This window comes from Hylobates moloch, unplaced genomic scaffold, assembly GCF_009828535.3.
Source record: "Hylobates moloch isolate HMO894 unplaced genomic scaffold, HMol_V3 SCAFFOLD_8, whole genome shotgun sequence".
Lineage (NCBI taxonomy): Eukaryota > Metazoa > Chordata > Mammalia > Primates > Hylobatidae > Hylobates > Hylobates moloch.
Window position 1 is genome coordinate 6,095,419 of NW_026652283.1, and position 61,048 is coordinate 6,156,466.

General features: G+C 50.8%; 1 protein-coding gene across 2 annotated transcripts; it reads left to right on the forward strand.

Moving 5' to 3' along the window:
* The first annotated feature begins 22,856 nt into the window (after positions 1-22,856).
* Positions 22,857-60,722, forward strand: CD9 (CD9 molecule). Of its 2 annotated transcripts, none has more exons than XM_032159368.2 (8): positions 22,857-22,929; positions 48,155-48,263; positions 55,313-55,410; positions 56,090-56,164; positions 57,889-57,987; positions 58,126-58,215; positions 58,841-58,924; positions 60,237-60,722. In XM_032159368.2, the coding sequence occupies exons 3-8, from the start codon at positions 55,345-55,347 to the stop codon at positions 60,300-60,302; spliced, it is 480 nt and encodes a 159-aa protein (XP_032015259.1). In that variant the 5' UTR covers positions 22,857-22,929; positions 48,155-48,263; positions 55,313-55,344; the 3' UTR covers positions 60,303-60,722. The 2 variants fall into 2 exon arrangements, with proteins under 2 accessions (XP_032015259.1, XP_032015258.1); XM_032159367.2 differs by lacking the exon at positions 22,857-22,929 and adding an exon at positions 23,180-23,408.
* The last annotated feature ends 326 nt before the right edge of the window (positions 60,723-61,048 follow it).

Sequence of the window (61,048 nt, forward strand, 5' to 3'; positions counted from 1 at the left end):
TTGTCTAAAAAAAATAAAAATTAATAAAATAAAATAAAAAGCAAACTCTGAAATTAAAAATAAAATAAATAAACTTAACTGTAATCTTCTTGGTGACTAGAGAAGCAGTACTCCAAGTGACTTGAAAGTACGAAATTCAACTGTACATCCCTAGTGCAGTCTATTTCAAGGAAGAGAAGACATGGGGAAAATTTTAAGTGTTTTCAATGATCATATCATTGAAGATAATGCTGGTATTGTCATTCTGGAACGGCTGAGTATGTACTGGTGATAAAGCAAATGCCTACGTATGTTCTATCACCCTTAGTGTACTTAAGACTGAAATTCTTGACATGAGACAAAGGGGACACAGGTGTGAGATAGAAGAGGTTAAGTAAGAACTTCGTAGTCTTGAGTTTGAATTGGAAATATCAGATTTTATGGTTAGTTATGTAGCAATTGTGGACCAATACCGTCTGTCTTTTATGATCGAAGGGATTCATCCTTCCCTACCACTCACTCCCCCATCTACCCAATAAATCACCAGAACTCTACAGCTCTAATTTAGAACTCCACCCAGCTCTGACCCTGCTCTCCAGCCCTACAGCCACTGCCTCGATGCTTGCCCACCAGCCCTGAACCGCACTTTTTTTTTTTTTTCTTTTTAGTAGAGATGGGGTTTCACTATGTTGGCCAGGCTGGTCTGGAACTCCTGAGTTCATGATCCGCCTGTCTCAGCCTCCCAAAGTGCTGGGATTACAGGTATGAGTCACCGCGCCCAGCCCTGACCTGCACTTTTAACAGTGTCTTTGCTAGCATTGCCGCCTCAGTCTCTCCCCAACTCTAGTCTCCGCCATCACCAGGATTATTTTCCCCACCAAAATGCTGACTAAGCCATACTCCTACTGCATCAAGCAGGATTCCAGAGAGAAATGAAACACCCAAAGGGGTTTTCTAAAGAGAGCTTAATGGCCAGGTGCGGTGGCTCACGCCTGTAACCCCAGCACTTTGGGAGGCCGAGGCGGGCACGAGGTCAGGAGATCGAGACCATGCTGGCTAACACAGTGAAACCCCGTCTCTACTAAAAATACAAAAAATTAGCCGGGCGTGCTAGTGGGCGCCTGTAGTCCCAGCTACTCGGGAGGCTGAGGCGGGAGAATGGCACGAACCTGGGAGGCGGAGCTTGCAGTGAGCCGAGATTGCACCACTGCACTCCAGCCTGGGCGACGGAGCGAGACTCCATCTCAAAAAAAAAAAGAAAAAAAAAGAGAGAGAGCTTAAATCAGGGATGATTTACAGTGTTGGGGTAGAAGTGGTGAAGCACCCAAGGACCAGCCACAGCTGAAGCCTTTACCACCTAGGCCTGCCTGGTATCTATCACCAGAGTCAATGCGACCTGGAGCCAGGGGAGGGGAGCCCAACAGGAGCTGTGGCCACAGAGGAAGGCAGCTGCTGTCAGAAATGGGACAAGGCAGTGGGAGATAGACATCCCTGCCTATTTCTCTTCCTGCCCGCCAACTAGTGGGCAAGGGAGCCTGGCTGGAGCAGTCCATGGCGATGTCAGAGGAGGATAGAGAATGGATGGGTTAGGGGAGACAGGGCAAACTAAATAGCCAGCACACCCACTTAAGGCCACTATTCACTCCCCACACTCTCAGGAGCAAGCCCAAGCTCTCCAGCATGGCATACCAGGCACCCATGAGCCGACACACCCTCTCCCTATGACCTTGGTTCCTGCTAGTGGCTTCCCACCACCCCCATGCCCAAATGACAGTTACCCCAGACCTGCATAGCCCTCGCGCAACTTCCCACCTTGCCAGACCCTATTCCCTCTGCTTGTATCACACCTTGCCTATTCCACCCTCTCCCCTTCTTCACATGTCAACCTCCTATTCATCCTTCAAGGCTTTTTTCTGATGGCATCTCCTTCATTCAGCCTTCACCAAGTCCTGCACTTAGAGTATCTCCTGTGTCCCCACAGCTGTCTACACAGGCCTCATCGGAGCAGCCATGGCCTTGTTCTAAGGCTGTTCACTTGTCTGTCCCCCTGTCTGTACCGCAAGCTCCTTGAGGTCTGAGACTGGGTCTATTCATCTCTCCACCCTCAGCCTAATGGTACTAGACACATAGTCAGCCCATAAATATTTATCGAATCAACCAATGAATAAAAGAGAAGACTTTTGTGTCTTTGTTTCCCATTCCTTTTTTCCCCCACTCCCACAATGGAGAAGCGTCATGGGGCAGGAATAAAGAGAAAGAGGAGGCCGGGCACGTGGCTCACGCTTGTAATCCCAGCACTTTGGGAGGCCGAGGCGGGCGGATCACGAGGTCAGGAGATCGAGACCACAGTGAAACCCCGTCTCTACTAAAAATACAAAAAATTAGCCGGGCGCGGTGGCGGGTGCCTGTAGTCCCAGCTACTCGGAGAGGCTGAGGCAGGAGAATGGCGTGAACCCGGGAGGCGGAGCTTGCAGTGAGCCGAGATTGCGCCACTGCACTCCAGCCTGGGCGACAGAGTGAGACTCTGTCTCAAAAAAATAATAAAATAAATAAAGAGAAAGAGGAATGTGTGCCCCATATTCACTCCATACTCTCCTCTCCCCATCCAGTTCCAGGCTCTGCCTTACATAACAAGGAAGCTTTCTCCTTGGCCTTTCTATTGCTCGACAGGTACCAGGTTTGACTCAGTGGGCCTGAGGAAAAGGCTTTATCCCCCAGAATGCCTGCCCTGACCCCACAGAACCAGGGTTGCCTGAGGCAGCCCCAGCCAGACTTTCTGCAGTGGGAGCCGTCTCACCCAGAAGACGCCACACTGCTCATCCTGGTCAGAGGCTGGTCAGAGGCTGCAGCTGCCCCTGGCTATTCTAAGAACAGACAATTTGTCAAAACGTCTCTGAGCAGGCCCCAGGGCCAGCCACTCCTTCCCTCCTCCTTCCTTCCCCATCTATTCATTTACCCATAGGTATTGAGTGCTCCCAAGGGCCCAGGACTGGCTTCCTGGACTTCCAGTCCAGCAGGGGAGACATATTGAGCAAATAATAACAAGTGTGATAAGGCAATAGGGAAGACAGAAGGAAAAGGAGGCCAGGGCGGGAAGGAGCAACCAAGAACAAATGAAGGAAAAAAGGCAAAAGCAGAAAGAGGCGTCACAGGCCAGCCCCTCCCCACTCTTCCCTGCATTCCAGAAACCAGAGGGCCTGGAGAGGAGGCAGCAATGAGCCACAGAGATGTATTGTATCCATTTTCTGGGGCTGCAGTAACAGAATGCCACAGACTAGGGGGCTTACACAACAGAAATGTACTGTCTCACAGCTCTGGAAGCCAGAAGCCTCCAGGCTCCTTCTGAGCACTGTGAGGGGGTCTGTCCCACGCCTCTCCGCTGGCATCTGGGGGTTTGCTGCAGTCTTTGGCATTCCTGGCTTGTGGATGGCACTCTCCCTATGTCTTCAATCAGCTGCCCTTTGTATGTGTCCCTCTACACATGGCATTCACGTGTGTGTTAAAAGTTACCATTTTTAAGTAGTTCAGTGGCCTTAAGTGTATCCACAATGTTGTGTCACTATCCGTCTCCAGAACTTTCTCATCATCCCAAACGGAAACTCCACATCCATTCAACACTGACTCTCCCTACCCCGTTCCCCAGCCCCTGGTCACACCTATTCTACCATCTGTTTATGAATTTCACTATTCTAGGCAGCTCCTTCATGGAATCACACAGTTTGTCCTGATGTGACTGGCTTATTTCACTGAGCACAATGCCTTCCATTTTCATCCATGTTCACATGGCACTATTTTATAAAGGATCCCAATCATAGAGGGCTAGGGGCCCACTCTCCTCTAGTCCAACCTCATTTTAATTTAACTAATTCCCTCTGCAGCAACCCTATTACCAACTAAGTTCACATTCTGAGGCACTAGGGATGAGGACCTCAACATAGGAATCTGGGGGGGACACAACACAACAGGTGTGCCGTGACTGAGACAGAGATGGGAGGCACAGAAAAAGCCACCCTGACAGGCAGCATGGGAGGGGTGATGAGCAAGTTCTTGTTTTGTTGACCCTTAACCCCTCTGTACTCCCTACAGGAGCCACTTCCCTGGCGCACTTCCCCAGCCCGCTGACTCACTGGACAGGAAGAGGAAGGGCAGGAATTCAGGCCGATGAGCCAGGGACCCTCACCTCTGGCCAGGCCTGGCACAGCCTCCTGGGGAGCCCCCGCACACCAGCCCTCCCGGCACCACTCGGTGTGTCCTGCCTGGCTGATGGGCAGCCACGTATGCCCCACCCTCCCCTGACCGTGCCCACATACCCAGGGGCCCAGCAGTCTCGGCTGGGAGGCTTCCATTGCAAGTCACTCCTCCGTCCACACAGATCACTCACGTCCCTCATTCCGTCCCTCATTCCACAGTGCGTGTTGGCACCCACTACAGGGCAGGCCTGGCTGCAGGCCTGGAGATGCAACAGCAGCAAAGGGAGCAGCCCCTGCCCCAGGAGGCTCACATTCGAGTGAGGGAGGCAGAAGAAAGGCCACAACAGTCGAGTGCACACCGTCAGATGGTGATGAGGGCCAAGGAGGCACGGCAGCAGGGGAGGGGACAGGGAAGGCCCCGGTGGGCTGGGCTGCGTGAGCCACCTCTGACAAGGGGGCCTGGGAGCAGAGGCCCGAAGGATTGGACAGAACCAGCCATGTGGATCCTGGGGGAGAGGATGCAGGCTGAGGACGCAGCAAGGGCTCAGGCCAGAGCGGGAGTACACCCGTCCTTTCCAAGAAACACCCACGAGTTCAGGGTCTGTGTGTGTGTGTGTGTGTCTGTGTGTGTGTCTGTGTGTGTGTGTGTGTGTGTCTGTGTATGTGTGTGTATGTGTGTGTGTCTGTGTCTGTGTGTGTCTGTGTGTCTGTGTGTCTGTCTGTATGTGTGTGTATGTATGTGTGTGTCTGTGTGTATGTATGTGTCTGTGTGTGTCTCTGTGTGTGTGTGTGTGTGTGTGTGTGTTGGGAAATGGCAGTGGCAGGTGCACTATATGGTGGAGGCACTGGTTTTTAGGCTTTAATGAGTTTGGGTTTTACCCCCAAGAAACTGGGGGTAAAAGAGGGAATAAAAGCAAAACATCCCATGCCCTCAAGGAACGTCTAGTCCAGGATTAGAAGTGGGGCAGTCCCGGGAAGGAGCCTTCTTGGCAGTAAATTCACGCAGAAGACGTGCAAACCCAGCTGGCCTGGAGAGACAGAGGTGCTTTGCAGGGCATGGGGAAACCAGCAGGTCTCAATCGAGAAACCTGGTTTTCTGTCTGTGTTGGTTGAAGAGTCTTTGTTCCAGAAGGAGTCGCTTGTTTGCTTGTTCATCTTAAGTTTAAACTGAAAGAGGTTAACGGCTTTTGCCTCAGAAGGCAGGCTGGCCTGGCAGGGTGTGTGTTGTGAGGTGCAGAAACACATCTTCCCCAGCTGGCCTCACAGGCCAAGAAGCAGATAATGTCTTCCTTCTGCCAGCTTCCCTGCAGCCTGGTTCTCCTGGGACAGTTCCTCTGCTGGAGGAAGGGACAGGGGATGGGTACAGGGGATGGAGGAGGAGTTGGGGAGACCCTTTGGAGAGTGTTTGTGGCAGAAACACATGTGTACAGGCTGGCACACAAGTCACAGAGGCAACAGGGTGGCTGCGAGGAGAAATGTGAACAGAGCTCATGCAATTGTTGTGAGTGAGTGCGCTCTCACAGCTCTAAGGATTTGGGAAAACAACTTGCAGATCCAGGCATGTTTATGTAGGGAGGGGTGCAGTGTGCTGGACCAGGTCCAGAACTAAAAATAACGCAGTATTTCTGTGCCCAGCAAGAGCGCTAGCATCTGTGGGGTTTGTGTGGTGGGAAGAGTGTGGTTTCAGCTGAACCAGGCGTGGTGTGACCAGAACAGCAGGAGGGAAGGCCAGGCCTGGGTGGGAGGCCCCAGGATGGGCGGGGAAGGACTGAGGGCAGAGACCATCCGCAGAAGAAGCCTCCAGGCAGTCACGGGCGGCCCATCTCGTGAGGCCGGATCTGGGTCCTCCCGCATATCTGAAACAGCACAGAGCACTGGGGCAGCCTCCAAACCTCCCCCGTAAGGAGCGGTTAAGGGATCCAGAGGGCGTGGCCTGGAGCAGAGAGAAGGGAAGCAACATGTGTGAGGCATTCACGAGTGCGGGATGCCTTCCGCAGGCTCCCATGATGATCCGGACAGGTAGGCGTTTTCCTTCCCTTTTTGCAGATTGTGAAAACAGCGTTCAAAAAAGACTCATGGGCCGGGCGCTGTGGCTCACGCCTGTAATCCCAGCACTTTGGGAGGCCAAGGCAGGCAGATCACGAGGCCAGGAGTTCGAGACCAACCTGACCAACATGGTGAAACCCTGTCTCTACTAAAAATACAAACATTAGCCGGGCATGGTGGTGGGCACCTGTAATCCCAGCTACTCAGGAAGCTGAGGCAGGAGAATTGCTTGAAACCGGAAGGCAGAGGTTATAGTGAGCTGAGATTATGCTACTGCACTCCAGCCTGGTCAACAAGAGTGAAACTCTGTCTCAAAAAACAAACAAACAAACAAACAAAAAACTCATGTAACCCTGGGGCCACCCAGCCACAAAGAGGCAGGGCTGGGACAGGCACCTGCAAGTCTCCTCTGGAAGGCCAAAGGGCTGCTACTAGGAAGAGGTGGCAGACTCATCCCATGTGGCTTCAGAGGGCAGGACATGCACAAGGGTTATGGGAAGGGAGGGAAACTTTCCAGTAACCAGACTGCACAACAGTGGAGGGCCTGCCTGCCTCAGGAGGGGTAAGCTCATGCAAAAGCTGGCTGTTGGGGACATTGGGAGGGACTCTGAAGATCCCCACCACTCTGAATCAATGCTGTGTGGGAGGATGCCAGGGTCCACTGGTCCCATGACATGCCTTTAGCGTGGGAAGCAGGGAACCTCAACTTTGGAAAGAGTGAGGTCACACTGACGTCCAGCCACTCCCAGAAACCGTCTGTTAATAGAGCAACCCCTCGGGCGGCGTGCAATCCTAATGACCAGCCCCAGGACATCGGAAACAGGGTCCCTGCCCTCACACTGCTGACTACAGTCTAGGAGACAGGGCTGCACACAGACGGAACCAAGCACACAAGTCAGGAGAGGGTGTGTGCCGCGGAAACCAAGGGCTCATTTATGTGCTGCATTCTCAGTCTGCAAGGAGTCAGAAGAGAGGACAGTGAGGCCAGGAGAACTCAGGGAACACTCCTTGTTGTAATCATCACAATTGTGTTAATCATATTACCAGCTGTTCTTTCGTGAGCATTCCCTATGTGCCAGGCTAAGTGCTTTGTATGCACTGTATGATTTAATCCTAGAACAACACTATGAAGCAGGAACTCTTATTATTCTCCTTTTACAGATGAGGAGGCAGGCTCAGAGACGTGATGTAACTTGCCCAAAATTATACAACTAGTCTGTGGCAGAGCCTGGACTTAAGCCCAGATCTGTTGGACTCCAGACCCTGCGTAGAACCATAAGGAACTGATGCTGCTGCAATCTCTGCACTGATACGGAAATCTCTCCGAGATATCATGCCGTCGTTTTCTATTGTTGCTATAGCATATTATCACAAGTTTAACACATATTTATTGCACTACACTTCTGGAGGTCAGCAGTCTGACACGTGGGTCTCACTGGGCTAAAATCTCAGTGTGGGCAGGGCTGTGTTCCCTCTGCAGGCTGCAGGGGAGAATCCCTTTCCTTGCCTTTCCCAGCTTCTAGAGGCTGCCTGCGTTCCTTGGCTCCTGGCCCCTCCTCTGTCTGCAAAGCCACCATTGTCATGTCTCTCTAACCCTTTGTCACAGTTCCCTCTGACCACAGCCAGGAAAGATTCTCCGACTTTAAGGATCCATAGGATTAGATTGAGCCCACTTGGATAATTCAGGATACTCTCCCCATCTCAAAGTCCTTAATCTTAATCACATCTGCAAAGTTCTTTTTGCCAAGTAAGGTAACATGCACACCTGGCAGGGATTAGGGCGTGGTCACCTTTGTGGGGGCCATTATTCTGCCAACCACATATAAAAAGGAGGGAAAAGAGGCCAGGCATGGTGGCTCACGCCTGTAATCCCAGCACTTTGGGAGGCCGAGGCAGGCAGATCACAAGGTCAGGAGATCGAGACCATCCTGGCTAACACAGTGAAACCCCGTCTCTACTAAAAACAAACAAACAAACAAGCAAAACTCTACTACAAAAAAAAAAAGGAGAGAAAAGAGCAAGGTGCGAATCAGTAGCAAGGCGCTTCTTCTGGTGTTAAAAAATTCTTAAGTGGGGAGAATAATAATATATACTAGTATTTGCATAATGAAGGATACATTAAGGAACCAGTGTTGGTTATTGGGGAAGAGCTAGACTGATGGGGACAAGACTGGATGGAGATTTTTGTTGTCGTTATGGAAGTGTTCAAACACATGCAAAAGTAGAGAGAACAGTATAATGAATCCCATATACTCATCACCGAGCATCAACGATTTTGCATTCTTATTGCATTTTATCTCTCCACTTTTTGGGAAGGGGGCTGAACAATTTAAAGCAAATCCCAGACATCATATCATTCTACCCATAAAAACTGCAGTGTGTATCTCTAAGAGATACGGGTTTCTCAAACACATAACCACGGCTGGGCGTGGTAGCTCACGCCTGTAATCCCAGCACTTTGGGAGGCCGAGGCGGGCGGATCACAAGGTCAGGAGATCGAGACCATCCTGGCTAACACAGTGAAACCCCGTCTCTACTAAAAATACAAAAAAATTACCCAGGCGTGGTGGCGGGCGCCTGTAGTCCCAGCTACTCGGGAGGTTGAGACAGGAGAATGGCGTGAACCCGGGAGGTGGAGCTTGCAGTGAGCCGAGATCGCGCCACTGCACTCCAGCCTGGGCGACAGAGTGAGACTCCGTTCAAAAAAAAAAAAAAAAAAACATAACCATAATGCCATCATCACACGTAAGAAAGTTAACAATATTTCCTTAATATCATCTAGCCCTTAGTCCATATTTAAATTTCCCTAATTGCCTACAAAACCTTTTTTTTAATAACTGGTCTGTCTGCATCAGGATTCAAGGATCAGGCCCACACGTTGTCCTTGGTGGACAGAACTCCTACATCTCTCTTACAGATTAACAGTTTCCAGGAGAAACACGTTTCCCTCTCTTGTATCTTTATTTTTCAGTTATATAAACAAATGATCTATTTTTAAATGAAATTTAAAAGAAAATAAAGATCTAATGCTTCATGGAGATGTAAGGCCCCCAAGGGGGTCCCAAAAAGTGGTGGGTGAGGGGAAGCCTCAGTGAAGCTCTAGGCTGGAGCGGATGGGAGGCAGAAGGCCCCACCAAAGCTCCACGTGGTGAACAGACTTGGGGAGTCTACACTCTGACATTCTGGCTTCCTGGCCTGCTTGGAGGTGTGTGGGGAAGTGGTGGAGATGCCAGCGATACAATTTAGGCCTGAGGAAAGTCCCCAAAGTCAAGGGTGCTGCAGTCACTCTATGTGGGTAGGGTGGGAGAGCCACAGGAAACCCACCATCCCTCCATCAGAGCCATATCACACTCCTAGACCCAGGTGTTAAACCAAAGCGCACCCAGATTGGACAACTGGGGAAAATGGAGATGCACAGAACGTGCAGGACAGAGGGGGGTGGCTAAACTGGAAGTCAGGAGGTCCAAGTCCTACTCTAGCTCTTCCACCAGCCACCTGCACAGTCCTGTGAGAGCCACCTATAAACACATTCCCTCTAGTAACCACGGCTGGGAGAGGTGGAATGGCGAATAACATCTATTAGTGTTTGCTTGTATTTGCATAAAGAAGGGCACAATAAAAACCAAACCAGCACCAAATGAGATCATGCGTATGGAAAAGGGAGTGTCAATTAATATTGTTAACAGCCAGATCCCAAAACTCCAATCCTACCAAGTCCCCAACATTATCCCTAATGTAAGAGAGGGGTTCTGCAGGATGAATAGGAGTTTGCTGGAAACAGGAAAGTTATGGTAGAGAAAGAGAATGACAGGGTCAAAAACAGAGAGACAGGAAATGAGCCCAGAGAATTTTTAAAAATGCAAAATACAGGCCGAGCGCATTGGCTCACGCCTGTAATCCCAGCACTTTGGGAGGCTGAGGCGGGCAGATTGCCTGAGGTCAGGAGTTCGAGACCAACCTGACCAACATGGTGAAACAGGTCTCTACTAAAAATACAAAAACTAACTAGGCATGGTGGCAGGTGCCTGTTATCCCAGCTACTCAGGAGGCTGAGGCAGGACAATCACTTGAACCTGGGAGGCAGAGGTTGCAGTGAGCCAAGATTGTGTCACTGTGCACTCCAGCCTGGGCGACAGCGAGACTCCACGTCAAAAAAAAAAAAAATGCAAAATACAAAATGCAATGTGGAAACTTGGATTGGATTCTGGAACAGAAAAAGGACATCAGTGGAAAAACTGATGAAATCTAAATAAAGTCTGCAGTCTAGTTAACAGTATTGTACCAATGTTGATTTCTCAGTTTTGACAAATACACCACAATTATATAAGACGTTAACATTAGAAGGAAGCTGCACTATCTTTGCAACTTTTTTTAAACTTAAATTATTCCAAAATTAAAAGTTTATTAAGAAAGAGGGTTGGCAAGAGGTGGAGATTGCAGTGAACTGAGATCATGCCACTGCACTCCAGCCTGGGTGACAGAGGGAGACGAAAGAAAGGAAAGAGAGAGAGAGAAGAGAGAGAGAGAGGAAGAGAGCAAGAAAGAGAAAGAAGGAAAGAAAGAAAGAGAGAGAGAAAGAAAGAGAAAAGAAAGAAAGAAAGAAAGAAAGAGAAAGAAAGAAAGAAGGAAGGAAGGAAGGAAGGAAGGAAGGAAGGAAAAGAGGAAAGGAGGGAGGGAGGGAAAGAAAGAGGGTTAGAGTTATTTAGGGAAGCAGAGCTGTTAACAGCTAGAGCAGGCCAGGCACAGTGGCTCATACCTACAATCCCAACACTTTGGGAGGCCAAGGTGGACAGATCCCTTGAGTCCACGAGTTGGAGACGAGCCTGGGCAACATGGTAAAACCCCATCTCTACAAAATATACAAAAATTGGCTGGGGGTGGTGGCGTACACCTGTAGTCCCAGATACTTGGGAGGCTGAAATGGGAGTATCGTTTGAGTCTGTGAGATCGAGGCTGCAGTGAGCCATGATCTTGCCACTGCACTCCAGCCTAGGTGACACAGTGAGACCCTGTCTCAAAAATAAACAAATAAAACCAGCTAGAGCATATAAGGTGCCAGAGTGGGAAGTCAGGTGCTGGACGTCAGCAGAGGCTGGTTTACAAAGGCCCGTGCCACACAATGAGGTTCAGACTTCCTTTGTCTTTAGGCAGCGACTCCATGGCCATATTCTCCCTCTAAACCCTTCCCACAGGCCACAGGTAGACATTAGTGACAGCTTCTTACCTTCACTGTATTTTACCTGCCCATATCTACCTGAACCTACACACCGAAGTCTCAGCTCTTATACACAGACACACATGCAGACACGTGTGCACACACACACTGGCCCTCTAGGAGGACCTTTGTCCAACCCACCCCAGATACAGCTGAGAGAGGCAGAGACCCTGCCTCCGGGTGCTTATAGTTTCAGGAACATCAGCCAAACATTATATGAGACACAAAGAAACTGTCAGCAAGATAGATTCAGCAACTTCGTTTGCCCTTTGATATGAATAAAACCTTCTCAAGACCAGCTCAGGCTTAGCTGTGTAGAAATGGGAAGCAGTCACAGAGCTGAGCCCACTGGCCCCCAGCACTGCCCCGTCCCCACCTGCGTCTTGCTATGGCTGCCTGGTCAGCCCTGCTCTCAGATATCCGGACCCCTGCAACTCCTCACTCCCCTAACTCTTCCTCGCCCTGTTACCATCTAATGATTGGCGTCCACCACATCCTATATCACCAGTTAGGAGGTGAGTTTCTCATGAGCAAAACTAGGGTGTGCCTTATCCTGGGCACCTCCCACAGCCTAGCACTCAGGTGTTCAGTAAATGTGGGGTGAACAGGACCTAGCATGCTGGGCAAAGACACTCAGAAGACGGAGCTGAAAATGCTCATCTTGCCAACATTCTCCAAGACTCCAAGCCTTGGGGCTATTTAGCATTTTATAACAACCAAGTCCGCTACTCCTGTACTCGAGATTAAAATTGAAAATCAAGTTTGTAAGCACCCTTATAGTTTACAAAGCACTTACACATCCAGGACTTCATCTGACTCTCTTACAACAGCAAAGTAGGAGTTTTTATTAAGCCCATTTTGTGGATAAGGAAATGGAGTTTCAGAAAAGCAAAGAGACTTGCTCAGGTCATCTCTGCTCCCAGGTAAGTATGCAGTAGGGCTTGCACCTGTGACTTCTAATTTCAAGCCCATGCTAATTGCCTACACCTTCTCTACCCTCTTACACAGGAAATACCACAAATACACAGCCCCCAGAGTCCCTGCTCCTCCACCTGAACCCAGAACCACCATCCAGAACAGAAGCCAGCAGCCACAGAGTGGAGAGAAGCTGCAGCTGCTACCCATGGGCTGGCATTGCCTACCAAGCGGCAGGCCGCCTGGGAACATATCCGCCCATCCCCACCCCTCATGGTGGAGAAAGAGCAGTAATCATCCTCGCTCTGCAGCTGTGGAAAGGGAGCCTCAGAGGAACAGACAAGAACCAGCAAAGGCAGGACCCAATTGCAGGCTCACCACCTGTCAGCAGCCCTAAGACTCAGAGAGTCAATTACAGGGAGGCACCTTCAAGATGGCACAACTGCTGAGGAGTCATCTGCAGCTCCTTCACCCACCTCTACAGTCAAAGGGCAAAACCGGCAGCGTAGCGCCAGTCCACATTTACGTACCACAGGAAGAAGCAGCTTAGCACCTGGGCTCTGGAACCAGGCCACCTGGGTTTACATCCTGGCTCTGCTGCTTCCTAGCAAGAGCATGAACCGCCTTGTGACTTGGCTTCCCCGTGTGTAAGATAAGACTATCAACCTCATAGGGTCGTTTGTGGATTGAGTTTATACAGCGCAGTTAGAACAGCATTAGTTACATCTTATGTACCCATCCAAGTGTTAGTTCTTCATACCTACTACGTTGTCTGGAAGGTACCTACTGTGGGTACAACAGGAGCTGGTAATCTAGCTGGAGAGTATTTATTTATCTATCTATTTATTTATTTATTTATTTTTGGGGAGGGAGTCTTGCTGTGTCACCCAGGCTGGAGTGCAATGGCACCATCTCAGCTCACTGCAACCTCCGCTTCCTAGGTTCAGGCGATTCTCCTGCCTCAGCCTCCTGAGTAGCTGGGATTACAGGCACCTGCCTGAAAGGGTGGGTTGCCCCTCCACACCTGTGGGCGTTTCTCATTAGGTGGAACTAGAGACTTGGAAAAGAAAGAGACACAGAGACAAAGTATAGAGAAAGAAAAAAGGGGGCCCAGGGGACTGGCGTTCAGCATACGGAGGATCCCGCCGGCCTCTGAGTTCCCTTAGTATTTACTGATCATTATTGGGTGTTTCTTGGAGAGGGGGATGTGGCAGGGTCATAGGATAATAGTGAAGAGAAGGTCAGCAGGTAAACACGTGAACAAAGGTCTCTGCATCATGAACAAGGTAAAGAATCAAGTGCTGTGCTTTAGATATGCATACACATAAACATCTCAATGCCTTACAGAGCAGTATTGCTGTCCGAATGTCCCACCTCCAGCCCTAAGGCAGTTTTCCCTTATCTCAGTAGATGGAATATACAATCGGGTTTTACACCCAGACATTCCATTGCCCAGGGACAGCAGGAGACAGATGCCTTCCTCTTATCGCAACTGCAAAGAGGCCTTCCTCTTTCACTAATCCTCCTCAGCACAGTCCCTTTACGGGTGTCGGGCTGGGGGACGGTCAGGTCTTTCCCTTCCCACGAGGCCATATTTCAGACTGTCACATGGGGAGAAACCTTGGACAATACCTGGCTTTCCTAGGCACAGGTCCCTGCGGCCTTCCGCAGTGTTTTGTGTCCCTGGGTACTGGAGATTAGGGAGTAGTGATGACTCTTAACGAGAATGCTGCCTTCAAGCATTTGTTTAACAAAGCACATCTTGCACAGCCCTTAATCCATTTAACCCTGAGTTAACACAGCACATGTTTCAGGGAGCACAGGGTTGGGGGTAAGGTTACAGATTAACAGCATCTCAAGGCAAAAGAATTTTTCTTAGTACAGAACAAAACGGAGTCTCCTATGTCTACTTCTTTCTACACAGACACAGTAACAATCTCATCTCTCTTTCTTTTCCCCACACCTGCCACTGTGCCCAGCTAATCTTTTTTTTTTAGACGGAGTCTCACTCTGTCACCAGGCTGGAGTGCAGTGGCGCAATCTCAGCTCACTGCAACCCCGCCTCCTGGGTTCAGGCAATTCTCCTGCCTCAGCCTCCTGAGTAGCTGGAATTACAGGCACCTGCCACCACGCCCAGCTAATCTTTTTTTTTTTTTTTGAGACGGAGTCTCGCTCTGTTGCCCAGGCTGGAGTGCAGTGGCGCAATCTCGGCTCACTGCAAGCTCTGCCTCCTGGGTTCACACCATTCTCCTGCCTCAGCCTCCCTAGTAGCTGGGACTACAGAGAGGCGACCGCCACCACGCCCGGCTAATTTTTTGTATTTTTAGTAGAGACAGGGTTTCACTGTATTAGCCAGGATGATCTCGATCTCCTGACCTCGTGATCCGCCCACCTCAGCCTCCCAAAGTGCTGAGATGACAGGTGTGAGCCACCACGTCCGGTCGCCCAGCCAACTCTTTTAAACAGATGCAAGAAACCTGAAATTATCACCCAGGACAAATCTTATAAGAGTCTAGTGGATGATTCAGAAAGAAGTTGCTACAGGAGCATCCTGAGAAAGAGAATCAGTGCAGACTAGGATGACTGAGGGTGCTGGGGAAGGCAGGGGCTGGGCTGGCCTCAGAGATGGTGCAGGCTGCTTGAAGGGCAGAAAGGAGGAAGTGCCAAGAGCTGGGGCTTTGGAAAGAGAAGGTGGGGACCCAGGCATAGAGATGGGGATACATGTAGTATTCCAAAAGAGTCAACAGAATTGCAAACAGAGGTTGAGGTGAGAGGGCAGAGGGCCTGTATGATGATCTTAGAATTGAGACGTCGGCTTTTCATACATTCAATAAATATTGTGCACCTACTGTGTGTCAGGCACTGTTCAAAGCCCTTGGGATACATAGAGAACAAAACAGCCATGTGGATTTTACATTCTAGCTGGAGGAGACAGATAAATAGCAATGCACATACCAAGAAAACATTCCACTCCGTGAGAAGGTAAGTGCTGTGGGAACATTGTTTAGAAGCAGAACAGGGTAAGGGGAGTTGGGAAATCTTTGAGCAGGAAAGAGTAGAGCTGAGCTTCAGGAGTCTGATGAAAGGATGGTATTAAACATTGCTTGTTTAGAATTGCTCCCTGCCTGCCCCCAACCCCGATATACTAAGGAGGACGGACCCTGAGAGCCATGATTTGTTTTGCTGAGCAGGGCAAGGGGAGGTGGGGATACACACGGAAAATGCCAAGTTTAGAGCTAAATTGCCCCACACAGACATGTGCAGGGGACATCCACAGGGCAGGGGGCTGGCTGAGGCTGCGCTGGGGGGCAGATGACAGGGGTGGCTGCCACAGATTGGGCGTTTGAGAAGAGCTATCCAGAGGGATTCTTGGAATGATGCTCTCTGGCATGTGAGAGGGAACCTCTCATCCACCTATCCGTGAAACCTTCATAAAATCCACAGTGGACATAGACGGTTTCCAGGTTGAGTGTGTGTGTGCTTAACGCGAGGAAATAAGCGATGGGTGAGAGGAGGGCATGCCCAAGGACGCATGTGGCAAGACTCAATAACAAACTGTCCATTGTTATGTGCATCCTGGGCAGGTGAACAGCAGCGAGGCAGGGCAAGGGTAGAACAGCCGTTTGGGCTGCAGATGAGCTTCCAGGATGCAGCCCCCTTGCGGGTGGCAGGGCATCAGGGGGAACAAAAGATCGGGATCCAACCCTGGACTGAAACGAGAAGCCCTGAGGTCTGATCTGTGCTCTGCTACTCAATCACTACAACCCGCCTTAGCCCTGGTGCCTCCCAGCAATGACGTAAGAACAGCTAAGAAGCAAGAATCACATTCACTAAGCAGCTGTGAGGCTGGGGGGAAGGAGGAGCCCCAGGTGATGGGAGGTGTTGGTGCTGACTGATTAGAGGCAGGGAGGGCTGAGGAGAAAGTCAACTGCGAGCCTAGGAAGCCCTCGGAGATGATGAATTCTGGTCTTGATGTTTACATTGAGATTACTATATTTCCTATTGCTTCTGTAACAACCACAAATTTAGTGGCTTAAAGTAACACATATTTGGCTGGGCACGGTGGCGCACGCCTGTAATCCCAGCACTTTGGGAGGCCGAGGCGGGCGGATCACAAGGTCAAGAGATCGAGACCATCCTGGCCAACATGGTGAAACCCCATCTCTACTAAAAATACAAAAAAATTAGCCGGGTGTGGTGGCGGGCGCCTGTAGTCCCAGCTACTTGGGAGGCTGAGGCAGGAGAATGGTGTGAACCCAGGAGGCGGAGCTTGCAGTGAGCCAACATTGCACCACTGCACTCCAGCCTGGGCAACATAGCAAGACTCTATCTCAAAAAAAAGTAACACATATTTACTATTTCACAATTCTAGAGGTCCGAAATTTAAAATGGGTGGGCAGGGCTGTGTTGGATCCTTCCAGCGGCTGCAGGGGAGAATTCGTTTGTTCGCCCTCTCCAGCTTCTAGAGGCTGTCCTTGTTCACAACACACAGCTGTGCATCACTGCGACCTCTGCTTCTGTCGTCACATCTCCTTCTCTGGCTTTGACACTTCCACCTGTCTCTTATAAGAACCCTTTGGATTCCACTGGGCCCACTGGAATGCTCCAGGCTATGCCATGGAAAGTAACACATTCACAGTTTCGGGGACTGGAATGTGGGCCTATTTGGAGGGCCATTAGAAGTGGAAACAGGCCAGGCACGGTGGCGCACACCTGTAATCCCAGCACTTTGGGAGGCTGAGGCGGGCGGATCGATCACCTGGGGCCAGGAGTTCTAGACCAGCCTGACCAACATGACGAAACCCCATCTCTACTAAAAATATATAAATTAAGGCCGAACACGGTGGCTCACGCCTGTAATCCCAGCACTTTGGGAGACTGAGGTGGGTGGATCACGAGTTCAGGAGTTCAAGACCAGCCTGGCCAATATGGTGAAACCCCGTCTCTATTAAAAATACAAAAATTAGCTGGGCATGGTGGCGTGCGCCTGTAATCCCAGCTACTCGGGAGGCTGAGGCAGAAGAATCACTTGAACCTGGGAGGCAGAGGTTGCAGTGAGCCAAGATTGTGCCACTGCACTCCAGCCTGGGTGACAAAGCAAGACTCCGTCTAAAAAAAAAAAAAAATTATTAGCCGAGCATGGCAGCGCACACCTGTAATTCAATCTGCTTGGGAGGCTGAGGCAAGAGAATCTCTTGAGCCCAGGGAATGGAGGTTGTAGTGAGCCGAGATCGAGCCACGCACTCCAGCCTGGGCAACAGAGTGAGACTTGGTCTCAAAAAAAAAAAAAAAAAAAAAATCTGCAGGCTCTTGGATATCAGGACTTGCATTTACAGAGAGATGAGTTAAACACAGAAAATGGTGGGAGACACAAAAGGGGATGAGTGCTCCAGGAGAGAGCTGAGAGAGAACGGCAGGGCCTGAGAAAGCCCCACGCCCAGCCGTCATTCTCCAGATGTTTACAGAGGGCCTGCTGTGGGCCAGGAAGGCACCGGGAGCTAGGGAGAGCACAGAAATTAATCAAATGCAAGTGCACCCTCGAGGAGCTCACCACCAAGAAGTGGACACATAAAGGAAGATGATGATGACCAAAGAATCACACATGAGAGACTCAAGGTAATCCATGGAGAAAAAGACTGGAGTGCTCCAGGAAGGCTTCATAAGGTGGTGCATTTGAGCTTAGAAAGAGGAACAGGAGAGAAGCTTCTAGAAGTGAAGGAGGTGAATCAAGATGGCCACTGGTGTGGTGGCTGGAAGGGCCTTGGTGGCCTGTGAGAGCGAGGGTCCTGCCTGTTGCCTTACAAAGCCATTGCCCACAGCTGGAGGGACCTGGGGCAGGGGTGTGACGGCTCATGAGTTCACCTGGCCTCTGCGTGTTCAAATCTTACCACCAGGGGGTGCACAAGAGCCAAAGTGGACCCTGAGCCTGAGCTGGGGTTTCTTTCCCAGAAACAGGATGCCTTGAGGGAAGGGAGGAAAAGCTTTCCCACTCCAGCACCACAAAGCCTGCAAGGCCTGGCTGCTTCCATGTGACTTCTGACTCAGGGGCTTACCCATATTTTCCTCTTCCAGTTAAGGCAAAACATAATTTTTCCATCGCTCCCCTTCCTGGTTGCCTGTAGCACTGCCTGCCTGTAACAAATGCACTTTGGCCCAGGGGTTTATTGTGACATAGAATGTCAGGAGGAATGAAAGACATCTCCTGATCCAAAATGCTGTGAACCAAAAAGTATCTGAGACAGGTCTCAATCAATTTAGAAAGTGTATTTTGGCCGGGCACGGTGGCTCACGCTTGTAATCCCAGCACTTTGGGAGGCCGAGGCGGGCGGATCACGAGGTCAGGAGATCGAGACCACGGTGAAACCCCGTCTCTACTAAAAATACCAAAAAATTAGCCGGGCGTGGTGGCGGGCGCCTGTAGTCCCAGCTACTCAGAGAGGCTGAGGCAGGAGAATGGCGTGAACCCGGGAGGCGGAGCTTGCAGTGAGCCGAGATCGCGCCACTGCACTCCAGCCTGGGTGATAGCGCAAGACTCCGTCTCAAAAAAAAGAAAGTGTATTTTGCCAAGGTTACAGATGGGCGCCCAGGAGGCAGATCTGTGCCTTCTGCAAAGATGATTTTGAGGGCTTCAATATTTAAAAGGCGGCTGGTGGGGAAAGAGGAAGAAAGCTTTTTTAAGGTGTGGGTAGGTAAGAGACAAACAGTTACATTCTTTTGAGTCACTGATCATCTTCTCACTGAATGCACAATTTACATGGTGGAGGAGGGTAGAGAAATAGTCACTTATGCCTTGTCTAACACAGTGAATCTGCATTTTTACATTGGAGGAAGCAATCAGATATGCATTTGTCTCAGGTGAGCAGAGGGATGACTTTGAGTTCTGTCCTTTGTTCTGTACCTGTGAAGATAAGCTATCAATTTACATTGTCAGGGTGAAATTCAACAGAACTGTTTTAGGGCAAATATCATAGGGTCCACAAGAAATTTCCTCATGGGCAAATTGTGAGAGAAGTGCATAGCTTTTTTTTTTTTTTTTTTTCTTTTTGAGACGGAGTCTGGCTCTGTCCCCCAGGCTGGAGTGCAGTGGCACCATCTTGGCTCACTGCAAGCTCCGCCTCCCGGGTTCACACCATTCTCCTGCCTCAGCCTCCTAAGTAGCTGGGACTACAGGCGCCTGCCACCACGCCCAGCTAATTTTTTTGTATTTTTAGTAGAGACGAGGTTTCACCGTGTTAGCCAGGATGGTCTCAATCTCCTGACCTCGTGATCCACCCGCCTCGGCCTCCTAAAGTGCTTGGATTACAGGCGTGAGCCACAGCACACGGCGCCCAACGAGAAGTGCATAGCCTTTTTTTTTTTTTTTTTGAGACGGAGTCTCACTGTCACCAGGCTAGAGTGCTGTGGTGCGATCTCGGCTCCCTGCAACATCCAACTCCCTGCTTCAAGGGATTCTCCTGCCTCTGCCTCCCGAGTAGCTGGGATTACAGGCATGTGCCACCATGCCCGGCTAATTTTTGTATTTTTAGTAGAGATGGGGGTTTCACCATGTTGGCCAGGATGGTCTCGATCTCCTGACCTTGTGATCCGCCCGCCTTGGCCTCCCAAACTGCTGGGATTACAGACGTGAGCCACCGCGGCCGGCTGAGAAGTGCATAGCTTTTTAAAAAATCTTTGTAGCTATCTTATTTAGGAATGGGAGGCAGGTTTGCCTGTGGCAGTTCCTAGTTTGATTTTTTCCTTTGGCTTATTGATTTGGGGGTCCTAAGATTTATTTTCCTTTCACAATACTCTTGTACAGGTGAGGAGACTGAGGCCCAGAGAGGAGGCTGCCTGCCTAACATAGACCAAAGGGTCAGAACCAAGAGTAGAACTCAGATCCCCTCACTTCAGGCCCAATGCTCTTATCACATAAAAAGGATGCCTTGGCCGGGCGCGGTGGCTCACACCTGTAATCCCAGCTCTCAGGGAGGCAAGAGGCGGGAGGATAGCTTGAGTCCAGGAGTTTGAGACCTGCCTGGGCAATATAGCGAGACCCTGTTCTCTCGAAAAAGAAAAAAAAAAAAAAGACAAAAAAAGGATGCCTTGATTACACGAATGTGGCACTGAAATATATAGGCTGACCCCAATTCTTTCTTCAGTGTAAACAATAATAGGAATAGGAGCAACAGGCAGCGTTTCTGCAGCGCTTCTGTGGCAGGCAGGTTCTAAGGCCTCCCTGTGGATTTCCTCTGTCAACACTCACGTTTACCCTAATAAGTCATTTCTATTATAAACTTAAATATTTACTGAACTCCTCCCACCAGTACTTGTTAACTTGGGAGAAGGGGGAGATGCGAATAAAATCTTTCTTTTCCTAAGACCTGTCTCCCAAGATAGATGGATGCAGGCCCAAAGGGGCACAATGGAACACTGACTGTTTTCCGGCCTCCTTCCCACCCTCCAGGGTGCTTCACACTCCTCCCCTGTGCTGGAATCATCCTGGACACCGGTTAGGATGTGTAAAGTCAAGCATCACCAAAATTCCTCTGCTTGTCCTCTTGGCATTAGGCTCAGTTTAGGCCCCGCCTCTCCTTCCTTGTCCTTCTTCCTCCCCATCTACCACCATCGGTTGTTTCTCCAGTGCAGCCTGCTGCCTGCTTCTGTGTCTTTGCATATCCAGTTCCCTCTGCTTGGAATTCCCTCCTCCGCATTGACTACTGACTCCACTTCCCAGGTCAAGTCAGCTGCTGCAATGTCTCCTGCTCTGGGAAGCCTCCCGGACTCAGATTGACTTGGGGATGTGCCCTGTGCCCCTACTTGTTACTAGCTTCTGCTGCTCTGCCTCTGATCTCTCCCTCCCCTTCCCACCCTGACACCTCATGGGGTTTTGCCCTGCCCTCTCCAGCCTTTATCCCATTGCCCCGCCTTCATTCATTCTTCTCTCACCTGAACTACTCCACAGCCTCCTAGCAGATTTGCACCTGGTCCTCAGCTCAACTTTCATCTACCACTGCTCCCCTCATATGACCTGATTGCGTCTCCCCAAACACAGCATCTCCATGTTCCATGCAATCCCCTAAAGCACTGAGCCAAGGATTGGAGATGCCAACAATGGTCCTGGTCCTCAAGGGGCTTCCTACCTGCCCCTCCGGCCTTCCCCCACCCAACTACCTAGAACACAGGCAGAGAACCGCTGAAAACACAGCAGATCCAACCCTTCCCCTGCTTGAACCCTTCGGTGGCCCCTAATGCTCAGAGTGCAAAGTCCGGGAGCACAAGGCTCTTTCTCACCTCCCCACAAACCACCCTGTGACTCCAGGCTCCAGCCCGGAGCCCCGACAGCCCCTGCCCCAGGCTTCACCCAGGATTCTCCCTTGGCGGCAACTTTCCCGGTGGTTCTGCAGCATCACTTCCCAGTCTGGGTCAGAGGCCTCTCCTTAGCCTCTTAGCCCCCAAGCCTCTCTCTGTAACTGCACCTGTCACCCTCAAACCATTGTCTGGCTGCCTGTCTCCTCCCACACTGGACCCTGAGCAGAAACAAGGGCTAATCCATGTTTTTCAGCTCCTACCCCTAATGAAATGCCCTAGTAGATACTGAAAAATGTTTTTGAACCAATGAGACAAGTCTAATGATAATAATCAGGCAAATAACAGCAATGTACTAACAGTGGCTGTTTCTGGTGAGCACAATTTTGAGCTCTGTTCCTTTTACTTTTTGGTATTTCGGTTGTTTCTGTAATGACTGTATCTTGCTTTTGTAATCATAAAGGACAGTAAAGGAAACTTCATTTTGAAAATAATACAAAGGGATTCTGGGACGTCAAAAGAAGGGGACTCTCCTCGTCCACTCCAGAGAATCAGGAAAGGAGTGTTTAAAGACCCACAGAATTCCTACCAGTGACGTGGGGAGGGCCGGCCGGCCAGCCAGGACGCATGCCGGCCAGCGAGCGGGGTGAGCTCTGGGTCCGGGAGAAGTCAGATCAGTACTCTGTACAGGGCCTTGAAGGCAAGACGAGGAATTTCGACCTAGGTCCTTGAATCTGGAGAGCCACAGAAAGTTGGTGAGCTCAGAAGCGCTCCGAGCTCGGCATCTGGAGCAGTTCAACGCAGCAGCGAGCAAGTCCAAAGACGCAGGAGGGAGGGTGGGGTGGAGGAGTAGAGAGAAAACAGAAGCCGTCTACAAACCCTTTTTTCCTCTGGGGCAACTAAACCTCAAGTGCAGGAAGAGCTTGGGGACTGCCCAGCCCTCAGCTATGTTATTATTCCGTGATAGGTACTTGCTAATTACTTCCAAAAGCCTCCCGTCTGTCATCCCACCCAGACTGCGCGCTTCTAATTCCTCCTACCCCACATGCTGTGCCCAATGAAAAGTATGGCCAGCGAGCGAAGGTTTGCAAGCAGACAGACGAGGGCGAAATTAAGCCAGGCGGCTTCCCTTTAAATCCTCGCAAAGCAGAAGGGCTCCTCACTCTGGCAGCAGGCCTTGGCCAAGGGGCCTTTAGCCCAGATGACCCGGGGAAGAGTCTCCCAAAGCAGAACGCCCGGTCCGGCGCCCAGACCAAACGCGGGGGAACCGGAAGGGCGAGGCCTCCACATAAGTCCGCGGTAAAAGTGGCAGGGAGTGGCTGCCTGGAAAGACCCCAGGACGGCAGGAAGGAGGAGTGGGTGGCGGGTGTGGGTTAGGGCGACTAGGCGGGCAAACAGGGAGAGGGTTGGGCTCGGCGGGGCAGCTGGGGCCGCGGCTCGCCGGACCTGGGCGGGGGCGGGGTGCGGGGTGCGGCCCGGGCGGGGCCGGTGGGGCGGGAGGCGTGGCCGGCGGGGGGAGTGGGGGCGGCTTTTCCCGGCACATGCGCACCGCAGCGGGTCGCGCGCCCTAAGGAGTGGCACTTTTTAAAAGTGCAGCCGGAGACCAGCCTACAGCCGCCTGCATCTGTGTCCAGCGCCGGGTCCCGCCCGTCCCAGCTGCGCGCGCCCCCCAGTCCCGCACCCGTTCGGCCCAGGCTAAGTTAGCCCTCACCATGCCGGTCAAAGGAGGCACCAAGTGCATCAAATACCTGCTGTTCGGATTTAACTTCATCTTCTGGGTGAGTGAGCGCGACTGCCGCGCGCTCCTCTTAGGGGCCACCTGTTTGCGGGCCCCGGACACTGGTCGCGGCCGCGAGTGCCGGCAGCTGGCACTGCCCGCACCGGGTAGGCACCGGGCGGGAAGAGAGAGCGCCCTGCAGCTGCCAGCTGGCTCCAAGGCCGGGTCCAGAGCCGGGCGGGACGGCCGCGACGGGCGCATTCGGGTGGGGGCTCATCACTGCCCAGCCGGCGTGGGGAGCCGGGCCTTCCTGAGATGAGGCGTGCGGGCGGGTCCTGAGCACTTTAGCTCGCCTAGGATTTGAACTGGGGTGTGTGTCTGCTCCCAGCCCAAGCCCCTCCGAGTGCCAGAGGGGAAGGCAGGGAGAAGCGGAGCACCCCTCTTTGGGCCAGGGCCAAGGCCAAGGAGGACTGTGGTGAGCAGTGTGGCTCGTGACCGGGTGGGGTCTCCCAGGTAGTAGGGGGCGCGAGGGAGGGAGGGTGCGGGCATGGCGAGAGCTCAGCCAAGAGAGGCTCTCACTTTTACACAGGAGCGGCAGGGGTGCCTCGGCCGCGGGTCCGGCCCCGGGACCCAGTCCCTGAGAGTCGGGGGCCCCTCCACCCTTGAGGAGGAACCTCGCAGGCCCCCGTTCCCTCAGACTTTGATTCTGAGCCACCGTCAGAGCGCCAAACTCCCTGGAAGCTACTTGAAAGACTAGCTTGTCTTGATTTCTTTCAAGGACGATAAGTATCTTCACTGGAGAGAACTCTGAGAGTTGGGGAGAGGAGGGGGCAGATACCTATCTGCGCCTCTAGTGGGATGAGTCCTGTGTGTGCATTTCCGGGAGAGATCAGGTGCCAGCCAGCTGCCCGCCCAGGAGAGCCTTGGCCTTGCCCTCTCCCCTCCCCGCCAGCCCAGGCGGCCCACCCAAGGCCAGGCAGGGCGCAGAGCGGACGTTCATCTGGAGAGGCTAGCGGGGCCAGGAGCTCCAGGGACACCTGCTGCAGGCCACTCAGCCTCTACAAATGGGAAGGCTGAGAGGCGACAGAAGCAAGGACTAGGAAACCCTTGTGTCCTTGTTTCTATAGCCACATTCCCTGCACACACATGACAATACTTGCCGCTCTGCAGGCAGGAAGATAGTCTCTGTGCCACTCTCAAGATAGACGGATGTAGAAACAGGTGCATGCCACCAGAGTCTTGTAACAAAAAAGTGCACTTGGCCAGGCACAGTGGCTCATGCCTGTAATCCCAGCACTTTGGGAGGCTGAGGCAGGAGGATCTCTTTCATCCAGGTTCAAGACCAGCCTGGGTAACATAGTGAGACCCCATCTCTACAAAAAATAAAAAATTAGCTGGGCGTGTTGACATGCACCTGTGGTCCCAGCTACTCAGGAGGCTGAGATGAGAGGATCGCATGAGCCTGGGAGGAGGTCAAGGCTGCAGTGAGTCATGATTGCACCACTACACTTAGCCTGGGTGACCCTAGTGAGCCCTGTGTCAAAAAAAAAAAGAAAAGAAACAAATGCACTTATTCCCCCTGGAGCTGGTCACTGAGGTCCCCACAAGCCCCCTTAGGGAAATCTTCTAAGATTTACTCCTCCCCAGAGCTGAAGGGGTGGTTGAACAGTTTTTCCAATTTGCAGAGACTGACCTCCCCTAGTGCATCAGTCACCATAACACACGCCCTAGTGAGGACAGCATATAGGTGTGCTCCTGCCCAACCCTTGACTTGCTTTAAAAAGACCCTGCCGGCCGTGGGCACCCCTCCTCCTGTGTTGCCACCCACCCCAGCAACCAGCCAGCTGCCACGCTTAGCTTCTTCCTTTCACCAATCCCTGGCCGCAGAAAAGTATGCAGGAAGGCAGCTGGCCTCACCCACCCTTGACCTTTGGGAGTTTTCTTCTCCCCTCCCAGGTACAGTCTCTCCCTGCCGGTGTGTTGGTTAGGCCTCAGCTGTCTACCTAGACTGCGTCCAGGTTTGGGACTGCAGAGAAACACAGACTGCCAGTGTGCCTCCCTACCCCCATCTGCCCCATGGCATATGCAGGAAGCTGATGCGAGGCTCCCAGGGCCACTGGTATCTACTCTGTGGCCTGCTGGCCTGCAATCTGTCCGTACTGTCCTCAGCCTGCCACCCCACTCATTCAGAACCCCCTACGCCTGGCCCCAGCCTGGGTGCAGCTGATGACCTATGTAGTCTGAAACAGAAATCACTCACACTGGAAATGTTTGGAATGACTTTTGAAGATTGTGCAGTCCAGCTCTCTTATTCATAGTGAGGCAGCAGAGGAAGAGAGATGGGGTGATTTACCCAGGATCACAGAGACAATTCCTGGGGCCCCTACTTCTGTTCTCTTCCATCTTCATCAGAGGCAGGAAGGTGGGCAGTAGCTATGTTTTCCTGAATCACTGTTCATTTGTCCTGTATCTGGGTCCCTATGGAGATGAAGCCCGTATCCCTAGGAGATGATGTAATGAAAAGGAAGACTGTGGTCGGTCCACTTGGGCAGTCTTAGTCTTTAGAGCCTTTCTTGTTCTAGTCCCATGATGTAGCCAAGAGCAGGAAGCATTGTCCCTACTGTACCGATGATCAGGAAACTAGTTCCCAGAGAGGTTAGGTGACTTACCCAAGGTGATGGGGCAGGGTGGTCTCAGAACTAGGTTACTTTACCAACTGGGTTGGCTGCTGAGTGGGAATGGGAGAAGGGTGGGAAGAAGCTCCCGAGACTCTCTTAAAGAAAGCTGTAACCTAAGGGAACTGCTTGGGTGATGATGTTGTCACCACATCCGTTTCTCTCTTGAGACCAGACATTTATAAACTTGGCATTTGGAACCTGATGTGGGCCTTGAAAAGCAGGAATTGCGAGGCCAGTGCCCAGCAGCGCTTCGCACAGAGGATGCCGAGAGGGGGTGTCCAGCAGGCATCCAGAGAGAGGCCAACCTCAGTGGAGTAGGATGGTTATTGGGGGGCTGTGCCTCTTCCCTGGCCTGATCTCATCCCTGTGGGTCACTCTCTGATGGCCACAGCCAAACCAGCAAATCAGTCTGTTCTTCCACCACCTCCAGAACTGGCCCTCCTAGATCTATTTTGATGGTTTCTACATTTCCTTCAGACCTCCCTGCCCGCCCGCCCACCCCCCAAAAAACAGGTGAGAGGGACAACATCTTGCTGATGTGCATGTGGTAGACAGACAAGTATTTCTCCAGCTGAAATGGGGAACCAGGGTTAGGGCCAGTCCAGTCTGACACATGCATGTCTGCCCTCTTTCTGTTCAGACAAGGGGAGGAACTCCTTAGGGGCAAACGAGGGAAAGGTTTGGCTATACTGACAGAGCCCAGTCCCTTCCCCACCTCCCTCAGCCCCTTTGCTTACTGTCTCTCACCCCCCCGCTCACTAATGGAAACAGCAGTGTGGGGCTGGGAGGTCTCTTTCCCAAGAAACCGTATCCCCTAGACCTAGGGGAGGCTGGTGCGAAACACAGAGACCTACGCTGGGAATTCAGAGACCTGGATGTGAGCCCAGCTCTGTCCTCAACTCACTTTGAAACCTTGGGCTGGTCACTTCTGTGCTCTAAACCTGAGTTTCCTCATCTGTACAACAATAGCTTGGAACAAATGGTCTCAAAAGGTCCTTTCAAGCTCAGTCTATGAACCCAACACCCCTACACATACCACATACAGCAATAGGACTCTCCTACACAACCCAAAATAGGAACCGATATTGGGTACAATGTATACTATGTTGGTGATGGTCACACTAAAAGCCCAGACTTCACCATATGTAACAAAACTACATTCGTGTCCCCTAAATCTATAAATAATAACAATATAATAAACAAAATACAAGTCCTGAATTGGAAATGGGAGATGGATACCAAGGCTTGTCCACAGAATTCAGCTTTTCTTGGCCTTTACCTCTGGAGCAAGAGCCCAGCTGGTGCTTTTCTTTCCTGTTACCTCTCAGTTCCCTCTCCTCACACTGGGTGGGGTCTCTCTCAGGGGTGTTCATTGCCCGTATACCTTAGTACTTGGCCTAGTGGTCAAAGCACCAGTCCTAGGTTCCATGTCTCATCACCAGATGGGGCTGGTGACCACCCCACATGGTGCTGTGAGAGTTAAATGGGGAGTATGTGTAGTGCACTTAGCATAGTAGATTGCACTAGACCACATCTTCTAACAGTAGCTCTTGTTATTCACTAGTGGAGACTAGAATGAGGCCCTGGGGAGGGTGGGAGCAGTTCTCTAAGAAGTGTGGAAGTCTAAACTGCAGGTGTGGCCAGGAGGACCCTCCCAATCCACACACTGGCCTCCCTGCCTCTTCCTGTATCAGTGCCAACTTTATCCTGTGCATCAAAACCCTGACTCCATTTCATGGGTTGCTACTGCTGATTTGGCTGCGGGAAGGCCCCGCTTCTGAAAATAAAATTGCATGTCAGAGAAACCCTAAGGATCAGGATTCTGGATCTGGGCAGGACGTGGACAAGTTGGGTGGCAGCGGCAAAAGCCCCTTCCCACGGTCTGCCTTTTCCCCCCAGAAGCAAGTTGCTGGGACTGTTGCATAAAATGGCTCCCACCTCCAGCGCCCAGACAACCTGCGCTGGGGTGAAGCTGGCTACACGTGCACTGAAGCTGGCAGGCTTGGGGAGAGGTGAGCTGAGGCCAGGTATCTGCATCCTTTGCCCAGAATTTTGATGGTCTCTCCCCTACATCCACAATGGGTATGAACAACAAACACCCGATCTTTTGATGGTGGTGAGGATTCCTCTGCACAGGCTCACACTCATGTTCTCTACCCCTTTCTTTTCAACGTGGCCCACAGCACCATTCCAGACCCTGCTCCACTGTGCTCGGAGGAAGCAGCTGCTGGCTCCGGCCCGAATTTGGGAGTGCTTTGATAATCAGCCCAGTCTAGGGCCCCGCCAGTACTGACTGTAGACGAGCCCTCTGTGGCTGCTGGGCTCACAAATCAGCCTTCTCACCCCTTCCTCCAGGAGTGTTGGATGAGAATCTCCCCCTTACACATATGGATCCTGTGTTTGTTTTGTCTGCTTTTTTTTTGTTTGTTTTTGTTTTCCTGTTCTGTTCCATTTTATAAGGAGGCGTAGCTTTTGGACTTGGTTGCAGGGTTGGGTTTGGAACTTAATAATGCCTTGGATTTACGAAGGCGCCTTTTCTTCTAAAGAACACGAACCTTGATGGTTCTCACCTGGGTGAGCCTGGCTGTGAGAGTAGGGGCCTGAGGTCACCACAACCACAGCTTCTGTGGTCCTACTGGCAGCATGTTCTAGACAGACCTGTGTGGAGCTGGAGAAAGGAGAGTGGAGAAGTTTGAGGAAGCTGCATGTTTATGTTCTATGTTCCTCCCTCCCCCAGGTTGGGGTCAGTGGGACTTTATTTGGATCTACCACAGTTCTTTTCAACCAAAGCCTTGCAGAAACAGGCTTTACCCGGTACACACAGAAGAGCAACCATTTCATTGTTAAGAGTCTGAAAGTCCGGGTGAGAGCCTGTCAGACCCATGGCCTCAGAGAGCAGGAAAAATCCTTTGCAACTGGGGAGGAAATTCAGAAGACAAAAAAAAAATGGGGGGGGGGGGGGGGGGGGGGATTGTTTTTACTATTTTTTTTTTTTTTTTTTTTTTTCCAGAGACGGTGCTCACTCTGTCACCCAGGCTGGAGTGCAGTGTTAACAATCATGGCTCATTGCCGGGCGCGGTGGCTCACGCTTGTAATCCCAGCACTTTGGGAGGCCGAGGCGGGTGGATCACGAGGTCACGAGATCGAGACCACGGTGAAACCCCGTCTCTACTAAAAATACAAAAAAAATTAGCCGGGCGTGGTGGCGGGCGCCTGTAGTCCCAGCTACTCGGAGAGGCTGAGGCAGGAGAATGGCGTGAACCCGGGAGGCGGAGCTTGCAGTGAGCCGAGATTCCGCCACTGCACTCCAGCCTGGGCGACAGAGCGAGACTCCGTCTCCAAAAAAAAAAATCATGGCTCGTGACTCACTGCAACCTCAACAGCTCAGGCAATCCTCACACCTCGGCCTCCTGAGTAACTGGGACTACAGGCACCTGCCACCACGCCCAGCTAACCTTTTAACTTTTTTGTGGAGACAGGATCTCACTATGTTGCCCAGGCTGGTCTCAAACTCCTAGGCTCAAGCGATCCGCCAACCTTGGCCTCCCAAAACGCTAGGATTACAGGAATGAGCCACCGCGCCTGACCTACATTTCTTAAATTTATGTTTTAAGGCCTGACTGCAGATTACTGGCCTGTTTTATTCCATGGAAAAAGTCATGCTGGTCCAGGGACTTTCTCATTTTCCATCAAGTGATGGCATGCAGCCATAGAAAGCAACATCCTGTCCCCAGATGCGATAATTTTTTTGTGATAATTTTATAATAATTATATCTATCTGATAATTTCCTTCCCCCTACCCCTCCAAAAATACTTAGTTGTGGATAGTTTTTAAGTACTATATCCTGTCATCCTAGACTAATACATCTTAACGTTTTTAGGGAAATTCCTTTTCAGGGAAATTCCTTTTTAGGGAATTCCTTGGAATCAGTACGACCTGCCTTCAGAAAAATGTTATGTCTGTTTCTGGAGGCCCATAGACATCTTTTGTTTTTTTCTTTTTCTCCATTGTCTAGGCTGCAGTATAGTGGCACCATCATAGCTCACTGCAGCCTCAAACTCCTGGGCTTTACACAATCCTGGCCTCAGCCTCTCAAGTAGCTGGGACGACAGCACACACCACTATACCCGGCTAATTTTTTTGTATAGAGAGGGTCTCTCTATGTCGCCCAAGCTGGTCTTGAACTCCTGGGCTCAAGCAGTCCTTCAGCCTCGGACTCCCAAAGCACCGGGATCATAAATGTGAGCCACCACACCCAGCCTGAGCTCACGCTATAAACGCCCCATATTGGTTTTTCTCCCTCAGTTTCCAGACAACCTCTGCTGTGTCCTGAGTCCCATATTTCTGCCATAAGAAGCAGGTTGCCTCACCGTTCCCCGGGGGCTGCAATGGGGGCATAACAGGGGACTTTGTGAAAGGCATTAGAAACGCTAGATTCCCTGGTGATCAAGTGCAGCTCAGATGGGACAGCTGGCCTCCCACCCGTCCCTCTGACTCTCAGTTTAATCATTGCCTTAGGAGTGGTTTTCACTCTCAGTTAATTTAATGAGTGCTCTGTATTTCTAGTACACACGAAAAATGCAACTTTATGATCTTCCAGCCAGGTTGGGCCTCTTGGCTTAGCTTTTCCCAGAGCTTGGTGCTTCATCTTTGTTCAGGAAGAGCGGAGGTCTGTCTCTCTTCTCCTTCCCTCCAAATACAGACAGGCTTGTCCTCTGGGTACTTTCAGAAAGGAGGAAAGTCTCAGGAGGGATCATCTGGGGAGCTGGACTCCCGAGGAGTTGAGAAGCAGTCTGGTTGAGTAACTGGGAAAGGCAAAGCAGCCTGACTTGGAGAGGGGCCCGGATTAATGTCATTCCAGAGGAGGTCCCAGTGGAGAGAAGTTTGGGGACTACTGACTTGGAGAAAAATCAGAATCCTGGGTCTTAAGGGCCCTTCCTCTTCAATCCTTATGCCAGGCATTGTGTCCGGGGGAAGAGATAGTGGCTCTTGTGAGCTCTTAGAAAAGCAACCCTTCAGGCCGGGCACGGTGCCTCACACCTGTAATCCCAGCACTTTGGGAGGCCGAGGCAGGCGGATCACCTGAAGTCGGGAGTTTGAGACCAGCCTGGCCAACATGGAGAAACCCCGTCTCTACTAAAAATGCAAAATTAGCCAGTCATGGTGGCAGGTGCCTGTAATCCCAGCTACTTGGGAGGCGGAGGTTGCGGTGAGCTGACATCGTGCCATTGCACTCCAGCCTGGGCGACAAGAGTGAAACTCCATCTCAAAAAAAAAAAAAAAAAGAGAGGAGAAAAGTAACCCTTCACAGCTTACCCAATGCACATCCAAGTTTCCAGTGAACACCTCTGAGCAGGCTAAGCAGCTGGTGGCTCCTGCCAAGCCCCCTCTTCGGAACCGAGCTTCACAGCTTCAGGTGCCAGTCCCTTGCTGACACTCCCAGTCTGAGCTGTGTGTTACTATCCAAGTTCAGAAACAACACAACACATGCGTCATAGGAGAAGATCCTTGACTGAGGCTAAAAATACCATAAAGTTAATCAGACAGTTTTATTAATTATGAATTTATGAATTCAAAACCTATTCAAGGATTTTAGGGTTTTTTGTTTGTTTTTTGTTCTTTTTTTTTTTTTTGAGGTGGAGTTTCACTCTTGTTGCCCAGGCTGGAGTGTAATGGCACGATCTCAGCTCACTGCAACCTCTGCCTCCTGAGTTCAAGCGATTCTCCTGCCTCAGCCTCCTGAGTAGTTGGGATTACAGGGGCGTGCCACCATGCCCGGCTAATTTTTAGTAGAGACGGGGTTTCTCCATGTTGATCAGGCTGGTCTTGAACTCCTGACCTCAGGTGATCCACCTGCCTCAGCCTCCCAAAGTGCTGGGATTACAGGCGTGTAGTTTAATTTCTTTTAAATCTAAGTTGATCGAATCTGTAGTATGATAATACAGTGTACTGATTTATTAAGTCTAAATGAAACGATCAGCAAAATCATACTATTTATGAACTCATCATTGCTTTTTTTGTTGTTTGTTTTGAGACAGAGTCTCACTCTGTCACCCAGGCTGGAGTGCAGTGGCACAATCTTGGCAAACTGCAACCTCGGCCTCCCAGGTTCAAGTGATTCTCCTGCCTCAGCCTCCTGAGTAGCTGGGACTACAGGCACACGCCACCACGCCCAGCTAATTTTTGTATTTTTAGTAGAGATGGGGTTTCATCATGTTGGCCAGGCTCGTCTCGAACTCCTCACCTCAGGTGATCCACCCATCTCTGCCTCCCAAAGTGCTGGGATTACAGGCGTGAGCCACCGCGCCAGGCTCATCATAGCTTTTCAAGTCAATAGAAGGCTGGTGTTTGAATCCACATCATGTCTTCCCTTCTAGGTGGGCAGTTGCAGTGTGCTAGTGTGCGTGCACACCCCAGATTTATGCCCAACTCCACTGGATGTTTTCTGGGTGGGGAGTCATCCATACCTCCCTCAGCGGCCCCGTTCCTAGAGACAGGAGGCCCTTCCCACTAAGACATATTCCTCCTGCGCTCCATGGTGCAATGTAAACATCTTCCTCGCAATGTGGGACTGTGGATTTAAATTTATTACTGTTAAGCTCAGATGTTTTAAAGCTTCCTGTCTACAAGGCTAAGAAAATCTCTTCATACTCTCCTTTCCTCCTCTCTAGTCAGATTGTAGCCCTGGCTCCCTAAGACACAACCCTTTAGAGACCCAGACTGCTTCTTTCTTTTTTTTTTTATCTTGTGATTTGTTCTGTTGGCCAGGCTGGAGTGTAGTGGCACAATCTCGGCTCACTGCAACCTCTGCCCAGGCTGGAGTGTAGTGGCACAATCTCGGCTCACTGCAACCTCTGCCTCCTGGGTTCAAGTGATTCTCATGCCTCAGCCTTTCGAGTAGCTGGGATTACAGGCTTGTACCACCATGCCCGGCTAATTTTTGTGTTTTTAGTAGAGATAGGGTTTCGCCACGTTGACCAGGCTGATCTTGAATTGCTGACCTCAGGTGATACGCCCACCTCGGCCTTCCAAAGTGCTGGGATTACAGGCGTGAGCCAGTGTGCCCATCTGGGACTGCTCATTTCAAATAGGAATTAGATTCTCTTCCAGGATGAGGAAGGACACTTCAGCCTTCTTTGTCATGGGAAGCTGGCACTCTCCTCTAGGACCCTGGGGTGTGTCTTGAGAGCTCGTGCCCAGGGCTATAACACAGAGAGGCCTGTGCTGATGTCATCTTGTTCCTCTGCCCTTTGCTGGCAGGATGGTTCTGGGGAAGGGCAGAGGCTCCGGGTCCCACTCTGGGGCTGTTTTCACGGGGGATGGAAGGACCATGGCCACTGAACAGGCTGTGGTCCCGTCTATGGGCACAATGCCAATGGGCAGCTGGAACAGTGCAGCCAACGGGAGAGGAGGGTATGCGAGTTGCCCTGGAGAGTCCCTTCCCAGAGCGCCGCCTCTGTCCAGGCCGACTATATGACCAGTGGAACCAAGGGTGTGGCTGAAGCTCTCAGGACAAAGGCCAGGGAGAGGAAGCACCAGCTGTTTTTTTTAGACTCTCTTCGAGCGCCCACTACCCCCACTGCCCCCGAGTGAGGCCAGGTGTAGGTGGCACCTCCAGCCCAGGTGGCCACTGCAGCTGCCCTGCTGTGAGGGAGGAGGCGCGTCTGCAAGCTGCCTTCCTTCCTGTGCAGATGGGCTCCCTTGGGGCCTTTAAAGATCGAAAACACCACTTTGAAATGGGATTAGATATGAATAGGGGGGAAAACAGGCAAAAGGGAAAAATTCTGGCTTCAGAATAGAAGAAATGGATCAAAAACACAAACAGCTTAACAAAATAATTGAGAATTGGGGCTCTGCGGTCAGACCGTTCTGGGTTCAAGTTCTGACTCTGCCACTTACTTGCCCTGTGATCTCAGCTGAGCAACTTAACTTTTGTGCCCCAGTTTTTTCATCTAAAAAATAGAAGACAATATTACCTCCTTGGCGGGCCTATTCTGAAAATTAAATAGTTCTGGGGAAGTGTGCTTAGGGTGGGGTGTGGAACATAGATAGCAAATATTTGAGTACTTGCTGCTAGTAATTAGGTGACCTAATATGAAGAAGCAGCTCCTGGCAGAGGGGTAGGGCAGGTGATAGGTTAGACGAGAGATTGGGGATCTTGGCCTCCCTTGCTGGCTTGGGGCTTGCAAGATCCCGTGGTGGAGAAGGGGGGCCGTTCCACCAAGCGGTGCCGGAAGTGCTTTTAACTGACCCTGCCACTCCAGGCACCACATTGCTTGAAAACTGTCAAGGAAGGAGCATCTCCCACCACTCAGGGCCACGCACGCACGTGGCAGCCAACTCTGCAGATGGCATGAGAGCAAGCTGCTGCAAGTGGCTAGAGTGTGTGCAGTCATCGCCAGACAGCTCGGCGAGGCATACACAATGGAAAACAAATGTGTGGTATTCAGGAATTTAAAGCAAAACATCCAAAACAATCCCCCACATCAGATGATTTTGGTTAAGATCAGAATGCCTGCTTTCAGCGGAAAAGGGATTTATGGGCTGGCCAGCGTATGCTACGCGTCTGGCAAGCAGGCAGTGGAAACTTGAAATGGGATTTCTTGTTTAGAAAGAGGTTACCTTGGGCCAGGGCCTCCCTCCCAATCAGCCCCAACATCCTAACGCCAGCACACTTCGCTGAAGCTTTTCTCCTCTCCAGGGCAGAGGAAGGGCTCCAGGTTTTTAAATGATGCTGACTTTGTCCTTGAAAGGAGGGAAGATTTCTCAACTCTTGAACTTGTTCAGACCAGGTAGCTGCCTAATTTCCAGAAAGATATGCTGAGAAAAAGCTTACGGAGTTCCTCATCCTCTGCCACACCCTGGAGAGGGGACCAAGCTGTCTCCCTTCTATCCGGGAGGAGACAGGCCAGCAAGTAACTGATCTCTGCATGGCATGTGCTGTGCACGGGACAGAGGAAGAGTGCTGACAGCTGGGTCACTCATGCCTGCTCTGTGACCATGGGCAAGTCGCTTTACCTCTCGGAACCTGTTTCTTCATCTCTCACAGGGATGATCCGAACTAGCTCTCAGGCTCTAAGGCAGCCCACTAAGAATCAGAAGGGGCAGCAGGGCCTTATAGTGTAATTCTAGTCTCCTCCCTGGGAAGCCTCTCATGCATTGCATTACTGTTGCTCCCATAGGGAATGTTCTCATGTAAAGTAATGCCCTGCACCAGCCTGAGGCCAGGCTCGAACATTTACACACAACAAGCCAGGCATAGCAAGGTGGTGGCACCCCCAGGCTGTAGCTGTCTAGGGCCACCTTCATCCTTCCACCCAGGAGCCCCCCAACTGCACTAGCACCCCTGGAAAGGGAGGCCACAGAGTCAGCAGGCAGGCTAAGCATGTGCTTAGGGCACCAACAATGCAGGTAGCTCGAGGAATCCAGGGAAACAGGCACTTTTTTGAGCTTTATCTTACAAGTTCAACTTTTTTTATGTTGAATTGTATGGGTTGTGGGGTAGGTACCATAATCATCTACGTGTCTAGAGCACTAAATGGCCACAGAAGGCAGAAGTTGGCCTCCCCAGGGACCTGGCTTGTCATGGAATGTTGGGTTTAAGTGTGCATGTGGACCCCTCTCCCCAGCCTGCCCTTACGGTGTAAAAGAGCGACATATAATAATAGCAGGGGCCATTTATGACCCAGGGACATTGCTGGGGTTAGGGGGAGTGGGCCAGGAGCGGGCAGGGAGTTGTCTTGATAGAAATGCCGGGTCCTGTGGGGAGAGAGCAAATTAGTGACTCCCCTTAAGCCTTACTTTCCTTATCTGTGTAGTGAAGGTAGTAATACAACCAGCGTCTTATGATTGTTAATGGGACTAATGGGATATTTAATGTAAAGCTCTTATATGGGCCTGGCTCACAGGCAGAGCTCGTATGTTAGCTTCTGCTGCTGTTGCTGTAGTTGCTGTTACTGTACCTCTCCTTACGTTTTTCACAGATTGAGGTGTTCACATTCATCCATATCTTCTCACTTCAGTTCATGAAACCACATCACACAAGATCAGTCAATGCTGAAATTTACCTCCAGTCTTTCTTCCTCTTGAACACGAATTGGAGGACGTGTCTTTCCATCTGTCTATAAAACACTCATTTCTGAGACTTCCCCAGTTTGGGGAAGACGGATAAAGAGGGGAATCAGTTTTGCGCTTTGCTGGAAACGCCTGTAAGAACGCCCCATTGGCAGAGACTAGCTTTGTGGAGCTCAACTTGGAAATTAATTTACAGTGGAAATTGAAGGAAAATCTACTTCATGTCCACACCAAGAAGGGTGGCCTCAATGCTTCTCCTTCAGTTCACTCCTTGTGCCTCCCAAAAGGAAGTTGATTCTTCATATGTAGAATTTTCTGGATACCTAGAACACCCACACCCAGAAACCAGGTCCCAGAGAGAGGCAGAGCCACGGTCACCATTGCTTGTGTAGACAGCGGGGGTAGGAAGCGGAAGGAAGGTAGCGCCTGAGGGTGCAGCTTCCCGGGGACCACCACCTCTCCCCGCCTCAATGGAGGGAGAGAAGAACAAACCCAAGGGAGAAGCTACTGGTCAGCATCTTCCCTCCTTCCGTCTTGGCCCCCACCCGGGCTAGGGTCAACACCCTGAATCAAAAGCGTCTGTTGTCAAGCTGCAGCAGGCAGGGAAACCCTGTCACCAGGTTAAGATTTAAGTCAGAGCACTGTGCCAAATTCAACACGTCCAAGCCTCCCACTTGTCCCCCAAGACAATTTCTCAGGGATTCGCATCTTTCCCGGTCACCCCCTGGCCAGTGAGGAAGCACCGTGCATTGAGAAGAGCGTGGCTTTGAGTCGTCGATGAGGAGCTGGTTCCATCTGAGCTCTGCCTCTTCCTGGCTGTGTCTTTTTGAGTCAGTTGCTTAAAATCTCTGAGCCTGATTCATCCATAAAATGAGGGTGATGAGAGGATTCAGTGAGAGACTGTACATAAACCACCTCCTGTAATGTGTCGGGGGCGTGGGTCTTTGTACATAGTAACTCCTACTGTTAAATTGCTACTATGGTGTTCTTTATTTTCCCTGAGCTAGGTAACCTACAACTTGACCATCAGCCTCTTTTTTTTTTTTTGAGATGGGGTCTCTTTCACCCAGGCTGGAGTGCAGTGGTGCAATCTCAACTCACTGCAGCCTCAACCTCCTGGATTTAAGCCATCTTCCTGCCTCAGCCCCCCAAGTAGCTGGAACTACAGGCGTGTGCCACCATGCCCAGCTAAGTTTTTGCATTTGTTAGTAGAGATGGGGTTTTACCATATTGCCCAGGCTGGTCTCCAACTCCTGAGCTCAAGCATTGCGTCCCCCTTTCAGCCTCCCAAAGTGCTAGGTCCGGTCAGAGGCCTGACCATCAGCCTCTGAGTGTATTCTTTTAAAAAATTGTTTTTCTAGAGTTCGGGGAGGTTTGAGGAGAAGTCCAGTCTTGTGCATAACAGCGTGGCCTAGGGAGCACAGCCGGCTGCAGAATTCAGAGGGGAGGTTCTTACCAGGAGTGCCCTGCTACAGGCTATGGGAGCCTCTCACAGGCGCACCGAGTCATCAGGGCCTGTTACAGAGGAGAGTTCACGCAGGCAGGGCCTGGGTGGTGGATGTGCATTTGGGAGCCAAACGCAGGTTCCAACTTGAGCCCTTTACCGTGACTTCCTGGCTCAGTGGGTTCAGCACAGAGTTGTCCAGCCACTATCTCTCCTTTCTTACCTCTTCCTGCCTTCCCACCTCTCTGCATCTTCACCCTTAATGGTCACAATGCCACATTTCCAAGGTGACCCTAGGTGCGCTCCCCGTGGCTTCACAGTGCTGGTCAGAGCACTTGAGCCCCCACTCTCCAGATTGGAGTGTAAAGTAGTAGGGTCCAGTCCTGCTCCCTCGCGGGGCTGGGCAGTGAGCTCTGCCTAACACACACAAAGCACCTCCAGCTCAGAGGAAGGTCACACCTCCCATCCATGCCTTCAGGCTTTTCGGCACTGGCATTTAGAAAGCTATTCTCTGGGTTCAGAACCCCCAGAGAGAGCTTTTCTCTGTCCTTCCTGATTATTGGTGTGTCAATGAAGGCCTAGAGTAGTGGTTCTTAAACTTGAGCGTGATGAGAGTCACCTGGCAAGGTGTTGGGAAAACAGAGTGCCGGTCCAGTCCCACCCCAGTTTCACTGAGTGGGTCTAGTAGGGAACTGCGAATTTGCATGCCCAGGTTCCTGGGTCATCCTGCTGCTGGTCTGGGGTCATTTTGAGAGCTGCTGGACTGGCATAGAGAAGAGTTTCCTGGGTTGCCTTTCAAGATAAGAATTTCTGAGGATTTGAGCACTGCCTTCAGACAGTAGCTCGGTAGAAGTCCCAAGAGCAGAAATTGTCTAGAGAGGAGAGATGGGCCCCCAGGATGCGCCTGACCAACCAGTCATACATACAAAAGGGAACTTTGGTTCTCTAGGGCTGTGATCTCTGGGGCTTTTCAACTTGGCTGTAGTAAAACTAAAGTTAGTAATATGCCCTGTTGTCATCTAGAAATTCCGCCATGAACTATTATAGTAATTTACTTGTGACGCGTAAGGAGAGCAAGTCGTGGCAATTTCTTCTGCTGATCACAGCGGAGTTTTGGTTTTCTTATTGCCAGTGTTTACTGTGTGGCGGAGCTGGATAAGGGAGCACCCCAAAGCCTCTAGTCCTGCCCAAGTGGCTTTGCCCTTCCAAAGACAACAGCCCCAGCCTTCATTTGGAGGTGGGAGAGGAGGACACAGAGAGGGTTGGAGGAGGCTGTGGGCATCGGGATCCTGTTTGTTCTTGCTGGCACTGCCTGGCCCGGCTTCCTGAGGAGTGAATCAGCCCATCCAAGGCTTGGCATGCAGTAGCGAGCCAAGGGTTGCCATGGAGATGGGCGAGGCCCAGAGCCCACAGGTCTGGGTGGCCTGACTTGTTTTTAAATGTTGAAGTCTGTGCGAACAGGGAGGGCCTATCTCCACTTCTGTGGCTTTCTTAAAGCGTGACTGGTATTTTGGGGCCTGGAAAACTGCTGGTGTGGGAAACTCGCATCCCCAGTGTTTGGTGTGTTGCTTACTTCCTGGGTGCCATGGACAACCATGACTAATGCTCTCCCAAGTTTAGTAGATTACAAAAACAAAAACCAGGGCTGACAAGCATCTTACTGAAGGAGGGCGATAAAGAGGCCAAGGTTTCCTTTCCTGCCCAACCCAGGAAAATCCCCTCTCTCTCTGTTATCTGCTGCTGTAATTACTCCTTTCAGCAGAGTTAATTTGCCCACGGAAGCAGTTTGTGATCCAAGGAAGGACAGAAGCCTAAAATCTGAGCCGACAGTCTCCCTTTAGCCTTCCTTCCCCACTTTTCTTTGGCCATTCCCATCCAGTCTTAGTGGAGCTCTGGAAGGCAGTTTGCGGGTGTGAAGCAGATAAATTTACCCATTTTCCTCCACTACCCAGTGCTCACACAGGCTCCCACACAAACCAGAAAACAGAACCCCAGTGTCCTAAATTCCCCCGCTGCCACCCAACCGCCTTCTCCGATCACAGGAGGACACAACAGCCATCCACAGAAGGCCCATGAATTGCCCCCACCTCACGTCTTTCTCAGAGTTTATTATTATTGTCATTTTTTTTCCCTATGGAATCTGGCTGGCTGTAACACCTCACAGTTTTCAGAATGTTTTACATGCATCACTTTATTTAATCCTCACCTTCAACCTATGTTGAAGGCAGGACAGGTATCATACTGTACTTTTTCAGAAATGAGGACTGTAACGTTCAGAGCAGCTGAGGAAAGTGTGTAGTGTCAGAGCGCTCCTAGGTAGCAGTGCCAGAATTAGAGCCCAAGTGTATATCCATCACAGTCCAGTCATTCTCAACAGAGGCGTGCAGTAGAATCCCTGGGAGCACAAAGAGTCCCCTGGGATTGCTGAGGCAGGTGCATGTTTAGAAATCCCCCAGGTAGGCCGGGTGCCATGGCTCACACCTGTAATCCCAGTGCTTTGGGAGGCCAAGGTGGGTGGATTGCTTGAGCTCAGGAGTTCCAGACCAGCCTGAGCAATATGGTGAAACCCTGTCTCTACAAAAAAAAAAAACACGAAAAAAAATATTAGCCATGTATGGTGGCTTCCAGCTGTGGTCCCAGCTACTTGAGAGACTGAAGTAGGAGGATTGCTTGAGCCCGGGAAGCAGAGGTTGCAGTGAGCCAAGATTGTGCCACTGTACTCCAGCCTGGGTGACAGATTGAGACCTGTCTCAAAAAAAAAAGTATTTCCCCAGATGATTCTGATGCCCACCCCATATAGAACCAGGCCCTAGGTGGTACAGCTGTGCAGGCAACAGCTCACTATTCTTTCTATTAAGCCACCTGTCCCCTGCTGAAAATTGTGTATCATTTTGACCATGGGCTCAGCAGAGTAACCAAGTAGCCATCGCTTTTCCAGGAGGACAGTGGGAAGTTGGGAAGAAAGTTCTCCCTCCTTCCTGGACTCCATCCACTCACCACTACCCACCTCCAACCCCTCCCAAAGTGGTAGATGTGGCCCCCTCAAGGCTAAGGCAGTCCTCAGCGAGAAACCACCGTGAGCAATGATCTGCTCTCCACTTTCTGGGCTTTCCATGGCAGCTGAATAGAAGAAGCGTAACAAATATTTTGTCCTTTTTAAAAAATGGGCTGGGTACAGTGGCTCATGCTTGTAATCCCAGCACTTTGAGAGGCCAAGGTGGGTGGATCTCCTGAGCCCAGGAGTTTGAGACCAGCCTGGACAACATGGGGAAACTTCATCTCTACAAATAATTTTAAAAATTAGCTGGGTGTGGTGGTGCACACCTGTAGTCCCAGCTACTCAGGAGGCTGAAGTGGGAGGATCAGCTGAGCCTAGAGAGGTCAAGGCTGCAGTGAGCCATGGTCACACCACTGCACTCCAGGCTGGGTGACAGAGTGAGACCTTGTCTCAAAAAAAAAAAAAAAAAAGTGTATGGCCAGTCAGTACATATTACAGAAGATGGGACCTGGAGGAAAAGGGGGCCCACGCCAAGAGCACCCAGTTTGTTTGCCCACAAAGGATTTTTCTTTGAAGTAGGATTTGTCCCATAGGCAAACTTGGCTTCTCCCACCTGGGGAGTGGCATGCAGTATGCCCTCCCCCACACTGAAACCACATTCAACCCACTGCTCTTTTCCTCTTCCTCTGGGTTACTTCCTCTTTTTCAGCACACCTACTTCAAGAATTTCCACCAGGAGGCCAGGCTGTACATACGAACCTCCCCAGGTTCTAACTGGAACTGGTTTTGCACACTTGGCATTGAGTCCCCAGAGCAGCCAGGTGCCCCTAAGCTCCGTTACACTTTGATGTTTTTTGTTTAATCCTCCTTTGAAATTGGAAATGTTTCCTTTAACTCCAGGTGTGTGTTTCAGTGTAAGATTTCTGAACCTGTCCCTGCAGCAAGATTTTGCAGTGTGAGTCACTGAAATTCTCATCTTTGCGTGGGAGCCTTTGGTGAATTGTGCTCTCAGTGGTGAGTGGGTGTGGCAAGGGATGACCAGGACACCTTTCACTGTGGGCCTGAGTTTGCGGTACTCTTGGGTTCTCATGTCTCCTGAGGCTCACATAAGCCCCAGGTGACCAGCTTACCTGTGTTCATCAAACGTAAGAGTGTTTGACTGGACTTCTTTGAGGGATGGGGGTGCTGGCAGACTTGCAGATAAAGACTGAGGACAGCAATGCATGGGTTTTTTTTTGTTGTTTTTATTTTTGGAGATGGAATCTCGCTCTGTCACCCAGGCTGGAGTGCAGTGGCTCGATCTCAGCTCACTGCAACCTCTGGCTCCCGGGTTCAGATGATTCTCCTGCCTCAGCCTCCCAAGTAGCTGGAATTACAGGCACGTGCTGTCACACCCAGCTAATTTTTGTATTTTTAGTAGAGACGGGGTTTCACCATGTTGGCCAGGCTGGTCTCGAACTCCTGACCTCAAGTGATCCACCTGCCTTGGCCTCCCAAAGTGCTGGGATTACAGGCGTGAGCCACCGCACCCGGCCTGCATGGGCTTTTTATAAACTTGGTTTTCAAAAGTCTGTATAAGGATTTGCCCGTAAGTCACATTGGGACATGCTTCACCAACAGAAAGGGAAATTGTTGTCATTCCCCCAACCAACCTTCATGGGTCTTCCCATGAAGTAATTGTTCTTTGTGGTTTCTTTTTCTTTTTTTTTTTTTTTGAGACGGAGTCTTGCTCTGTCACCCAGGCTGGAGTACAGTGGCGCGATCTCGGCTCACTGCAAGCTGCGCCTCCTGGGTTCACGCCATTCTCCTGCCTCAGCCTCCCAAGTAGCTGGTCCTACAGGCGCCCGCCGCCATGCCTGGCTAATTTTTCGTGTTTTTAGTAGAGACAGGGTTTCACCGTGTTAGCCAGGATGGTCTTGATCTCCTGACCTTGTGATCCGCCCGCCTTGGCCTCCCAAAGTGCTGGGATTACAGGCGTGAGCCACCGCGCCCGGCCTCTTTGTGGTTTCTGACTCTTGTGAGACATTAGAAGATGGATCTGGATAAAAGGCCTAATGGGAAAGGAAGCTGGTCCAAATGAAGAGGACACAGGAGAGGAGATCTGGGTGGATTTCAAATACTTTTTCACTGAAGTAGTCATTCATTTATGGAGTAACTATTTACTAATGACCATCCGTCCAAAGCATGGATGGGGCAAAGGAGATAAAAAAAAAAAGAATGACTCAGAGGTCCCCTGGACCTCAAGGAGCTTGTGCTCTGCTGAGACGGGAGGCAAGCCCCAGATAGAGGAAGGGCAGAGAGTGCGGATCGCGGATGCTGGAGAGGACAGGACGGATGCGACACTGGCCTGCTCACATGCTTGGCTTGCTCAGGGATTGCATTTGCCATTTGCATGGGAGGAATGGGGGAAAATGGGTGGGGAAGCAGCAGGCTTGGCTTAGGCGACCACACAGCATTCCAGGAGGAGGGACTTGCACTAGCAGAGGCACAATGCACAAGGCTGAACTCAGAAAACCTGGAGAGATTGCATCTAAGGAGCAGACAAGGAGGAGGCAGGGTTCAGTGGTGTCAGCTGCTGCGGGATCCCAAAACATGAGGATTCAGCAAAAGTCTTAAGACTCGCGACCCCTTTCGGGTTGAGAGAGATGTAGTGACGAGCCAGTGAGGACTTGGAGGTGGTTAAGCCGCCAGCTCAGGGGTGAAAGGAAAGCAGAGAGCACCCTGAAGGAGCTGTGAGGTTGAAGAAAAAGAGGGTTCTATTTCTGGTTTTGTTGTATTTGGATTTTTAGGTTAGGAAGACCTGTCTGTGTCTTCACAAAGGTCAAAAAAGTGGCAGAGGCAGACCTGCACAGTCAGGAAAGAGGTTAATTAATGGAGCAGGTTCTTGAAGGAGACAGGAAGCTTTGAGAGAGAGGCCCCCACTTCTTTATTGTTTTATACACTTTGCTTTAGAATAATTTTAGATCTACAGAAAAATTGCAGAGATAGTGTAGAGAATTCGCTCATCCTTCTCCCCAGTTTCCCCTATTGTACTGTCTCATATTACTGCATTTCATTTGTCACAACTAGGAAACCACCTTTGGTACATTCTGTTAACTGAGCTCCGGACTTACTCGGATTTCACTAGTTTTTCATGTAACGTCCTATTTCTGTTCCAGGGTCCTATCCAGGACACCACAGGACAGTTGTCATGCCTCCTCAGTCTTCTCTGGGCTGTGACAGTTTCTGTCTTTCCTTGTTTTCCATGACCTTGACAGTTTGGAGAAGGACTGGGCAAGTATTTTGTAGACTGTGCTCAGTTGAGGTTTGGCTCATGTTTTTCTCAGGGCCTAGCACCAGTGAAGAAACGAAGAAATTTCCAGTAAAACAATGGGAAAAAATGACCCTTTTCCTCTCAGCCCTCTCAAAGGGATGGAACCATTTTTTTGGCCAGATAGCAAAGGAGCTTTTCCCAGCAAAACCAGAATGTTTCCATTTGGCTTTTCTTGGAAACAAAAGAGGAAACGATGGGCAGGGCCGCGAGCTGGAAGTAGAAGCTGTGGGCTCTCTCCTGCATCCCCGCCCGACCAGCTGGGCATACTGCAGGTTGCTATCCTCTCTCCAGAGCCCTGGGAACAGGGCACTGTCTCATTCAGCATCCGCATCAAACCTGCTCTGCTCCTGCGATGATAGGCTGCAGTGGGGTAGCCATCGAGGAAACTGCATGCTCAGCATGCCGCCATATGTCTGTTAATTAACCTGGGAGGAAGCCATCGACCCCTTGGCTTCCCGGACTCCTGTATTCTCATTTATGGAGTCCCTGAATAATTGACTTGGCGCCCTCTTTTAAGGGTTAAAGCTCTCTTTGTTTCTTGCTCCTGGCCCCTCCCGTTTAGTTTCTCCTATTATTAAAGTAGTTGAAGCTGGGCGCAGTGGCTCACACCTGTAATCCCAGTGCTTTGGGAGGCTGAGGCAGGAGGATAGCTTGCCAGGAATTTAAGACCAGCCTGAGCAACATAGCAAGACCCCTGGCTCTACCAAAAAAAAAAAAAAGGTTTAAAATATTAGCCAAGATTAGCAGCATGCACCTGTTATCCCAGCTACTCAGGAGGCTGAGGTGGGAGGATGGCTTGAGCCCAGGAGTCCAAGGCTACAGTGAGCTATGATCGCACCACTGCACTCCAGCCTGGGTGACGAGAGCAAGACCCTGTCTCAAAAAATAAAGCAGCTGGGGTGAAAGCCGGATGGGGGCAGGGGAGCCCCTCTATGCCACACCAGAAAGTGAGTTCTCCTAGAAAATACTTCAGAGCTCCTTAGATAGCGCTGCCTGACAACCATGAAAGGCATTATTGGGTGGCACTGGTTATACAAGTTTTGTGACCCTGTGACCCCAAGCCATTGTGACTCAGCCAACTGGAGCGATTTCTCCAACAGCGTTACAGAAAATGGGGCAGCTAATGGTTCACATAGTGTCCCCTCCGGCCGGTTAACTCAGTCATTCTGTCAGAAAAGGCAGCAGGGTTCAATCCTGATTTTTGTCCAAGTGCTCCCAGTCATGTCCCTGGCCCTACCTTTTCTCTGGGTTACTTGAATCTTTCTCCTCTCTTACTGTGAGTTGTTAAGCTTATGAGACCGAGATCTATGGCAGCTTTTCCCATTTTTCCAGAGCCAGCTGCTTTTCCTTCCTGGTTGTAGTGAAATGTTGTAGCATTGACAACCAAGCCGCGTGATGTAAGGTTTAAGGTGGGGTCCAAATATGGGGGACTCCAGACTCCAGGCTTGGCCCGGCCCTTGGCCAAGATAAGACCTGAGATGCTTCCTTTTCCCTCCTGGTTCCGGTTCTCCAGCCCAGCATCCTTCTTACCACCTGTGCACAGAGACCGGATCAATGACTGGACTTAACATATTGGCTCAGGATCCTTGACATTGGGGCTCTCTATAAGACGGAAGGGGCCTTACCCCTGGAGGGTCCACTGGGGTACCCTGTCATCATCCGAGCGTGGAACATTCCCAGAGAGACGCAGCTCCTGCCCGTGAGAGGCTGCTGTGCAGAGCGTAGCTGTATCTCATCTTACAGCTTAGTTCCTTGGCAGGCCTGGGAGTCTTTTCATTCTTTTCTGCGACTCAGTTTTCCCAGCAGATAAGGGGTGGGGTCATAACTTCACTCATCAGGGGAAGTAAGATGACTTACTTGGGAGATAATTGCTTGATAAGCACAAGCCTAGAGCAAAAAGGATGGTAATGAGCACTGTCTCACTATCTCCCTGTGCGCACAAGAGCATAGAGGGAGGACCAGGGTGAGAAACAGGTTGTGGCTAAATGTGGACCGAAATTGAGCTCCAGCCTACAGTTTTCAGGTTAATGCTTTCATGTCCAGGAGGCCAGCAGCCTCAGTCTTCCATTCCCAGGGGTCTGACTGGGCTTCCATAGGGTTGGGGTGGAAGGAGGGAAGGTATCACCTTTGTACTTTTTTTTTTTTTTTTTTTTTTTGAGACGGAGTCTCGCTGTGTCGCCCAGGCTGGAGTGCAGTGGTGCGATCTCGGCTCACTGTAAGCTCCGCCTCCTGGGTTCATGCCATTCTCCTGCCTCAGCCTCTGGAGTAGCTGGGACTACAGGCGCCCGCCACCATGTCCGGAGAATTTTTTGTATTTTTACTGGAGACGGGGTTTCACCGTGTTAGCCAGGATGGTCTCAATCTCCTGACCTCGTGATCCACCTGCCTCGGCCTCCCAAAGTGCTGGGATTACAGGCGTGAACCACCGCGCCTGGCCCACCTTTGTACTTTTAACGCTCAGGGACCCTGGGGGACCCAGGCCAGGACTTGCCACCTACAGAGTCAAGACCCGCCCAGTGTGTGCTTGTCTAGTCCCTTGTGTACGTGGATTCAAGCCACATACCTCTTCTAGCCCAGCATGCTCCCAGCAGGGCCCACCTCCCCGCCTAAGCTAACTGTGGTGCTCCTGGTCGGGGAACCCATGGTCTGAATGCGAGTACCCTGCTGGGTCCAGGACAGTGGAGACTCATACTTCTCCCCAACCAAACGGTGATCTGCTTGCTGCCTTTGGATTAGGCCAGGAGACCCTCCCTCACTGGCCTTGTATTAAGAAGGAAAACCAGACTTGTGTTTCAACTCAGAACTCTCAAGTTCATTTTAACTCTCAAATTCTGTGCCTGTGTGAGTTTTTCTCTCTGCCTTGTCCAGCCGCGGGGCACGTGGCATCGTACAGTACTTAGCAATGTTTGGAGCTGCCTGCCCTAAGGTGGGGCTGAGAGACTGAGAAGATGCTGAGCGACAGTCCACAGGCTGGGAGTGCAGGGCTGGTGGGGCTTCATGCTGGTAAAGTGAGGTTGTTCTCCCAGAGCCCATTTGGTACCTTCCTCTTCAGATGCACTTCTGATATTATCTCCTTTATTCTTTAGCCATACCTACAAGGTAGGGAAGGGCCGCGTCTTACAATCCCTGCTTTACAGATGGGAACGCTGAAGCAATAGAATATGAAGCTAGACTCTGCAGCCCCTTGTGGTGGAAGCACACCTCCCTGACAGGAGCAAATCTGCTTATGCTCCTGGCAGGTAGGTGAGGTGGTGACTGCTGCAGGCTGAGGTCTGGGTGGCCCTTCCCAGTATTGCCACCTCCGCTGTCCACCCAATTTGCCCACACTCGATGACATATCGTGAGGGAAAGGAGAGGAGAAAAGAAGGAAGGAAAGAGAGGCCTATCCACACCATGGGCTATCACCAGCTCCTGGAGCTGAGAACCAAGGTCCCTGATGAGCAGGCTCTGACATAAGAGTGCCTCTGTTGAGGAGGGTGGACCAGCAAAACCTGGGCCCACCCACTCCTGCGTCCAGCCGGCTACCACACTGGAGGCCTGTGTCACTCCCCCCGGCAAGCCCTGGTACGGGCGGCGACGAGGGAGCTCAGCTGGCACTGGGGGGACTTGGCAGGAGGCCTCCTGCACAGCATCTAGTTCAGCAGTGCCAGCGAGGGGAGGCCCTGACATGTCATTTACTGAGCAGCAGGTCTCCAGGGACGTTGCAGCTGCCCTCCCCGGTGCACGTGTGTCTGGAACTGTGTAACCATCACCCAAGTCAACAGTTAGAATAGGACACCCCCAGCCACCTGGCACCTCCCTGAGCCTAATTTCCCCCTCCACCTAAGCATCACTGCTCACCTGATGACAATGCTTTTCCTTTATCATTTATAGGCACATGTAAGCATCTAGCTCTGTGTGCATCCCTAAACAGCATAGCGATTTTTAACTACATGGAATCGTATTGTGTGTGTTCCTGTGGCTCTGGCTTCTTGGTTTAGCATTGTGAGATGCACTCATGGTGTTGCGTGTAGCTAGAGTTATTCGTTTTCACTGCTTTATAGTGTTCTGTTGCCTATAAAATACCCCTTCGGCCAATGGGTGGCAAGTAGGTCACTGTTTATTCCTCGCTTGCTGGTATTTTTAGTATCTGAATGAATCAAACATACCCAGTAATGGCATCTACAACTACCAGGCGTATATGAGGGGCAGAGACCAAGGGTGGTCACAAAGTCCTTTGCAAGTCTCACCCTTGAGCGCGAGGGGACTGCGTTGTTGCTGGCAGCCAGAGTTAACGCTGACGTCCTGTATGTCTTGCAGCTTGCCGGGATTGCTGTCCTTGCCATTGGACTATGGCTCCGATTCGACTCTCAGACCAAGAGCATCTTCGAGCAAGAAACGAATAATAATAATTCCAGCTTCTACACAGGTGAGAGACGGGGAAGGCTCGGTGGATTCAGACTCTGGCTCCAACAAAGTTCCTCTAACTTTGCAGGCCCCATGTTGACCCAGGGACTTGGGCTTGGGAAAGACTTTTGCTCTGGCCACACTGGCCAGTCATGTCCCTTTCAAGTTGTGCAGTTTTTGTGTGTGTCATTGTGCCTATGAATTTGCATTTAACTGATGTGGTTTCTTTTCCTGATGGCCAAGTCGGGCATGTTGATGGTTCTCTGATGTGATGTATCCTCTGCCAAAGTTGGACCCATTCTTGAGGGTTTACGAACCTCTGTTCTCATCTCTGATGCTCTCTCCTGATTAAGTCTTCTTATCCTGCATCATTTCCTTAATTCAAAAAGCTTCGTCCTGGGGATCTGCAGTGCTGGAAGAAGATATAGACAGCTTTCCTCTTCACTATTCAGATAGGGACTCTGAGACTCAGAAAAACATCCGCCTCCTGGAAAACACAGCAACAATAGGAGAGACTAGAATGGACTTCACCCAGCCCTTTGGATCCCTGGTACTGGGGTAAATGCTGTAGTGTTTAGTTTTATTTGTTTGTTTTTGAAACGACTCTTGCTTTGGGAGAGAGGCTTCCAGTTTAAACCTGCCTGGGATCCTCTGAACATGAACAGACTTGGCAGGTTTCTTTCTACACTCAGGCTTCTTGGCAGCCTTGCTAGCACCATTCTGTCCCTCTCGTTGCCGTATCACCACGTCAAAGCTCCCTTCAGAGGAGGGGGAGCCTGGTGCCTGCCAAGTTCAGTTGCCCGCGTCTGCGTGAATTCAGACTCTGTGGCTGTACTCTGCCTGGCTTGGAGGTAGGAAACTTTTCATTTGTGAGAAACAAAGGAAACCTCCTATTTTTAGGATGATGCTGACATGTTGTCAGGCTCAAAGTGTAAGTTTGGTCACTTCCTTCCCACCCACCAAAAAAGTTATTTTTACAAAGGAAGGAGAAAACAGTTATCTCCCAGTCCCTCAGGGAGAAGCAAGGCTGGCCAGCCGTGTAGACCTTCCCTTTCCCACCTCTTGAACCGGGTAGGGAGAGTCTTAACAGCTCATTTGGTTGCATAACATTTGAGCCCTGTGGATAGTTTTGCTGGGTTTACTGCCTTTTATTGTGAGCTGGGGTTTTTTGGGGTGTGTCTCTCTATTATCGGAAAGAAAGCGAGAGAAAGCACAATGTATGTTTAGAAAAAAAACTACACATGCACACAGAGTTTTTAGGGAACAGGTTTCTATAGCGCCCTGACTTGTTTTAACAACAGAACATTTTTGCGAGTCTGTGACAGGCTTAGAATGCTGTCCTGCAGAGCAGGAGGGAGGAGCCGGCTGCGGGTGCTGGGGAAGACGCTCCACACTCCACACCGTGTTCCAGAAGGGAGCCCTGTGTTGGGGGAGCAGGTCTGCCGGCAGGAGCAGGCACAGTCAGGCCCGCTTTCCTAAGCAAAAGCCCTGTGGCCTGCGCATATGTCTCCAAAGAGAGACTCAGTCCTCCCTTGTCCTGGGTGCTTCTAACAACCCGCTTTTTCTTTTCTGTTACCCAAAGCCTCTATGGCTGATTGTTTATATTTTTAGATGTGGGAGGTAAGAATCTCATGGGTAAGAGGATGGAACTGGGAGGAAGACACTAACATTTTTATTCTTATTTTTATTTTTTATTTTTTTTGAGACGAAGTTTCAATCTTGTTGCCCAGGCTGGAGTGCAATGGCGCGATCTCGGCTCACTGCAACCTCCGCCTCCCAGGTTCAAACGGTTCTCCTGCCTCAGCCTCCTGAGTAGCTGGGATCACAGGCATGCGCCACAATGCTCAGCTAATTTTGTATTTTTAGTGGAGACGGGGTTTCTCCATGTTGGTCAGGCTCGTCTCGAACTCCCGACCTCAGGTCATCCACCCGTCTCGGCCTCCCGAAGTGATGGGATGACAGGCGTGAGCCACTGCGCCTGGCCGAGAGACACTAATATTTTTGAGCCCCCTTCTTTGTGTGTCATTCATTGTCTTGTGCGTATTATATAATTTAATCCCCTTAACTCTTCGAGGAGTATGGAATGATTCTCATCTCACAAGTGCAGGAACCAAGGCCTAGAGAGCTTAAGTAACTAGTCTAAGCTTATATTCCCTCAGGAGGCAGGGCCAGGCTTTGAACCCAGGCCTAAAAGAGCTGCTTCTCGGGTTGTCGTTGCCAGGTGGTGGGTTCTCCCTCTGTAGGAATGGAAAAGGTCTGTACTGGCTGAATGTGCCCCATTGGCAGGGATGGGGTGGGGCTGTCTTGGCCCTTTCACTTCACCCAAGTTGTAGTCGGGGAGAGAAACCCCCGTGTCGGTGGCCCAGCCAGCAGCTGGCAGGTGGGAAAGCTGCGGGGTGGCAGGAGAATGGTGAGTGCCATTAGAGGAGCTGGGGCTCACCTCTGGGAACCTCACAGGATTCAGATCCTGCAGGTCATTGCAGGGCCGCCCTGGTGGCCAGTGGTCCTATCTGAAGTGACCAGGAGGGTGATTTGAAAGCATAACCCCACAGAGACACAGATCCCCTAGTTGGGGTCTAAGGGCCACTGTCCACTTAGCTCTGCCAGGGAAATACAGATCCTTTGCAGCTACACCCCGTCCTGGGAAAAGAGCGGAGCTTTGAAGACTTCGTTCTGCTTGCAGAAGCGCTGGCAAGGGGGATGATGCATTTGAGGTTAGAACAGCAGCACTGTGTCTGGGCACAGTGGCTCACTCCTGACCTCAGGTGATCTGCCCGCTTCAGCCTCTAGCACTTTGGGAGGCCGAGGCAGGCAGATCACCCGAGGTTAGGAGTTCAAGACCAGCCTGGCCAACATGGCAAAACCCCACCTCTACTAAAAATACAAAAATTAGCTGGGCGTAGTGGCATGCACCTATAATCCCGGCTACTCGCGAGGCTGAGGCACAAGAATCTCTTGAACCCGGGAGGCAGAGGTTGCAGTGAGCTGAGATCATACCACTACACTCTAGCCTAGGAGACAGAGCGAGACTCCATCTCAAAAAAAAAAAAAGAACAGCAGCACAGCACTGTGAGCACTGCTTAGGTCTGGGCTGTGCCCTGAACGTCACTGAACACTTTAGGAAATAATAATTGTCGTCCGTGGGCAAAGGGCCAAGGAGGTGTCGCTCTGTGTCCCCTTCCCCACGAGGCTGTGAGACCAGCCTTCTGTATTGGCCCAGAGCCCTTCTCCTAGCAGATGAGCTTGGAGTGCCAGCCACACCCTGGCTGCTTTTCCAAGGGATAGTCATGAGGTGACCGCCCCTTGCACTGGGCCACCAACTGTCTGCAGAGCAACCCATAGGCCAGCCTGACCATGCAGCTGACTTTTCAGGAAATCCGAACAGCCCAGGGGTGTCTTTTCTCCAGTGGGGCCACAGCTTACCAAGTAGAGAAAGAGTATATAACCAGGCAGAAAAGCAAGTGAAAACCTTTCCAACATTCAGAACAGTCTATGGTGAGTCCAGAACAGCTGACAGCCTTATATGGGCCTTCTCTCCAACCCAGGCCTGGAGATACAGCCCGTCAGCAAGATCCCTAATCCCAGGCTGCAAACATGTTGGGGAACTTCGTTTTCTTGGTCCCAGGCCAGCAGCCTTTCCCACCTCCCTGGTGTCCCTCCAGAACCATGGCTGCTGAATGAGGGCATCTAGGGGGGCTCCAGCCAGAGGCCATGAATGCCCGCCCTTCCTCGGCCAGCCCCCTATCCATGATAAGGTGCCTGGTGATTTTCAGGACACGCGACACTTGGCCTCAGTAAGCTGGTGTCCCCATCCTGGCTTGTGACCTGGGGCAGTTCATTTTGTTGCTCTGGGCTTCATTTTTCTCCCTCCTGAAACCAGCACGGCTTACACAACCACGGCACAGCTTACACACCCACTCCCCTCTGGGGCAAAGAAGTACAGTGTGTGGCAAATGGAATTCCATTGTGGCGCTTATTCCTGTGAACTTGGGAGGGCGGGAACCAAGACAGAACCAGTCGGGGCAGAGGTAGGGCTCCTTTGAACACCTGATGGAGTTATTTGGATATAATAAACTTTTATTGCAGGCCAGAGGCCCTACTGGATTTTGTTCTCCTTCACACAAACGGGCGTGGTGAGTGCTGTTTGCAAGACAGAGCTGGTGTAGGGACGGGGAGCCTGCTGTGTCCTCTCCCTGGCCTAAGCTGAGAGCCCTGATGAACAGTGAAAAACACTGTTCCATTTCTTGTTTAAAGGACACCCTGGCATATGCTACTGCTGCTACACCAGCGTTTTTTTTTTCTAGGCCTGTAATGTCAGCCTGAAAAAAGCAGAATAAACAACCCTTAAGCAAATTAATACTGTAATCCTAGAGAAGGCTCTGTGATGGATAACTTTTTCCATGACTCAGACAGCAAGCTAACATTCACTTGTTTTATAAGGGGGAACACTTTGTCATTTATCAACAGCAGCCTTGGCTAACAAGCTTGGGGTATAAGCGATGAGTAGCCTTTCCAAAGGGAAGCACTGAAGAGCCCTTGTAAAAGCCAGCCCGAGCCCTGCAGTGGCTCCGTGACTTCCATGGGGCCTGCTTCCACATGAGCTGTCCTATAGCTTGCCGGCTGCTGCTGAGTCCCCGAACACGGCTGCCAGGGATCGCTTCCCTTTTCCCCTGACTAGAGAGGGCTAAAGCTAGGCACTGCAGATCTGTGGCCATCCACGCAAGATTTAAAGCCCACAAAACCCTTGATCTTAAAATCTTCCTCTGCTGAGCCCTAGCATGAATATTTAATATTAACCACAAGCCCCATTAGGAGCATGTTCTCTCTCTCTCCGTGGGAAATACTTTTCTCTTCAGTAGCTCACTTGCAGCTAATCCAACTCCCTTGGCCTCTGCCAGGACCGCCAGGTTCATGAACTGGGATCTGGACTTACAGAAAACATGTCTGCCTGTTCGTTCCCACTCCACTGTATCGCAGTGCTTGTAAATCCTTTTGATCTCTTAATACCTCCTGTTTATTCAGCTCCTGCTATGGAGCTCAAAGGAGTGACCTCATCCTTCCTTGACTTGCCCCCATGAGATGGGGAGAAACTGAGGCCTTTCTACTGTCCCCATGTGAGAGAAGCAAAGGAGGCTGCCCTCTCACCCAGTGCCCCATGCGTGGGGCTGCACAGCCTCCCCAAGCCCAGCTTGTGGCCTCACAGTGTTTGACTGCCCAGGAAGATGCGACCTGACTTGAGGACAAGCTACATTTGTCCCCTTGCCCAGTCTGGGCCAGGCATGCACAAGAACAATACCCACATTCTTGCAACGTGGGGTTTGCCAGTAACCCCACGTGACTTGACCTCACGACGGATGTGGGGGGAGAAGGGGGAGGAACAAACGCTCTCTGTGTGCATTCTGCTCTGTGCTGCCCGTGAGCCTCAGCTGCGGGCAGACTGCGTGGTTTGTTGCCTGCAAATCCTCACCCCTGCTTGGGGTGCAGATGTGGGATAGTGAAGTCAGTGTGTCACCTGCCGAGGGTTCTCATCGAGTGTCCTGCTGTGTATTGTGGGGAAACATCACAGACTTTCTCTCTCGCGTGTGTGTTTTCAGCCCCTACTTCAAGGATATCGCTCTGCTCCCAGTGAAAGGACAGTAGGCATACAGCAGCAGGTTAAAATTCACCATGGTGATTATTAATGATTGTTACTCATGCTTGGTATAACTGAGATTAACAACAGCTAGCATTTGCTGTGCACATGTGGATTATATCACTTAATCCTCACAGCAATCCTGGAAATGGGCATTATTGCTACTCCTGTTTTACAGATAGTAAACTGTTAAGTGGCTTCCCCAGAGTCACAGAGCTGGTGCTCTCAACATGTGACAGTAGCCTCTCCCAAGGCTAGATAGAACGTGCCTGCAAGACAGGGAGGCACAGAGACTTCTCTGCTGGTTTCCCCTGGGACCCATGTAGGGCTGGGGGTGCTGATTAAGGGAGTAGTCCCTGCAGAACAGCTGTGGCTTCTCAAGAATAGAACTGTGGGGTGGCACCTCTGGGCATTCCTTTGGTGGGTTGTGGAACGAATGGGGCCAATGCTGCTCCACTGTGTTTGTGCCCCAGGAATTTGCATTGTTCTGGGTTTGGGCAAAAGTTATAGAAGTTGCTGCCCTTCTCTCACTTCCTTTCCATGAGCCACTCAGATCAAGGGCTTAGTAATGGTGTCACTCATCCTCTCCTTAGCAAGGAGGAGCCTCTTCACCCTTAACCTGGAATAACTGAGTTGTGACTGTTAAGATCTTGCTAGCATGCTATAGAGATGTTTTGAAATTTCCAGCAACATACCTCTTTAATTTTACTAGAAGGAAATTGAGGCCCAGAGAAGGAAAATGTCTTACCCCAGGTCACACAGCAATTAGCATCAGTGTTAGGGCCAAAAGACGGGTCTTCTGACACCCAGATCTGTGTCCCTTTGTACTAGTCAGGTATTGGACCTTTGCCAAGAGGTGCCTTTGGGTGTTCCTAACTGTGTGTGCCTAACCACCACCCAGCAACAGGGAAAGGAGGTCCCCCTTCTGGGAACAGGCAGAGTTGGTTCTACCCACCCCTGGGGTAGGGGGGTGCCTAGGTATGCACAGCCCCTTCCTGCTGGAAATCTGCTCTGACAGCGTCCTCTGTAAGGCAGGGTCCCAGAAGTTAGCCAAAGTGTGGAAGGTGTATGCTAACTAGCTTGAGTAGATTCATCTTGCTGGAAAGAGCTGACAGACTGGACCAGTTTGCATTCCGAATGTAGGGATTCCCATGGATATTCTCTGTCCTGGACTGAGGGCTAATGGGCACCTTCCAGAAGGGCTGAGGGTAAGGTAGGAGCATGAGCTTGATGAAGCAGAGTCATGCAAGAGAGGCTGGTGGGAAGGAGACCTAGGGGCAGAGGAGGCTGTATTTTAAGGAAAGGGAACTTCTTCCCTGAGATGAGGGGAATGAGGTGGGGAGGCAGGAGTTAGGCAGAGGGAAACAGGAATTGCCGGAGATGCCTGGGCCTCTGAACTGACGTCTCCACGCATGTGTGCTTCCTCTGTCCTCCCGCAGGAGTCTATATTCTGATCGGAGCCGGCGCCCTCATGATGCTGGTGGGCTTCCTGGGCTGCTGCGGGGCTGTGCAGGAGTCCCAGTGCATGCTGGGACTGGTGAGTATCCCCTCAGCATCCCCGCAGCCACCCACTCCCACCGCCAAAACCTCAGCAGGCCCAGACCCAGACCCACAGAACAGATGGAGGGGGATGGGGTCAAGAGGGTACCCAAAGGGCATGAGCTGTCCTCAGCCTGGGCCCCTCCCCGATGTGAGGCGTCGCCCCTCTTCCTTTCTGGAGCCTGTCTTATCGCTTCCCCTAGGCAACTAAAAGGACTTTGTTTCCCCCTTTTCTCGAGGACCACGTTTGCTTTTTTTCCCTGAATCCACAGGTACCTTTGCCTTCTCCTTCTTGTTTCAAAATCTGTTTTGGTCTTTTCCAAACTCCACGGAGTGGATTCACTCCCTTTACTTGCCCAAATCTCTGTGTCTTTTGTGAGCAATAGTAGTTTCCTGCTCACTGACTCTTAACTAACGCCTTGTAAATGCTAGTTCTGGGCTCAGCTGTGCTCAGCTCTTTCCTCATGTCCGGGCACCTTGCCTCACTGTGGCCTGTCTTGGGCTTGGTTAACTGCCTGTTCTGTGAACTTCTTCCCTGCCCCTGCTAGGCTATTCATTTGTGCCACCAGATGCCTGTTCCCAGGGAGTTGTCCTTCTTCCTTGTCCCAAAATACCCTTCGATTTTCCTGGCTGGTTGGCTGGGACTGTTCTCACCCCGTCCCCTCGTTGCCTTCCAGTTCTTCGGCTTCCTCTTGGTGATATTCGCCATTGAAATAGCTGCGGCCATCTGGGGATATTCCCACAAGGATGAGGTAGGTTTTTCCCATGAGATCTCTTGGGTTTGGAAGTTGGGGGATGGGGGACAGTGAAGCAGGGGGCAGGTCCTGGCTGGGCACTTTGTTCAGCTTTCAGCTGTTGACCAGGCCTCTTATCTCATTGCATGCCTGTGTGCCAGCGAACGTGCCCTCCTCGGGGCAGGGAATGTCAGCGCACTTACTGTCCTGTGTGAGATTGTGCCAGCCATGGTATTGGCTCATAGTAGATGTTCAGGAACTACCCATTGGGCCTGTGTGTCTGTCTGTCCATCTCATACCTCAGCAGCCCTTGCCCCCAACTTTTAGAAAGATTACTCAGGAAATACAGGCTTTCTGTGGGCTGGACACCCTTGCCTCCTCCTCTGATCTATAAATAACGTGTTCAAGTGCTGCCCCCATGAGCCAAGTGCTGCCCCCAAGCATGTGCAAGGCCCACAGATGTTTGAACTATGGGCCCCACATCTGGAGACTTGGCCATCCAGTATGGGGAAAAGACGTGAAATTGACAAGGGTCATAGAGGTGATGTATATCCAAAGTACTGTGGGTTTTGAAAAGGTGGAGTGGGGAAGGGAATCTCTTTTGACTTCATAGAGAAGGGAGCCGTGACCTAAACCTTGAATGAGAGATGTGTTCAGGAGGAAAGTTAGTGGAGGCAGGGGGCTTCCAGTCAAAGGGGCTGAGCATGGCTGAGCTTGGGCTTACGTGGGGAGCCCTGCAGAGTTTTGGACCAGGATGGGCCATATCAGAGTAGTGTTCCTGGAAGGGCTGCCTTGTCATGTTCAGCAGGAAGGGGGAAGGAAGAGAGATGCTGGAGGCAGGAACCCTATTGTTTTGTTTTGTTCTTGAGACTAGTCAAGTGCAGTAGTGAGAAACGGGGAAGAGTGGAACAAGGACTTCCATCTGTAACTGACGTGAGCATTCCATTGAGATAACTGACTACTTTTAGACCAGCCAAGGGAACTCTGTTTAAAAAAAAAAAAAAACATGTCTCCAAGCAGTAAATAGGCAGGGATCATAGAAATAGGCAGGCATCATTGTGAAAAATGTCAGAAAGATGCTGAAAGAAAAATGCTGGCTGTCGGTCTGTTAACTGGATGTGGGTGAGCATCAAAGGGACAGACTTCCATTAAATTGGGATGCACCAGGTGCAGGCACATAATAATATATCCCCTATATTATAATACAATAGCTGGCACGTCCTCCAGATTTACTCTTGTACTGGACATAGTGGTAAAGGCTTAACATGCAATATCTCATTTAAATTCTCACAATAACCTATGAGCTGTAGGGACAAATGTGGAAACCCCATACAGAGAGGTTTAGTAATTTGCCAAAACTCATACCTAAGTGAAGAGAAAAAGAAGATGGAAGCCTGAGAAAATAGTCAAGTCAGGAGTAGTTTTTAAATTATTATTATCCTCTAGATCGTAGAGATTCAATTTAGGAGCCAAGTAGAGCTGAAGGACTGACCAAAGTGTAAGAGAAAGGGAGAAACGGCCAGAGTGGGTTGCTGGAGGATGTGGGAGGAGATGGGAAATGCCCAAAGGCCCCGAGAGAAGGCATCGCTAGCGGCTGCCATCTGCCCAGTGACATTGTCCAAGCACGGGCATCTGGTGGCTGAGAGCTTAAAGAGGGAGAACAAGATGGAATGCGTAACATTTGCTCGTGGAGAAAGATGTGAAAATGCCGTCTCTGCCCCTCTCTTGTCTGCCTATTGTAGGTGATTAAGGAAGTCCAGGAGTTTTACAAGGACACCTACAACAAGCTGAAAACCAAGGATGAGCCCCAGCGGGAAACACTGAAAGCCATCCACTATGCGGTATGTCGCCTTGGCAGAGACACCCTCCTCCGATTTTGTCTGCACACAGGGTGCTGACTGCACCAGACCAGTGCAAACGTTCTAATCGTCTTTTTAAAATTTGTTTCTCTCATCCCCATCCCTGCTTTCTCGCTGTAGTTGAACTGCTGTGGTTTGGCTGGGGGCGTGGAACAGTTTATCTCAGACATCTGCCCCAAGAAGGACGTACTCGAAACCTTCACCGTGAAGGTAAACTCAGAGCAGGATCCTGGTGTCCCCGCCCCATTGCTCTGGACAAACCCTGCAAGCATGAAAGTGACAGCAGCCAAGTGCTGCTTCAGAAAGACCCGTTCTGCCTTTGAAGGGGTCCCAGGGTACCCATCTCTTTCTCCCCTACTTTGGGCCCTCTGTTTACTCAAGGGCAATAAAACAAAGGCCGGACCCAGGGAATGACAAGTGTTCTGGCACCGCCCACTGCTGCCAGCCTGGAAGCTCTCAAGGGCAGGCGTGCTTCTGAGTCTTGGACTCCCGCTCTGACTTTGTCAGTGGCTCCTGTCTGTAAGCCAGAGTTAATGTCCAACTCCAGAATAGTAAAAAGTGACCTTACAACCATATCAGAAATAGACCCCCAAGCAGGGCCTAGCCCTCCTTCTTCCCTGATGTCCTGCCCAGATTTTAGGGATCCACTAGCATAGCCATCCCTTTGTTCCCCTTTCCATCCACCAGCCAGAACTCCTCTTATCCCCGAACACTCCTGTCCCCAGCCCACCCTCTGCCCACCAGTTCTCCCAGGTGAGACAGGTGCCATGGGAGGAAGGAGGTGCCCCAGGAGCAAGGATTGTGTGTGACCCAGGTCTTGGTTTGTCTCCCCAAGTCCTGTCCTGATGCCATCAAAGAGGTCTTCGACAATAAATTCCACATCATCGGCGCAGTGGGCATCGGCATTGCCGTGGTCATGGTGAGTGGCGGGACATAGTCCCAGGAGGGGGCCGAGGAGTTCACATTGATTCAGCCCATGCTCTGCCCAGACACCGCCGCAGTCTGTGCCGCTAAGGTTCAGGGCACATGGGCGGCAGTGCTGGTGCTGCTAGTCCTCAGAGCATGTCTCCTCACGCACCTGCTGCTGTTCTTCCTAAGAAAGTAGTTCACTAGAGGCTACCGGCGTGGGAATTGTTGCATTTCCTGAAGTGCATCTGAAAATGGGCAGCCAGAAGGAGGTCTCTCACTAATCAGCCCCTAGAAACCAACAAGGGCCAACCAGGTTCCTTGGGGTCATGTCCTCTCTCCATGAGGGAGAGCCCCAGACGGAACATGGTCCTCGCTGGGATGGCCTTGGCTGAGTCTCCCCCACCCCCGCCTGCCTCTGCCCTCTTGCCAGACTGCCCCCAAAGAGAGAATCGCCTCGTTTCTTAGTGGCTATTTGCACCTTTCACCGGCATCTAAGAAAGGCATGAAGCACCTTTCAGCAAAAGATACAACAATACCTTCTTTTTTTTCTTTTTCTCTTTTTTTGAGACGAAGTTTCACTCTTGTCGCCCAGGCCGGAGTGCAGTGGTGCGATCTCGACTCACTGCAACCTCCGCCTCTCTGGTTCAAGCAATTATCCAGCCTCGGCCTCCCGAGTAGCTGGGACTACAGGCGTGCGCCACCATGCCCAGCTGATTATTTTTAGTAGAGACAGGGTTTCACCATGTTGGTCAGGCTGGTCTCGAACTCCTGACCTCAGGTGATCCACCCGCCTTGGCCTCCCAAAGTGCTGGGATTACAGGCGTGAGCCACCGTGCCCAGCCAAGATGTAACAATACCTTTTAAAATAGAATATTAACACTTTGGGAGGCCAAGGCAGGCGGATCGCACCACAGCACTCTAGCCTAAGCAACACAGCAAGACTCCATCTCAAAAAAAAAAAAGGAATATTAAATACACACACAAAAAGACAAATGCAAAAATATTAACCTGTATGGACTATAGGAAAACCTGGAATTTGAGCATTCAATCTGGCTCTGAGCGTACTTGTCCCACTCTGAAAGTTCTCCAAGGAAAATGCTTGTGCAGCTGACTGCCGACCCCCACAGATTCCTCACGTCCCGCATCCTTCTCGTTATCTGGCCTGCATCTCTCCTGCTTCAGTACCTTCTGACTCGTTTGGCCTCCTGGATGCCATTCTCCTTGTCATTTGTCTTGGACTGGGTGACCCATGTCTCTCCCTTTCCCTCAGCCTTCCTTCAGATCAAACCACCCTGATCCTCATGTTTCTTCCTATCTCCTAGATATTTGGCATGATCTTCAGTATGATCTTGTGCTGTGCTATCCGCAGGAACCGCGAGATGGTCTAGAGTCAGCTTACATCCCTGAGCAGGAACGTTTACCCATGAAGATTGGTGGGATTTTGTTTGTTTGTTTTGTTTCTTGTTTGTTTTTTTGCCACTAACTTTAGTATTCATTCTGCACTGCTAGATAAAAGCTGAAGTTATTTTATGTTTGTCTTTTAATGCTTCATTCAATATTGACATTTGTAGTTGAGCGGGGGGGTTTGGTTTGCTTTGGTTTATATTTTTTCAGTTGTTTGTTTTTGCTTCTTATATTAAGCAGAAATCCTGCAATGAAAGGTACTATATTTGCTAGACTCTAGACAAGATATTGTACATAAAAGAATTTTTTTGTCTTTAAATAGATACAAATGTCTATCAACTTTAATCAAGTTGTAACTTATATTGAAGACAATTTGATACATAATAAAAAATTATGACAATGTCCTGGACTGGTTTTTGTTTCCTTTAATTATTTTGAGAGCTATTTGGTTTGCAAATGTCTTTCAACTCCTATTAACTCCACCTGCATTATTATTTTTTTTTTTTTTGAGATGGAGTTTCCCTCTTGTTGCCCAGGCTGGGGTGCAATGGCCCGATCTTGGCTCACCACAGCCTCCACCTCCTGGGTTCAAACAATTCTCCTACCTCAGCTTCCTGAGTAGCTGGGATTACAGGCATGCACCACCACACCCGGCTAATTTTGTATTTTTAGTAGAGACAGGGTTTCTCCATGTTGGTCAGGCGGGTCCCGAACTCCCAACCTCAGTTGA

Coding starts and splice junctions, on each gene's coding strand:
- CD9 (XM_032159367.2), top strand. CDS start 23,343: ATGCCGGTCAAAGGAGGCACCAAGTGCATCAAATACCTGCTGTTCGGA. Junction 23,409..48,154: donor GATTTAACTTCATCTTCTGG/GTGAGTGAGCGC, acceptor TATGTCTTGCAG/CTTGCCGGGATTGCTGTCCT. Junction 57,988..58,125: donor TGAAAGCCATCCACTATGCG/GTATGTCGCCTT, acceptor TTCTCGCTGTAG/TTGAACTGCTGTGGTTTGGC.